The sequence below is a fragment of the Pinus tabuliformis genome, chromosome 1_2, assembly GCF_031772625.1.
Source record: "Pinus tabuliformis cultivar Carrire ecotype Pingquan chromosome 1_2, CPIR1, whole genome shotgun sequence".
Classification (NCBI taxonomy): Eukaryota; Viridiplantae; Streptophyta; class Pinopsida; order Pinales; family Pinaceae; genus Pinus; species Pinus tabuliformis.
The window spans coordinates 114,399,365-114,471,453 of NC_142298.1; the positions used below are offsets into that span (position 1 = coordinate 114,399,365).

A 72,089-nucleotide genomic window follows, 5' to 3' on the forward strand; every position below is an offset into this window, starting at 1 on the left:
TTGGATAAAAATCGCGCTTTGAATCGGCAATTTAAAAAAATTGCGATTTTACGATTTAATCGCGATTTTATCGCGATGTGTGCAACACTGTTAAAGAGTCAAAAGAATTAGGAGGTTTTTCTGTAAACCAGTCATGAGCATCACCTCCTAGAGTCAAGATAAAAAGGGTCATCCTGACATCTTCATGATCAAAATCAGGAGATCTAGCATACTTAGCCATCCATATGTTGAAATCTCGCAAATGGGAATTAACAGTAATGGCATTATCTCCATGAAAGCTAGGCAATTTGTCTATCCCAACAGATGGAATATCATTGGGGGCTCCAGGAATGTTAGAAAAATCACAAGGGCCCAACAGACTCATGGTGTTGCGCCTAACTTGACCTTTAAAGAGCAAATGAATATCGGAGAGGGCTTCTTGTCCAAGATTTCCAAGAAGTGTACGAGAAGCGAGTTTGTGTGATCGCACCCTATAAACCTTTTCAGGATCAGGAGTAGGATTGCACAGACTGCTTGGGTGTCTTCTAGTGTACACTCTTGTAGATAATATAGGAAGTGGAGTCGCCACTTGAACAAGAAGCTAAGCACAGAAAAGCTTGAAAAGCAAGGACCAAGGACAGAAAAACTCTATCCCCGGCAACGGCGCCAAAAAATGTTGTCGCGCGGATTGGCACGACAACGCTCAGACCGGGGGCTGTCACTCTGATCCCCGGTCCCTCCGTTTAAGCCTGTCTCCCACGGCTAAGGGGGGTAGACCCTGAGGAAAGATGAAGGCCAACTGCCAAACAGTTGGGCCGGGAGACGAGATGCACTAAAATGGTTTTATTGATTTGATAGACCAGTGCCTTGTTAGATTGGTGCCTAAATGATTACTTTCTAGGTGATATAAGAGCATAAATCATAAACAACAATCACCTATCAACAAATGATCAGAACAATGCTTTAAATATCCAGTAAAAACCACAAAGTTCCTCAAATAACGATATCCGGCACTAAGAGAAATAAATTGCTTTGAATAACAGAGAAACCAGATACTTGTTTTGTGTTCAGATCTCAGCGTGAAAGATATGCAGTAAAAAAAACCACTGATACTGGCAAAACTAAATTCCCACAAAATTTTCGAATTTTTTTTTTTTTTTTTTTTTTTTTTTTTTTTTTTTTTTAATATTTTATTTTATTTTATATCTTTATCAAGCAAAACCTAAAAATAAAAAAAAATTAACCAAACTATGAAAATAAAACTAAAAAAAAATTATTTTTTTATTTATTTTTATATATATTTTTTTATTATTATTTTTCTTTAAAACCAAATCAAAATCTAATTTAAAATCTAATTTAAATTTTAAAGACTAAAAAAAAATAAAACCTAAAACCTAAATTAAAATCTAAGGAATTTAAACTAAAATTAATCTAAAAAAGGCTAACTATAAAACATTAAAGTCTAATACATTAAAAATTAAAGAAACTCTAAGCTAAATCAATTAAAATCTAATTTGAAAATAAAACTAAAACATAAATCTAAACATTCATTGAAATATTAACAAACTACATGAAACCTACCTCTACGCTAACATGTTACCCACGAATTTGAAATACGGCTTGCATAAAAACCAAAGTCACGGGCGGAGATGTAAATCCAAGGGATGCTGCGTAATGGTCCGACAGGGTAAACCAACAACCTGAAATCACTATGGCGGGGCAAAAAAAAGGCTCACGCAGGCTGAAAGGAAGACGTCCAGGCACAGGGGACGGGTTCAAAGCACAGTCGATGGAGGCCAGAGGATATTTGCGTGACAGTGCGGTGCTAAACGAAGGATTTTGAAAGGGAAATGCGTATTCCCTTCACACTGACAGCCAAAAACACAAGAAAACGGAACTTCAGGGATGCGTAAGTGTAACCACGCCCAGCCAAAAGAGGTTTATGCAACGATGGAGGGCATGAGGAAAAAAAGGACGCAGGTCAAAACCACGACGGCAGCAGGAAATGATTCAATGCAGCTGCATTAACGTTTTGCCTGAGAAATGACTTGTGAAAGAGTATACGACAATGACCAAGCTCAGTGCAGAGGAAAAGAGCAGTGCTGGAGCGTTTGGAATTTGCTTTGCCGTGGAAGCTTGGGCACAAAACTCAAATCCAAAGAAAAGACCAGCGGAGCCAAGGCAATTCACGATGACATTACAACTAAACTCACGAATTTGCTTGCAAATAAACTGAAAGGGTACCTTATCTCAGTCACTGATGAATGGAAATCGATTTCAAAGATGACCTTGCCTTGGTTGCCTTGGTTCGCAGATATCTCATCCAGATTTTGACGATATTGCTGGTGCTAAATGCGCTTAAAAAAAAAACGACCCACAGATCCCTGCTTCTGAGAACTTGAAATTTTTTTCTAGATTTGATGTACCTGCAATCTGCAAAGCTGAAAACGAAATTTGGCGGACATACACAAACTTTTGCAGTAAAACCCTTGCAAATTTGCCCAAAATCACAAAAAATTCATAGCTCTGGTACAGCTAGATTTGACAATAATTGCAGTAATACTTTTGAAATATCAGAAAATTTGAACTTTACTGTGAACAGAAAGAAAATTTCTCAATGTAAAACATGAAATAAACTTTAACAGATTAACCCGGGGCACAATCAGCTGGGCTCTGCACAGAACAACCTGTGGGAGTCGGCTGGTTCAGCCCAGAACTTCCCCAAACGCCCACAAATACCCTTCACCTAAAGGTTTCCTGCACACCTCAAGCAAACATCAGCAAAGAGGGCAAGAAATGCTGCTAGATTTCAAGAAATAATGGAGATACCTGCCATTATTTCAGAAACCCTACAACATTCAAACCCTAGCACGTGAGCAAGATACCTGTACTCACAATGCTCTGAAAAAACCAGCGATTTTAACTGCTGAAAACTGAAATATGCAGAAAAGCAAACATCTCACAGCAATTCCAGAGAGTAACACCAGCCAGTTTGAACCCCAAAGTCTTCTTTTATTAATCAGAAATCAGATTACAAGAGAGCTTTCAGTACAGACTCACAGATCAGATAAACCTGTAAAATGACCCCCTAAGACCCTATATAAAGGAAATGATCCCAACGGCTAGTTTTGGGTGATCCATGCTGAAGCGATCTCGACCGTCGATGAGGGTTAAGGCATCCCCTAATCTCATCCGTCGATTTTATTTAAAAAGCTATTTTGCATGCATTCACAAAAATATTATTATTTTATTGCTTAGGGTTTTTGCTTTATGTTTTTTTTTAATTTTTTATTATTTTTATTTTTTTTTTAATTTTTTTTTTAATTTTTTTTTTTATATTTTTTTTTTGAACCCCAAAGTCTTTTTTTTTTTTTTTTTTAGTTGTATTATTTTTATTCATTTTTTAAATTTTTTTAATTCAATTTAAGATGGATCATCAAACTAAGGCGTTGGAAACATCACCTAGGACCTAGGACCTAGGACTCATGAGGGGATTTACAACATTTCCAACCCTCAAGACACATTTTATCATGATTTTTACAATTTACATCTCAAAGGGATGAATCCACTTAATACAGACCCTCATAGAACACCCAGTTCTGCGACACAACTATAATCTAGCAGATTAACATGCTAGGATTCTCCTAAAGTCCTAATAACAAAATGCATCCCGGCTTTGGGGTCGGGTTTGAAGGAAAACTCTGCCGATCCATGGATCGGTGAGACTAAAAACCTCCCGGGACGCAGATCATCATTAGAAAGTTAGGTCCACCTAGGCAATTTTACATACATGACTCTGATCTGCTTAGATTATTTACAATTCATACATGCAGACTGGGTTTACAACAAAAATGATCAAGCTGTTGATGACTGTAGGCTGGCACGGACACGTCGCTCAGGAGCTACCCTTCTCTGCCAACAGAAAAGAGGTGTACTGCATGGGCAGTTGACCGGTAGTGGTCAACACCTATCACACACTCTTATTCATTCATTTCCATGCAATTGAAACTAGTGCTCCCTTGTGTTTCCTAGCACCCCCTAACACTCCCTAGCATATGTTGGCGCCACTCCCTAACACTTGGCACATCTTGGCATGCCTAACATGCCTTGGAACTGTCTAGCATGTGTTAACACTTCTTGGCATTTCCCGGCACATGTTGTCACTCCCTAGTTGTCATGCCCTTATAGATAGCCTTACCTTTTTTGTGACTTGGGAAACCAACCAAGTCATTGAGAAAATATTGTTGTGCCTAGACCCGACACTCTCCAACATTCCTTGGCATGCATTCACATTATTTTGCATTTGTTATCACTCCTTTTAATTCCTTAGCTCGCCCTGACATTCATTAGATATCATGCCCTAACAAATACCATTATATTTTTTGCAACAGGGGAACCCAACCAAATCCTGCCTCAACTATAACAACAACTTGACTATAACAACAGTTTGACCAAGTTACAGTTACTACAACTAGACTATGCCTTATTCACCTACGAACTTCCTATAACTCATCTTAGGCTACTTGTGTTGAATATCAACTTATACAACTTAACAAGTTACGAAGGCAAGGCTCACATCCAACCGTGGTGAAAAAACAACTAAGCAACAAAGTTTACATCTTGACATGTCATAACACTTGGCATGCCTAACAATCCCTTGGCAATATGTAGCACATGTTATCATCCCCTCAATTTCTTGGCATGCTTTCGCACTCCCTAGCAAATCCTAGCACTCCCTGACACTTAGCACACCTTGTACTCGCTAACACTATCTGTCACACTCTTATTCATTCATTTCCATGCATTTGAAACTAGTGCTCCCCTGTGTTTCCTTGGAACTTGGCCCTAACACTCCCTAACATGTGTTGGAACCACACCCTAGTGCCTGGAACTTCTTGGCATGCCTTAGCACTTGGCATGTTTTGGCATGCCTAAAATTCCTTGGAACTGTCTAGCATTTGTTAGTACTACCTGACATTCCCTGGAACACCTTCGCACTCCCTAGCTATCATGCCCTCATAGATAGCCTTACTTTTTTTATGACTTGGGAACCCAACCAAGTCATTGACAAAACAATCCCAACTCAAATTCGCCCTTTGTTTGAACTACTTTGTACATGAATTATCACAACCATAGGCTTGCCTCCTACAAGTCCCATTCTGAACTTCTCCTAACACACTTCGTCCTTGTGACACCTAGAATTCGTTGACACTTCTTGGCACACACTCTTAGCAATGGCTAAAATTCTTTTTCACTCCCTCCTTAGCACACTTGGAACTCACTGACACTTCATTTCCATGCATTTGAAATGAGTGCTCCCTTGTGTTTCCCTGGCACTTGGCCCTCACACTCCTTAGCATGCATTCATGCCACATCTTGGCACCTGACTCATCCTCGCATGCCTATCATGCCTTGGAACTATCTAGGATGTGTTAGTACTTCCTGTCATTCCCTGACACACTTTGGTACTCCCTAGCTGTCATGCCCTCGTAGACAACCTTACTTTATTTGCGACTTGGCAACCCAACCAGGTCATTGGAAAAACAATGTTTTGCCCAATCCAAAGTCTCCCTTTGTCTGAAACTGCTTTTTCCATCCCCTTATTGAAACCATAGGCTTGCCTCCTACAAATCTTATTCCGACCTTCTCCTAACACACTTTATCCTTGAGACACCTGGAATTCATTGGCACTCCTTCACACAAACTCGTATTCGTCCATTTCCATGCATTCTGACCTAGTTCTCCCTTGTGATGTTCTGCCACTCCCTAACACTCCTCAATGCATTGACACTATCTGTAATGTGTTAGCACACATTTTCATTCCTTGGCATGCCCTAGCACTCCTTAGCTAGCATGCCCTAACAACTACCCTTACTTTTTTTGGGACTTAGCACTACCTAGCATACCATGTCACTCTCTCCTTAGCACACCTAGAACTCACTGACACTCCCTATCACACACTCTTATTCATTTATTCCATGCATTTTCACCTAGTACTCCCTTGTGTTTCTCTAACACTCCTTAGCATACGTTGGCACACCTTGGCACTTAACACATCTTGTTATGCCTCCCTAACAACTCTGGCATGCCTTGGCACTGCTTAGCATACCCTGTCACTCCCTCCTTAGCACACTTGGAACTTGCTAACACTTCACTTCCATGCATTTGAAACTAGTGTTCCATTGTGTTTCCTTGGTACTTGGCCCTTGTTGGCATTATGATGCATGTGTTGTACTTGATGGCAACCCACTTGTAGAAGAACAACTCATTTATATATAACTAGATGAATCTACAGAAGAGATATCAAATGTGACAGAATACATGGGATGCAGGACAGCTCAAAGGAATCAGTTCAGATGTAATGAACAATGAAAACTCACTAAGATGACAGTTCTCAGTATGGCAAGTTAGCTTTGCCATCAAGTCCAAAGGGGGAGATTGTTGGCATTATGACACAAGTTTGGCGCTATGACACAGGTGTTGTCCTTGATGGCAACTCACTCTGATGACAGATCACAGTTCAGGCTCTCAGAATGAAGGAAAAAGATATATACGCAGGTTCCCTTTGACCAAGCCGCGTATACACGCGGGTTCGACGATCAAAAGACGCGTATGCGTATACACGCACTTTCACGCAAGGAAAAGCACGTACATGCGGGAAAACTTATTTTTGGTCCATGGTATTTAGTCCTTGGTTTTGGACCATGGTATCTTGTCCGAACTGTTGAACCCAGGTATTGGGTCCATGGTATTGATTCTTTATGGTTTTGGACCGTGGTATTTCATTAGGCATGGGATGGAGAAAGTCTTGAATATCTAATGAAGTATGAGATCCAGTATGGAGGTTATGGGTTCATGATGCTTTGCTAAGGAGGAATCTCAGCGGTTGATGGAGAACAAGATCTAAGGATAGATTGGGATCTAATGGCTTGGAATGAATCATCTCTATACGGTTTGATCTTGTTTAGTCTAGATCTGTATACTGACGCATGTAATGTTCTGTAAATATTATGATCTGGGTATAAAGTATGGAATAGCTGCAAATCATGAATGAATATTTACAGACATATACGTTGGTTGAATGTGATAAAAGCACGCACATATGCAAGTTAGATACATCTAAGTAGTGTATACCATATGAGCTGTGATGTTTGAAGTTACAGGTGTTTCTGGTTGTTGATGAGTTCTGATGACTGTTTACTGGTGTCAGTATTCTGCATATTCAGATTGATTGATTATGTTTAGCTTCAGTGTTGATGGATGAGATCTCTAATGGATTAGGATCAAAATGACTTATCTTTATGTGATCTGATGAACTAGATCTGGTTGCTACCATACATATTATCCTTGTATATGTAATGATCTGAGTATGTTTGAAGTCAGGAAGTGCAACGAAGTTATAAGTAAGTAATTAATGACATATACGCTGGTTCGCTTTGGTGAAGTTGTGTATACACGCTGGTTCGGCACTTCCAAGTAGCGTATGCACTTTGATGCATGATTTTTGATGATATAGTTGGTTCTGAATATTGTTGCAGAGTTCAGTGTTCTGCTCTGTGTTTTGGTGATTGCATTTTGTTGACAGGGTTTTAGTGATTCAGTATTTGGTGATTCAGAGATAGATAATGCTAGTGTTGATTGATTATGAGCTTCAATGATATTGATGGGTCCAGTATGAAAATTGGATGAAACGTGGCCTTCAGATTATGGTGTTGTGCTTCAGGAGTATCCAGTCTGAAAATTTATGAAACGTGGTACCTGGAGGAAGAAAGAGAAGGTTGTAGCCTTCTGTAGGTCGGCACCTACATACTAGTACATCAGCTAGTACACGAGATAAGGGGGTGGTAGCTCCCTTCCAGTAACAGCTGGAAAACGAGTAAAGGTTGGAGCATTTCAGTAGGCCGGCACCTACGTACTAGTAAATGGATTGGCTAGTACAAGAGCTTAGGGGGTTGTAGCTCCCTTCTAGGAGAAGTTGGAGAAGGAGAGAAGGTTGTAGCCTTCTGCAAGTAGAAGCCTGCGTACTGGTATAAGACTGCACCAGTACAGAACCATTGTAAAAAGAAGTTTCTTATTAAAAAGATTGAGATGACTTGCAGCAGGTGGTTTTCACCCACATTGGGTTTCCACCTTACATCATGGTGTTCATGTGTGCTTCTTGTGTGTGATGATCTGTTCTATTTTATTGCTCCTGTTTACTATTCATATGGTTAATAATGTTTTGATGCACTCATTAAGGATCAACTAACTGAATCATAAGTTTATAGGATATACGCTTGTTGCATTACACACAGTTGCGTATACACGCGGTTTTCCTTAACTGAAGTAGCATATATGAATCTTAATTTGGAAATGAAAAAGTTATATTGGTTTGATAATACTGATTCACCTCCCGCCCCCCCCTCTCAGTATTATTTCCAACAATTGGTATCAAAGCAGGTCCTTTGGTAGAAGCTTGATCGCTTGAAGGAGATCCGTAGAACAATGGGAAAGAAGCTTAAGAAGAAAGTGCCTAAGAAGAAGAAGACATCTCAGAAGAGCTATGACAGTGGGAGAATCGATTGGGGAATATGTGGAAGAAGCACTTCAGATTCAGAATCACTTCAGAATGAAGATGAACAAGCAAAAGAACTATTAGGTATGAATTTGTTATCCTCTGGTGATACATTTATCCATCCATTTGAAGATGATGAAAGTGATAGCGAAACAACTGAATTTGCTCTTATTGGTGAGCAAGAAAGATATCAAATAGAGGCAGAATTTAAAAGGCTTACAGAGAAAATTAGAGATCAACAAGATCTATTGAACAAAAGGGAATGTGCCTTCAAAGAAGAATCTACCAAACTAAAAGCTCAACTAGAGGAAGGAAACAAGGTAAGGAAGCTATTCAAGGAAAAGGAAGATCAATGTCAAAAGCTGCAGGATGAAGTGACATCATTAAGAAATGAAGTAAATGAAAGGAGCACAACAATCAAGAAACTCAAAGAAAGATCCAGTTACTATGAAAATCAAGCTACGATCCTCTCGCCAAAGGAAGATCTTGAAGAATCAAATAAGCAGAATAAAGAACTACTCCAAGCTCTTGAAAAACAAGAAAACGAAGTTCTTGAATTAAGACATCAGTTGGAAGAAGGAAGAAAAGCTGAAGAAAACATGAAGAAGCAGTATCGTGAAAAGGAAGAGCAACACCAGGTTGAGGTAAATGTTCTAAAAAACAACTTAGAAGAAAAGGATAAGCCCTTGCGATTTCAAGATAGTACTTAGATCTTGGATGATATTCTTAGTAATCAAAGGTCTCCTGCTATCGAAACTGGTCTTGGCTTTCATGAATCTGTTGAAGGTGAATCTAGACAAGGAACTCTAATGCACAATCTGAAATACTCAACAAGGAGATGAGAGGTCAATTCCATCAACAACCAAGGAAAGAAATTATTCAAAGAAAATATTTTACTTCTCCGATGAATAATGTTGAATGTTATGTATGTCATAATCTTGGACATGTTGCAGCCAGATGCAGAAGAAGAATGGTTCATGACCATCACACAAAAAGATCATCACGTTCCAGGTACTTTAAGGGATATTGCTTTGCTTGCAATATGTTTGGTCACAGAGCTGTTGATTGCTATAGAAGGAATATGAAACATGTAAGATGTTATGCATGTAACAAGCTTGGACATACAACAAAGGAATGTAGGAACAAAGTACGGGCACCATACCAAAAGGAGAAAACATCATCACACTTGAAGATATGGAAGAAGAAGGAAGTACAGTCAGAAAGATGTGGCACAACACAATATATAGACATAACAGACTTAGAGGGAGCTGAAAGTGTAAAACTTCAATGTCCTAAATCTCATACGCAAGTTTCATAAAGGGAAGTCGCGTATATACGCGAGTTAGTTACTGCACAGTCACGTATATGTTAGTTTGAGGAAAAGCAGTAGGGACAGGCTCAAGAAAAAGGGTCTGATATGATTTGCTATGTTTGATAATGGTTACAATCTGCTGATGATGTGTAGAAATGTCTTGACACTTGTAAGATGTTTAAAAGTGTTTTGATCCTAAATTAATGATGATGATGCCTTGATACTTCTTGCTGATATATGCATGATCAGATCTGACAGTAAGCAAGATGGCACAGGTTCAGGGGGAGCATATGCTTTTAATAATGCATTGTTGGCATTATGGTTAGTAGTCCTTGGTGATGATGCTTATATGGCTAAATGATACATCTTGCTATGATATGGTTATGAGTTGTCCATGACAAAATCTCATATGATTCTTGGGGTTACATAGTTGGTGTTCAGATCAGATTTGTGGTTGATTCTCTGATGATGCATATATGGTGCTTACATGGTGATCGTCATAAGGATAAGGAAAGTACAAAGCTTGAACATCTTCATTACTTGATGATGAGTCACTCATATGCTGCTGTCGTCAGATGCATAAAGATCATATAATACAGTTATGATGCAGGATTCCTATAGTTCTTGGCGCTCATGTGGATGAGGATTGTTGTTGTTGATGACATCAAGAAGTCTTGACAAATGATCTTGAGCTCAAGACACATAGTGCTGGATACTTGAATGATTACTCAAAGTTGCATTGTTGGAGACATGATGATGAAGAGTTCTTACCTATATGATGATAGGTTGATACTTACATATGTTGATTGATGCAGATGTTCCCAAGTGATGACACTTGGATCATGCAGATCTTGATGTTGATGGCTATGGTGTTTTTCACATATGATATAATGTGAATGATTCTGTCATGGAAGGCTATGATAATGTTCAAAAGGATGAGTTGATATCTATATGCAGATACACCTTGTTACAGGTTGATGACTTCTACACTAATGGACATATACATGTTGCTGATCTGGATGCGGTAGATAGATGCCTATGGAGCAGATCATATAGTGTTGATGATACTTGCTAATGACTATCATATGTAGTCTCTATGTCATGTATTTCTTTTCTTATCAAGGTCATGTAACGACCTATTTTGGTTTCCCCACTATGCCTGGGATGGATGATGTAATGTTCTTGTTTATCATGTGTAAACCTTTGATGTATTCCCACTTGGTTGGGGGGATAAGTCAATATTGGTATATCCCCACTTGGTTGGGAGATTGATGTATGTATGAGTCTTTATGATGTATAGAGTCATGTTCTTCTTGTAGAACATCTTTTTGCAGACCTTGCTTATAGTCAGGGGGAGCATGAACAACACACTTCAGCAGAGTAGAGATTTCTGCATGTACTCAGAGGGAGCATGGACGGATTGGTACATCTTGGCATATACAAAGGGGGAGCTCAATCAGAGACTTCAGCAGGTACTCAGGGGGACTATGGATAACAGAATGTATATCAAGGAAGAGAATATCTTGGTTCGCCCTTTGCCCTTGATGTCAAAGGGGGAGAGTGACTTGGTATGGTTGTTGCCATCAAGTCCAAAGGGGGAGATTGTTGGCATTATGATGCATGTGTTGTACTTGATGGCAACCCACTTGTAGAAGAACAACTCATTTATATATAACTAGATGAATCTACAGAAGAGATATCAGATGTGACAGAATACATGGGATGCATGACAACTCAAAGGAATCAGTTCAGATGTAATGAACAGTGACAACTCACTAAGATGACAGTTCTCAGTATGGCAAGTTAGCTTTGCCATCAAGTCCAAAGGGGGAGATTGTTGGCATTATGACACAAGTTTGGCGCTATGACACAGGTGTTGTCCTTGATGGCAACTCACTGATGACAGATCACAGTTCAGGCTCTCAGAATGAAGGAAAAAGATATATACGCAGGTTCCCTTTGACCAAGTCGCGTATACACGCGGGTTCGACGATCAAAAGAAGCGTATGCATATACATGCACTTTCACGCAAGGAAAAGCGCGTACATGTGGGAAAACTTATTTTTGGTCCGTGGTATTTAGTCCTTGGTTTTGGGCCATGGTATCTCGTCTGAAGTGTTGAACCCAGGTATTGGGTACATGGTATTGATTTTTTATGGTTTTGGACCGTGGTATTTCATTAGGCATGGGATGGAGAAAGTCTTGAATATCTGATGAAGTATGAGATCTAGTATGGAGGTTATGGGTTCATGATGCTTTGCTAAGGAGGAATCTCAGCGGTTGATGGAGAACAAGATCTAAGGATAGATCGGGATCTAATGGCTTGGAATGAATCATCTCTATACGGTTTGATCTTGTTTAGTCTAGATCTGTATACTGACGCATGTAATGTTCTGTAAATATTATGATCTGGGTATAAAGTATGGAATAGCTGCAAATCATGAATGAATATTTACAGACATATACGCTGGTTGAATGTGATAAAAGTGCGCACATACGCAGGTTAGATACATCTAAGTAGCGTATACCATATGAGCTGTGATGTTTGAAGTTACAGGTGTTTCTGGTTGTTGATGAGTTCTGATGACTGTTTACTAGTGTCAGTATTCTGCATATTCAGATTGATTGATTATGTTTAGCTTCAGTGTTGATGGATGAGATCTATAATGGATCAGGATCAGAATGACTTATCTTTATGTGATCTGATGAACTAGATCTGGTTGCTAACATACATATTATCCTTGTATATGTAATGATCTGAGTATGTTTGAAGTCAGGAAGTGCAGCGAAGTTATAAGTAAGTAATTAATGACATATACGCTGGTTCGCTTTGGTGAAGTTGCGTATACACGTTGGTTCGGCACTTCCAAGTAGCGTATGCACTTTGATGCATGATTTTTGATGATACAGTTGGTTTTGAATATTGTTGCAGAGTTCAGTGTTCTGCTCTGTGTTCTGGTGACTGCATTTTGTTGACAGGGTTTCAGTGATTCAGTATTGGGTGATTCAGAGATTGATAATGCTAGTGTTGATTGATTATGAGCTACAATGATATTGATGGGTCCAGTATGAAAATTGGATGAAACATGGCCTTCAGATTATGGTGTTGTGCTTCAGGAGTATCCAGTCTGAAAATTTATGAAACGTGGTACCTGGAGGAAGAAAGAGAAGGTTGTAGCCTTCTGTAGGTCGGCACCTACATACTAGTACATCAGCTAGTACAAGAGCTAAGGGGGTGGTAGCTCCCTTCCAGTAGCAGCTGGAAAACGAGTAAAGGTTGGAGCATTTCAGTAGGCCGACACCTACGTACTAGTAAATGGATCGGCTAGTACAAGAGCTTAGGGGGTTGTAGCTCCCTTCCAGGAGAAGCTGGAGAACGAGAGAAGGTTGTAGCCTTCTGCAGGTAGAAGCCTGCGTACTAGTATAAGACTGCACCAGTACATAACCATTGTAAAAAGAAGTTTCTTATTAAAAAGATTGAGACGACTTGCAGCAGGTGGTTTTCACCCACATTGGGTTTCCACCTTACATCATGGTGTTCATGTGTGCTTCTTGTGTGTGATGATCTGTTCTATTTTACTGCTCCTGTTTACTGTTCATATGGTTAATAATGTTCTGATGCACTCATTAAGGATCAACTAATTGAATCATAAGTTTACTGGATATACGCTTGTTGCTTTACACACAGTTGCGTATACACGCGGTTTTCCTTAACTGAAGTAGCGTATATGAATCTTAATTTGGAAATGAAAAAGTTATATTGATTTGATAGTACTGATTCACCCCCCCCTCTCAGTATTATTTCCAACAGCCCCCACACTCCCTATCATGCATTTGGGCCACACAATGGCACCTGACACATCTTGGCATGCCTTAGCACTTGGCTTTGTTTGGCATGCCTATCATGCATTAGAACTGTCTAGCATGTGTTAGTTCTTCTTGTCATTCCCTGGCACACGTTGGCACTCCCTAGCTGTCATGCCCTCATAGATAGCCCTTTTTTTTGTGCGACTTAGGAAACCAAACAAGTCATTGGAAAAACGATCTTGTGCCCAATCCAAAGTCTCCCTTTGTTTGAATTTTCTTTGTCTATCCCCTTATTGTAACATAGGCTTGCCTCCTACAATTCCTATTATGACCTTCTCCTAACACACTTTATCTTTGAGACACCTAGAATTCGTTGACACTCCTTGCCACACACTCTTATTCATTTATTTCCATGTATTTTGACCTATTTATCCCTTGTGATGTCCTAGCACTCCTTAACACTCCTCGTCATGCATTGACACTGTCTGGCATGTGTTAGAACGTCTTTTCCAATATATGGTCCTCTTTTGTCGATAATTTGGTCCCTTTGTCTCAAGATATCTTTTCTTTGGAAATAAGACATAAACAAGTTGTTCTAGATATTTTAAAATTGGAGCACTCTTCACCTATGTTCCTCTCGTTTGTGCCACATGTGATGTGAATGTCAATTGTCATTTTCTTGACTTAAACGTTATTTTTTTGTAAATGTGACCCTTGACTATGCCATGGAAACCCTCCAAAACATTTTTAAATGACGGGAGTTCTTCCTCATGTGTGAAGATAGTGGAATGTGACAAGTCATCCAAGATAAGTCCAAATATTTGATTTGTGCCTTGGGGAATGTGAAAGATACCCTCAATAGAAAACATGCATACAAATTTGTAGCCAAGTGCCCCAAATGTGAGATGTTTCCACTTGTGCAATTGTGCTTCCAAATATGTGAACTCAATAATAAAACACACCTTAAAATGCATGAATGTCTCTCAACATGTGAAAGAAATAAACCCTTACCCGAGTCTTCCTTTGTTGGCAATTTGGACTTTTTTTCACAAGATATCTCCTCTTCTTTGGAAAGACGATGTAAACAAGCCTTTTTATGTTTCTAAATGGAGTACTCTTCACCTATGTCCTTCTCCTTTATGCCATGTGATACAAATGCCATTTTTCTTATTCTTGGCTATGGTATTCTTCTTTTATACATGTGACCCTTGACTATCCCATGAAATCCTCCAAAATCTTCTTAACGGATGGGAGCTCCTCTTCATGCATGAAGCTAGTGGAATGTGACAATTTATCCCAAATTCATCCAAATATGTAATATGTGCCTTGGGAAATGTGAAAGATACCCTCAGTGTAAAAACATTCATAAATATTTGTGGCCAGGTGCCCTAAATGGGAGATGTTTCCACTTGTCAATTGTGCCTCTTGTTGATGATGAAACCGACACCCTAGTCATGCAAGGCTCACAAAGTGTCACTTTGCATCAACTCAAGGTTGTTTCCATTGTCACCTCAACAACGAATCCTCACTTTGGATTACTTATTGAATCCTATGGGTGTCACAAAGCACAAACTTATGGGGTCTTTTATGTGACTAGATCACTAGCATTGAAAACCATATTTACATTGGATGGTTTAACATCTTGATGATCCTTGTCCTATTGACCACAACTTTTGTATTCATTATTGCTTCCGTCGCAGCACCTCTAGTAGATATTGATGGTGTTCATGAGCCTATTTCTAGTTGTGATAAGGGGATTAGGATCCCCCTTATGACAACCCATAACCCCTAATGTGTTCAATCCATTAGCCTAGGGGCCCAAGGGTGTAGTTGTAGGGGCATTGGGACCAAATTTGGGGGTTCATAACATTAAAAAAAGTTGAATGGCATGACCAAAAAGGTTGTGGGGGAGTTTGTTATGGTGTATTGAATGAGGAAAGGGGACACCAGGGTAGGATGGATGGTATAAGTCAAAGGTAAAAGCATGGTTTACTAAGATCTATAATCCTAGCATTAGAGAATGAGAAGGGGGCTTAGGACTTAATTTCATAGGGTCTAGGGAACCTAAAGGGAAGGTAGCGAGCGCAATTGATAGGGGAACCCCCAATAGTGGTGATAAGGGGATTAGGAGTCTAATTATCACAAACCATAAGCCCTTAACTCATAACCACTAAATTGCCTATCCCCTTAACCCCCAATCCATAATCCTTTAATCCCTACACCCACAACTCATAACCCACAAACCCCTTGACTCATTAAATCTTAAGACACTAACCCCTAACATATAATCCATGAACTAACTCCTAAGCCATAAATCCTTATCCTCTTAACTTGTGACCCTTAACCCCTAACCCTTCACCACATAAACACCTTGACTGCTAACCCCTTAACCACTAACACCTAAATCCCCAAAATCTGAAGTCCTTAACCACTAAACTCAATTGTGTCAATGTAGAATAATATACATAAGAGAAAATAAATGATATTATCGACATCAATGCTTGAAATAACCTTAAATTAGACATGAGTGGTGAGGCAGGGGGTGAATGTGGGGCACTATTAAAGTTACATCATGCTTAAATTCCTTTTACATTGTGAGTTTATTCTCCAATAGGGTTGAAGCATCATCAAAAGGAAGCATGACACATTTTTGTGGGGAGTGATTAAAGTTGTAACACAATTCAAGTAATTTACACCTCTAATGTAAATGGCATCATTGTATGTTTGTGTCAGGCTGTTAGAGAGGTTATTTATAGACAATACATTCAATGTACTTAGACTTCATCTTTTCAGGGCCTCGACTCTAACATGGATTTGTACGAGGAACACTTCATGCAAATGAAAGGGGGCCTTTTTATTTAACCACATACGCACAAGAGTGCCAGATGTTGCCCTTTAGATCCCCTTGGTGTGTTCAAAGTGGGTTTACATGCGCTTCGAGTTGAAACTAATCATAATAACCTTCCTATTCTTAATAACATTTGCTAGCTTTTCCATATACACGAGATAGAATTAAAGGATCACCTCATGTGTAGATGGACCCATGTATTATGATATTCAAGGGATGTTCTATTGTCTTTATCAACATTTGGATGGGTCGTTATCTACATTCTTTAAATACATGTCTAAAACTTCTTATGAGGGAGGTCCTTTGATTTAGATCTTTATATAAGGCCTTATGTGGCCTTCCCCTATAAAACTCTTCCAAGGGGGTCACCTCCTTCCATGTTGCCTTGTCTACTTAGGGAAAAATTGACAAACCAAGATTCAAACTTCTTCAACTACCAAATTAGTGAGGTATCGTACCTCTTCTTAACCTCGGCCCCAATAAGACATCTTTCTTCCTAGATACTTTGAGCATTTCCCACCATAGATCACAAGTTGGATGTCATGGCATCTATTACCCCATTTTCTATTTGGGCTTTTAGAGGATATTTCAAAATTTTGATTGTGTTAAAATTGGCAAGTAAGGCCAAATTCCACCTTGGGATAGCTCATTTGATGGAGATGATGATTCCATTAAATTCCTCTTTTCGAGAGGACAATGTTTTTTATAAAGATCATCTCATTTAGACAAGAAGAAGTGCGATTTTGAATTTTTGCCAACAAATGTACAAATTGCTCAGGTCGGCTACATCAACATGTAGGCCCAAGAAGCCTAATAGATGTGATTCTTCACCCATAGTGAATTGTATAAATACAAGTAACCTCACACCTCATTTGGAATCATCATCAGTCACACATTCTTCTCTCTCCTTCTCTCATTGGTTCGTACAACTATTGGGCAACTTGTCTCTCTCACACGTGTGGCAAGAAGGACGACTTTTCTGGGCTGAATTGCAGGACCGAAATTTCAGGCAGTAGACCAAGTTTGACCAACATTGACCAAGGAGTTATTGACTAGCTTTGACTACGATTTTTAGATAATATTTTCCATCTCTTTAGGCCTCATTTTTGGGCACAAAAATCGAGGGAATATGGGAAGTTTGACTAGTGTTGACTGCATGGTTGACCGCAAAAAAATATCACAGTTTTTCTCTCTCCTTTCACCGAGTTTGACCGAGCTATTTTAGGTTGACTTTGACCTCTTGATCAGGTCTAGTTTGATTGGGGAAGACCGAGCTATTTTGAGGATGAATTATTGTTGATTTGACCAACGCTGACTTTTTGGTTAGGGCCGAAGTTTGACTGCATAAATTGATAGGGTTCTTTTAACTTTGAATTGGGAAAGTCGATTTTAATTTTGTACTCTCTCTCTCTCTCTTTGCTGAACTTTTGATATAATAATAAGAATAATTGATCAAAGGGTTTTCCCAACATTGGGGTTTTTCCTTGACATCCGCCAAATCTGGTGTCGTCTTGTCTTGGCTTGTCTTCTGCATATTTTTTTATGTTCTATCTAGTTTTATTGTGAATGTGATTAATGGTTAATGTGATTTCTACTGGAAATATAAATTGAAATTTCTATTGGGTTTCTTAAGGAACATTGAAATAATTGTGCTAAGCTTAGAACATACCATTGTTAACTAAAATTAAAATATTTTCATCTCAACCCCTACAATTCCTGTCACATTGATCATTTTCCATCTAAGGTATACAAATCTATATGTAATTCATGGATGTATCATTGGTTTGATCAAACCTTTCCTTAGCTATCTAGGACATTAGGTGTAGGAATAGGTTCCTTTAGCTACCACATTAAGCTGGATATGTATGATCCATGTGTATATGATATTATGTCCAATGTGTACTATTTTTATTGTGTTCACTTAAACACTATGGTCTAACTCTTGATGCTTTGGCTATAACTTTTAATTTGAGTTGTTTCATGGTGTTTCATAATTTTGCTCAAATAAGTTTGTCATCTTGATGGTTTGGGTATATTCTTGGTGATTTGAGTAGGGGCTATACATTGATCGTATTGTACCCCTTATCTCCTTTAGTCAAAATGTATCCCATGTCTCTCTTAACAACACATGTGAAGGCCTTCTATGTTATGGATAGCTTCTAATAAGGTATTTTTAAGCTCTAAGTGAACTTCCTAAAAAATAATGGGCTACCTATAACTATTTTAGTTTATTGATAAAATTATATACAGATTTAAGCATATTTTTCATCTCCTTAAAGATTTATAGATATTTCCCTTATGTGTAAAACTCATGTCCATTTTCCCTCCTTATATTAACATACTTACGTATATTAGAGAGGCCTCATATAGGTTTTATTGATTCCCTAATTAAACTAACATTATTACTTATCCTGAACATCATTAGATATAACTTCTATGTGAGATGACCTCCTTTTGTTCAAATAAAAATAAAACTTAATGAAAACCTAAGAGACCATAGCAATTGCTTTATAATATTTTACTACCTATTATTAAAATATACTTTGGCAGCTACTCTAAAATCTAAATGGACCTATTAAAATTTATTTTCCCGCCCCTATTCTCCCTTGTGTTTGGGACTCAGTGCGGTGCTCTTTCTCTGCTCATAATCATTATGATTTCGCAGCAGATTCCATACCCCTCTATGATATTCAAATCTACTTTGGCAGCTACTCTAAAATCTAAATGGACCTATTAAAATTTATTTTCCTGCCCATATTCTCCCTTGTGTTTGGGACTGAGTTCGGTGCTCTTTCTCTGCTCATAATCATTATGATTTCGCAGCAGATTCCATACCCCTCTATGATATTCAATTCAGGGCTACCCTATCAATTCAACTAGATTTTTAAGGTGTATTTATTATATCAGATCTGTGTTTGCTCCTTTTCAAGCTTTAATTGAGGTATTCTTCTTCTGATTTGGATTTGGAGGTTTTCGCTCCAATTCGGAGCAGAAACATGTCGCATATGGAGATAAAATTGCAACCTTTGAGAACTCCAAGGTGTATGGATATGCTTTGAAAGGTATTTTTCTAATCTCATTTCTATGATTTTTATTGTTAAAATTTCAAAGTATTTAAACTTGTATACCACATTGGCTTTTTTGGTAACCTTGTCACAGGTTTCCTATGCCCATTACTTAAGAACACTTTTTGGACACACAACCAAAGTACTGGCAGATGGTCAGCCTTTCTTCATAGAAAATGTGTTTTCTTTCCACATTCAAAGTATTTAAACTTGTATATCGAATTGGCTTTTGTGTTAACCTTGTCACAGGTTTCCTGTGCCCATTTCTTAAGAACACTTGTTGGACACACAACCAAAGTACTGGCAGATGGTAAGCCTTTCTTCATAGAAAATGTGTTTTCTTTCCACTTAATGTATTCCTCCAAAGAAATATCATTTGCACCATTATTTTATGTCTTTCTTTGTAAACATGTTGATAATACATCATCCTCATTTAGATTTACAGCAGATGTGTCGACCTTTACTTGGTTTGAATCTTCCTGAAGAGATCTGTTAGGAGGCCTCTCCTTCAAAATTAAAGCACACTGAGACAGTCTTCCCAATTCCGTGATCATATGCAAGAATACCACCAGCACAATGTATGTTGGTTGGCCCTTGTATAACTATCCAATCCAATGAAATCCTCTGGTACTTTAGAAAAGGTACTAGCAAAAGACCATCATTAGGAGTAGCTTCTACTGATGTCAGATCTTGGTACTGTGATACTTCTCTAAATGTCACTGCTTCATCATCCTTTGGCTGCTTCATCATCCTTTGGCTAGGATGGCACATGTGGACCAACTGCATTTAAGGATCTTGCACAACCTATAATAGAATGCAAGTGCCTTCCTATATTGTAGTAATCACTATTCTAGTATGTAATATCATTCAGGTTAGGTTTCTCAATCACTTCCTCGTCAAGATTTACTGAACCAGATTTCTAGGTAAAAGGAAAACTTTGACCTCTCCACTCCTTGATTTGTGGTTTTTGTTCAAAACTCCCATTGTTCCACTCCTCCTTGATTTGTGGATTGTGTTCAATACTCCCACACATCCACTCCTCCCTGTCTTGTGGATTCTATTCAAAACTTTGACCCATCCACTCCTCCATGACTTGTGGTTTCTGCTCAACACTAAATTCTGAATACTGGTAAGAATTCCCTCTATTCTGTTTCCTTTCAATAAATTTTCCTCCCAATGCAGTTCTGTATGATCCCTATAATTACAACCCAACTAGTCATCTTTCATCAACATTTGTGCACATTTTTTGAGAATTCCAACCTGAAAGGTTAGAGTTCTTCTATGGTATCTTCCATGAACCTTTCCTTAGAGTTTTTGTTTGATGGTTTACCCCAGACAAGAGGTTTTCTATGAGCATCAGCATTCACACTGTCTGGTTTAGAAGTGTGCCCAAACTAGTTCAGGGTGATTTCAACATCTTCATCATTGTTGTCTATTTGAGTGAGGTCTACCAGCTCCCTTGCAACTAAAACCTGGAAACCCCATCCTGAAATAGATTCCTTGACATTGCTTTCACTTAAATTGGTATTTACTGTAAGAATATTGTTAAAATTGGAAACTAGAGCTAAACTCCACATGGGTCATCTTATTTATGACAGTTGATATTCTCCTTGCATTCCTCTCTCTGAGAGGTGTGGGATTGATCTAAAGATCATCCGATTTTGACATGTACAAACGAAGTTATGAATTTATTTAAATTATGGACAAATTACCAAAGGCGGCCTCTTCTATATGTGGGCTCACCTAATCCAATAGTCACGTCTCTTGAACCCCCACCGATTGATATATATAGAGGTGCTTTCTCCCTCATTTGAAGCGTCCAATTTCTCATCCTCTCCTCTGAAATAGGACAGCATCTGAGGCAGGACGCAAGTGGAAAGGGTGAGTTTATGATGAGACCCATCTTTTTTTAGGGTTTTGTTTTCTTAGGAGAAAGAGCCGCAAGTCTATGGCATCATGCATGGAGGATAGGAGGTCTTTTTGGGAAGCGTACCTCTAGATTTTGGGTACAGATTTCCTATTGAATATAGCCGCAGTCAGAGGAATGCTTGTTGGATGGGTTTTTGTGCTATTTGGTGAGGTGTATCTTTGTTATAGGAAACAAGCCTAAAGGCAAATTTGGCTACGATTTAAGATGATAATTATCTCTGTTTTGTGTCCGATTTGAGTAGAAAGGGAGGCCGAATGTTCTGAGGAGAATTTGGATACCTGTGCATGGAGTTTTTAGGATTGTCTTTCCTTTGTAAATATGGCGTAGCCCTATTCATGGTGTGCAGTCTTGGTCGCAGGCCTGTAGAGGAGTTTTTGTTGGGACTCCTCTCCATAACAAGCTGAAACACGGTGCCATATAGAGCAGCGAAGGAAGCAGGGTCTTGTGGAAGGAAAGTCGTTGTCCTCTAGGTGACTGTTGGAGCAGTTTTAGGGCTGACATATTTATGTGTTTATGCCCAACCAGTATTCAAAATTGCAGTATAGAAATCTCCAACCCTCGGTGCCAAAATTGTAATTTCATTGAGTCATATTCATGGTTAAGAACTTTGATGTTAGATCTCTTATTTGGAAAGTATTGACTTTAAATCATTGTACTCTATCTCTCTCTTTGTTGAACTATTGAAGAATATAAGAAGAATTGATCAAGGGTTTCCCCACATTGAGGTTTGTCCTTGGCTGGTCCTACATCTTGTGTCCTCTTGTCTTGGCTTGTCTTCTATTGTTCATGTTTATGTTCTATATGCATTTTACTATCATGTTGATGTGATTGCTAATTTGGATATTGATATTGGACTTATAAAGAAATTGAATTAAAATTTCTCTAAAGCATAGAACATACCATTTTTACCTAAAATCAACATGGTATCAAAGCTAGGTTGAGGACAAGCCCAAGCTAGAAGGAATGCAATCACTGACAAGCTCGTTGGTAAGTCTCCATGACCTACTCTCTCATCAAATCAAATTTTGGTCAAAACCTCCAGCTATATTTTGCATGTAACAGTAGGACTATTCTCCTTATTTCTACAAATTTGTTTATGGCAGAAGGTCGATTTTCGAGATTGGGATTAGCCTCTGTGAATTTACAGTACTTGTTTTGGATAAATATATCATTAGGCATATCATTGGAGAAAGTTAGCACAAAAGATGTTTTTCACATGATTCTAATAACTCTGAAATTTTCAGCGCCTTTGGTTCAATTTGCTCTTTGGAGGGGCACCTCGAATAACCAGTCAAGGCTATGAGCATAGCGAGTTTTCCTTTCTTCATGAGCTGTGTATCAGTAGATGGCTTGTGCATGTGGGCATGAATCTAATTTCTTAGAGGCCATGTTCTACTCCTGTACATAACCACAGGCTCTAAAAATCATACTAAGATGTACGAAGATCATTCTTGTACACTCCAATGCTGCTGTAGCTTCTCTGTTGGGACTATGTACTATGTCAGGAACAAAAGCTACATGGCTTGACAAGCACCGTTATGAAATGTTGTTTATGTATATCAATTTCGGGGCAGACTCTAAGACTTTACTTATCAGGTTCCATCTTTCTAATTCCCCTCATTGAGTGTTCAAATTTTTGAATGAAGAAACAATACTTTGTGGGTATTATTGGTCTTATGGATCAACAAAATTGCAATGGATATTCTAATGGTATCGAAGAAATTTGTTGAGCTCATTCCCATTTAAAATGATAGACTTATACTATGGACCAGACTGCCATGAGGATCTATAATTGTAATAATGGTTTTGATGCTATGTTTTGTCATCCCTGCACTTGAAATTATCCCTAAAATCTGATGACAGTGGCATCATAGTAATATCGATATGTAGTATTGATATATGTATCACAATACCTCAGCACATCAACATCTCACTGAAGCAGTTATTACAATGGTATGGCAACTCAGAAACCTTGTTGAGAGTGTCATCACTGTTAGGTTGCATTGCATATAGTCTCACTGCACTTGGATTTACATCTCCCCTATGTAATTACGAGTAGATCAGTTTGAAAACTTGCCAAATCTATATATTTACAGTTCTGATCTAGTGATAATGGGTATGACTGTGTTATGCAGTAGTAACGAAGTTGGGAACAAGACTGATTCACATCTTGGATAGCTTAATCCATGAGATCTTGTACTCTGTATCTTTCTGATGATATTTCAGTAATTAAATTAGATCAAAGATCAGGTGTAAGAAGGATCATTTAAAGTCAACCTTTATCATGACTTATTTATTCGGCTTCATAACTGTGGTATTAGCATGAGTCAGTGTCAAAGTTGTGTGTTGAATAGAATAGTTACTTTATTTCAGTTCGGCCTTCTATCCACTTACAACAATCATATTCAACATCAAGCATGGAAGCTCATCAATGACAGAAGCATTGGAAATGGATCTTGTTCACAATCGAAGTTGTGAACAAGATGTGTAAATTGGAGATAGACTGATGAATTTAAGGATAGATCTATTTCTTTGTCCTTGACTTCTTGCACAATCGATTTTTGATGGAGTACAAAAGTAACTGTGTGACAAGTTTTGGGAGGAATTCAACATAAAGGAATATCCAAGTTAGGAATGGCTTCGACATATCGCTCATTTTAACAGATGGTTTGAAATTGGATATCCTTGATATAGCAGCACTGTTTCTTCCTTTTGCATTAGTTGATGTTATACTTCCTCAATTCAAAGGAAGATGATGAAATTCAGAAGTTAGAGAAAAGTCACTTATCATGGTCATATGGATACAAATGGTTGGATGAGAAAATCATCCTTATTGAGAAGTTTCATGCACATGGCAGAAATCATTTAGCAAGTTCATTGCTCAAATCTAAATGACCATCTGACGTATGGCCTCAGAGGGAGCCATATATTATTTCAAGAAAGATAACCATGTCAGAGGGTGTTGATTCATGACAACTAATTATAATACTATATCCGATGGCTCTAAAAATGATATCCTTGTTGCTTAAGAGGCAACTGATTGGTTTATTTTGATATATAGACCGAAGGATGAATAGCAGGGTACATATAGACCGCATCATGTACTACCATACTCCCTATGCTAGGATAACCGATATTGATCTGGGATCAATTGGAACTGACTTTGGGTCAGTAAGAGTGGTATGCGACACTCTCTTTTGATTAAAACTGACTTCGGGTCTGCAAGAGTGGTATGACACACTCTCCTTTCAATGGGATTGACTTCGGGTCAGTAGAGAATGGTATGATACATTCTCGATCACTTCTTCTTCTTCATAGCTCAGCAGAGGAGAACATCAGTGCATTGATGACAGAGGTAATATAGATTGGTAGATGGATGAGTAGATGGATTTCTCCCTTGTTGAGAGGGAGTGTTAAAATTGGAAACTAGGGCCGAACTCCACATGGGTCATCTTATTTATGACAATTGATATTTTTCTTGGATTCCTCTCTCCGAGAAGTGTAGGATTGATCTAAAAATCATCCGATTCCAACATGTACAAACGAAGTTATGAATTTATTTAAATTATCGACAAATTATCAAGGTTGGCCTCTTCTATATGTCGGCTCACCTAATACAATAGTCATGTCTCTTGAACCCCCACCGATTTGTATATATAGAGGTGATTTCTCTCTCATTTGAATCATCCAAGTGCTCATCCTCTCCTCTGAAATAGGACGACATCTGAGGCAGGATGCAAGTGGCGAGGGTCGAGTTTATGATGAGACCCATCTTTGTTTAGGGTTCGTTTTTCTTGGGAGAAAGAGTCGCAGGTCTGTGGCATCATGCATGGAGGATAGGAGGTCTATCTCGGTAGCGTACCTCTTGATTTTGGGTACAAATTTCCGGTTGAATAGAGCCAGAGTCAGAGGAATTATTGTTGGACAGTTTTCTGTGCGATTTGGTGAGGTGTATATTTGTTACAGGCCGCAAGCCTAAAGGAAAATCTAGGTACGATTTAAGGTGATAATTATCTCTGTCTTGGGTTCCATTTGAGTAGAAATGGAGGCCGAATGTTTTGAGGAGAATCTGGATACCTGTGCATGGATTTTTGATGACTGTCTTTCCTGTGTAAAGATGTCGTAGCCCTATTCATCATGTGCAGTCTTTGCCGCAGGCCTGTAGAGGAGTCTTTGTTGGGACTGCTGTCCATAACAAGATGAAACAGGGTGCCATATAGAGCAGTGAACGAAGGAGGGTCTTGTGGAATGAAATTTGCAGTCCTCTAGGTGGCTGCTGGAGCAGTTTTAGTTCTAACATATCTATGTGTTTATGCCCTAACCAGTATTAAGAATTGCAGTATAGAAATCTCCAGCCCTTGGTGCCAGAATTGCAATTTCATTGATTCATCTTCATGGTTAATAACTTTGATGTCAAATCTCCTATTTGGCAAGTCAATATTGACTTTAAATCATTGTACTCTATTTCTCTCTCTCTGCTAAACTATTGAAGAATATAAGAAGAATCGCTCAAGGGTTTCCCCACATTGGGGTTTGTCCCTGGCTGGTGCCACATCTTGTGCCCTCTTGCCTTGGCTTGTATTCTACTGTTCATGTTTATGTTCTATCTGCATTTTACTTTCATGTTGATGTGATTGCTAATCTGGAAATTGATATTGGTCTTATAAATAAATTGAATTAAAATTTCTCTAAAGCATAGAACATATCATTGTTACCTAAAATCAACAAATATCATCATCAATAAAACCATATTTTTTATGATTCCTCTCAGCATCCAATGAATTCAGTGGAAATATGTGTCACAATATTATTTCCCACGTTTGTTGGGGGTATCCAGTCTGATGCCAAAACTAAGAACTCTCTCTGTTAGGGCCTGTCAGAGTCAATAGGATACACAGTTCCCAACTCATCAAGGCCTGACAAATGTGATGATGAACATGGGGTAGTTCTGCTTAGTTGTTCTGATTGTAAGCTCTCACATGAATTTAGATTCAGGCTCTCTCATTGGAGGATATCTGGCATTTTAGATAGAAGAATCTGATCAGTCCCTTGGACACAGTGCTCTTTGTGCAGATAGGGATCATAATTGATATGGAAGTTGGATGAGTCTAAACCCATTGAAGGTGTGCCAATGTTTAGCTATTGTTCCTCGTTAGTATCTTCTTGCGAAGCCTTTTCCTTAGCTAGGCGAAGTTGGGTGGCTTTGCCAAGATTTGAAATAATTCATTGACTTCCATGTCTAAGTCCATCAGAGGTCTTGTATCACCAATATTCTTTCAGAATAATCTTGTGCGAACAATATTTCAGAAACGCTTCAGAACAGTCCTAAAACATTGCAATGAAATAATACTTGATCAAGCCTTGAAATGACACTTGAGAGAGTGTTACTCTGGTCTTGGTTCAAGTGATGCTTTGTCTCAAGGATGTAGGAGTATTATGAGATCAAAAGCCCACATTTATGTCACATTGATCTATCGTAGAAGGACTGAGATGGGCCTGAGGAAGAAGTTCGTGAAGCCTTAGAAAAATTCCATAGAGGTCAATAATTAGCCATTCAGATAGAGGAAAATACTCGAATGAATAATGTAGATGAGTTCAGCCAGAGAACAAATCATGGTCAGGTGATTTGAATACCCTCCTATTCTAGGGCTAAAATAATCTCAGACAGAGACTGGTCTTGTGTCTCAAATAAACCAAAGAATAGCCCTTACGGCCGAGGCTCAAATAGCCACAATGCTTAAGTGAATAGTGCCAAAGAATATCCAAACGAATCCTTAGTCAACAGTCCTCAATTTGCATGTATTAGACCTTGGAACAATGTGTAACTGACCTAAAATTAGCTTGAGAAGGGTTTGCAACCAGTGAAATCTTCATATACCGTCGACCCTTTTTCTTTGACCAACCAGTGAAATCTTATCTTTTGGACTCATACCAAGGCAAAAATTAGGATAAATATAAATAATTGAGACAATTTTAGCTTCAAATGAACTAATGCTACCATCGACTTAGAATTAATTGTGAAACATTTTATGTTAAGAAAGCACTTTCCATAATATAGTATATTCCTTTGTAAAACTGTAAACACCTCTGGCATATGTAAACACATGTCTGGCATATGTGTCAACACTTTTGCATGGTCCGATGTGTTATCCGTTGGATTTTAGCCTATCTTTAGTTCTATACATTGTTCTTTAAGCTTTTGCCTCCTCAGATCTTTCCTTTCTTTCGTTCAGTTTAGAGAAGGTGCACATATATGAGACTACTGTCCTTAGTGCCTGGGCTTTCCTGTCTCAACATCAAAGAAATTCAATGTTGATTTCATGGACTTGGTTTATGCTAATAAATCACACCAACATCCACAATTAAAGAGGAATTTTGGTCATGTCCATGGCTTTCCCCCAACCTTCCAAGGTTTTTCATGTAATGAACATGTTTCAGAGCAGCACATGTTCCAGAAAGCCAATTGGCAAGGAGGCTTTAAAAGTCCATTTGTCATATTATTGCATATTTTATTTCAAATTTAAAACCAAAAACATCATTGTAATATTCTTTAACTATGTTCATGCATAAAGGGAATCAATGGGATTACTTCTAGGTAGTTATTACAATGGGATTACTTCTAGGTAGTTATTACAATGGGATTTATTCTAAGTAGTTATTACATTTACCTAGCTAGTATTGTCTAAGACATTAAAGTGAATGCACCTCTTATTACAAGATTTCATTAGGTTGTGACAAGCAACATCTATAGGTCTCTTCCCTGACGTGCTAAGGAAAATCTCTATCTCCGGCACCTGTGGTGCATTACCTTGGGTATTTTGCTGCACCTCATCCCTCAGCCTACATTCTGTGATTTTAAGTCCCAATTACCTGGAAAGAAAGGTTTACCATGAAAGGCAGAACATAAAGAATGCTCATTATGGCACCTTGTGCCTCCGCATATCACCTAATGCAACCAGATTCAGACCCAGAATGACTGAAACAGTGCATAGGATACACCCACTCAAATATAAATTCTTTGCGCAAAGAACACTCAAGGGTATTTATTCCCAAATCATTAATCAACAAGTTTCTCTAAAATAGTACCAATGTTTCTCATTTTAAGTCATTATACTCAGAATTACGAGTTTATATGAACCAATCAACAACAATGTATATTTTTCTTAAACGTTCACATGTCAAAAACACAAATGTCTGTACATGTATTTTTCTTCATTTATTTACAGTAGAGTTATTACCTTGATCAGGAAGTTAAACATTTGATGTGTCCTTGCCACTTATAAATCTCCACCTATATAGCTCAACATTGTACCAATCTAAGTTCTAATTCCAAATATTTGATGCAAAACAGAACACTTTTCAATTTACTATTCTTCTATTCTATGCATCCCTGAAATTAGTTTTTGATGGGTCTGGAGCGCATTTCTAGAAACCAGAAACTACCCTGGAAATGCTTAGAGGATGTTGTGTATCTTTTACATTCAAAAAAATTATTTTAAAAATGTCCCAAAAATTTTCCACTAACCCTAACATATCAAAACAAAAGCCTTGATGGTGAAAAAACTATCACAAAAGAAAGGGAAGACTCATTCCCTTACAAAATAGAGAGGAAAACGAACCAAATAAAGCACTTTAACAGGGTTTATCAGGAAACGTTCCATAGCAGGAAGAAAAAAGTCACATTCCCATAATTCACGCTTTTGCTAATAATTATCTTCCTTTGCTCATATACCCTCCAATAATGTGGGCGAGTGGGAAACATATCATATCCCTGCTTCAGTAATATAGTGTAGTCCTAACACCGAGTCAACTAGCCTATACCATCTTTTTAATGTTTTGACCATTACATGACATTAAGGACACCATCGGGTCCCTTATCACTCGAACATTGAAGATGCAGGACCTATGCAACAACTTAGACCTTTGAAAAAGGGCCAAAATCAGTGAATTAATCCCCCTCAATGTAAATGCGCTAAGTTTCACCTGCCACTAGTTGCCACCAAAATTACTGGTTTTGCTTCCAGTGAAGATGCAGAACCTATGTAGCAGCTTAGAAATTAGAAAAATGGAAAATTAGTAGGTTCAGTCCCTTTAGTGTCAATACCCTAAGTTTCACTTGCCACCAACTACCAACAAGATCATTGTTTTTGCATCCAAAGCACTATGGCCCACACTGGGGAAGCCTCAAAAAGTTTCACCTACCACCAACTGCCACCAAGGTCACTGGTTTTTCTTCCAAAATAGTGTGACCCAAACTAGACAAGCATCAGAACCGACATGGCAGTGTGTAGACAACCAAAGCAGCAAATCACACACAGGGCTACCTTTCTTTCAAGATTTTTGGTAGGAGGCACCTTAGAAGGTTGCATGGAGGATGGTGGGGCCTCCCAAGCCCCAAACTCTATAAAATATACAATGAGGAAATCCATTAAACAACTGTTGGAGAGAGCATCATTTTGGTACTTGGTTGCAGAAAGAACCTTTAACTGCAAGGTTGTGCGAAAAAATTACTAGGAGAACTTAAGTGATTGACCCTCTTTGACCCCTACCAAAGGAAGGAATGTTGTTGGTTGAATGTTGTAGAAGACCTTTCTCTCTTTATCAATATAATCTCTACTTTCCTCCCTGTGGTGCATTACCTTGCGTATTTGGCTGCACCTCATCCCTCAGCCTACGTTCAGTGATGTTGGGATTATTGAATTTTCATTTATAGAAAATTAATTTACAGTTGAATCTCCTCATGATGGTTGTTGAATCTCATTCAAATTGAGGATTGGTTGTAGAGAACCTTATTTAGAATCAATAATTCTATTATCTATTGCTGATCCTCAGCATATTTTCATTTGAAAGTAGTTTTGTATAAACTCTTCCTTGTGATGCCCCTATTGCAATTTAACTTAGACTTCAAAAATGCATTTAGAAAGCTAAATGTCCTGCCAATTTATTCAAAATTAGTCATTAATTCAACATAGTCAAGACATGTTTGAAAATTCGGGAGAATCAAAGGAGTGTAGATTGTTATTCTGAATTGTTGATTTAAATGCTAGAAAATGAATGATTACTATTACAATTTTGATTTCAGTTTGTTATTTTGAACTGACAGTTTTTGGACATTCCTTTTTCTACCTTCAAAGGTACTTATCCTTCCTTGCAGAGAATTTTTTTCTAGATGACATTATTTTCTTCCCAGGGATAAGTTATTATTTTCATGGTTTCCTATCTTCAAAATGTGTCAAGATAAGATGTTTGTCAAGATGGTTGACTACTGCCCTTTTTGAATTCTTGTTAGTGTATGTTCTAGATGCTTCAATAGGTCCTCTAACTATGATCCTTCTCTTTCTTTAGGGACACTTCTTTGCTAGCTTAAAACTCCTGAGCTGAATGAGTTCAAAGGTCTTTCAATTCCTTCAAACAATCCATCACAGGATCCACGAACCTTCTTCAGGATGTGACTTAAACTTTGAACTATCAGTACAATTTTCTTGGACTTATGAACTTTTCTTATTGCAATTTCGACTCTTCGAAATATCTTTGTACCTTCAACCTTGTGGTTTGTTGAGTATGCTTAGGATAAGAATTCACTACTATTTAAGTTATGAGTTCTCCTTCACATTGTGACTGTTGGTTTAGCGCTTCTTGTAACAATGCCCAAAATCATTCACATACTATGGCCATTTCTACAATGCTAAGAAGACTACCTAATTTGTGCTTCTCATAATTATTTCAATGTCTCAGAACCTTCGTCCTCTTGTATGGTATTGTGGTCTTATTTCCCTATTGATTTAGCTCTGGACCAAGCCCTCAAATAGTTCTCAGATTCTCAGATTCTTTGTTTGATGGCTCTTGAGATTTATGTTCTTCGAACCTCTAAAAAATTCTTAAATTTATGCATAAGTCTTTGATCTCATTTATAGGACTTCGATCTCATGTTTAGGTGACTGTGGTCACTATAATTTGCAAAAAAATGATTTAGAGTAGGTATTTTTCTAGCTCGACTTCCTCGGAAACTTCCTCTCGTCCTTCAATGATATGGTAATCTTCAGCTGCCTTATGACTGACCTTAGCTCTGATACCATGTTGAGAAATCAATGTATGTAGATATTAGGGTTTTGATTCCTCTTTTTTGATAATTACCTGTGATATGTGATGGTTTCGTCTACTTATTTATTATGTTGTCGTTCATCAAGCAATTACCAAATCAAAAATACATGAAGATCAGAAAAACAAGAGACACAAGATGTAGGCACTTAGCCACGGAAAAACCCCTCTCCTAAGGGGAAACCCAGTCAAACCTTTCTTCTCTAATAAAGCCAAGTAAAAGTGATACAATCCAATACCTTTTGACCAAGACAAATACCTCCTCCAAACACCAATTCAACCCTCTTTTCAAATAGATAAACTATGCCAAATTCAACAAGAGTCAACACCCTTCAGATTTGCTTCAACTGTAATTTCGGCCTCCTACAACTCAAAATTTTAGACCTGTAGTCATTGTAGAAATTTTGGCCCCTGCAACTTTTCTAGAATCCGTAGAAAATTTGCATGTGTGAGAGAGATGCCCAAAACTTCGATTTTTATTCTTCCTTCTTGTCCTTGACGTCACACTTGTTTTTCTTGTTATTTCATTGTAGATCAAACTTATGGATGTATAGATGCTGAATAGGTTGAATTATCCTTCTATTTATATTGGTTCGACAGGTCAAAATTGCCCCAAACAAGGCAGACTTCATCAAGGCAGGGCCGACCTGGTGAGGAGGTGAAATATGATTGTTTTGACTAAAAATTATTGGATTCCTTGAGCTCCAAGACATTTGGTGTGATAATACAATTGTAAACACATTTCAAATAACAAAGTAATCAAATATTATCAGATCCATCACATTCTGGAAGACCCAGTGATGGCTATTTTATGAGAATGGATGGTGGTAAACATGTTTCATAAGGAAATATTCTTAGTGGATAATGGAGTGACTACTCAAAAAGTAAAAGTTAATATGTTGACACATGTATATGGAAAACTATTTTGTATATTTTTGTGTTGAAACTACTTTATAATAACACTGGTTTTGTCTAAAAAGGGTGATTTCTAACTTGACCTTATCCGCAGTTATTTCCTACTAATAATTGCATTTATGTTGCACGTATTACTAAGTGTACTTTCCCATTATTTCCTACTAATAATTGCATTTATGTTGCACGTATTACTAAGTGTACTTTCCCATGAATGAATATTTCATTGTCTGATGTAGGTATGATCAACTATGTTAGCTAAAGTTTAAGTCATCAAGAAATTCTCCATCATTATCCTTCGAGGCAAAGGGCATTGAGAGAAGCTTGGTCAAAGGAAAGTTTGGTATATTGAATCCTTTCCAAACATGTAAGTAATTAGAAAGTTAGACTAGTTTTTCAGAGGGTTTTAATGAAAAAATCTTAATCTAAGGTTCGTTTGGTTTTAAAGGAAAAACTCTCAATCTTGGCTTCATTTTTAAAAATCTCACTCTCTTAGATAATGTTATTTTTCTTCATAGAGAAATTCTTGATACATATATTTTAGTAAGATTATTGAAAAACACAAGGATCCACCTGGAATCGTTTTGACACTAGTTCAAACTGATTTTTAGACTCAACTCACAACGATCACAATTTTTTACTGGCATGGTTGCTAATTTCAATTCGAAACGTCTATTGCTTCTAACTGATGCATTTTTCCCTTTTTGTCTCAGGGAGATTGTCATGCTACCTTAAACTTTGCAGCGGTTATGGACGTTCTAGTTGTATTTATTTGTTAAAATAATGGTTGGGAAATTAGTACCCCATCTCCAGAACAGTTCAAAAGTACTCTACGTATTTAATAAGTTTGTATGCCTATTTGTTTCTAATATTATTCTGTCTTCTAGAAGAGCCCTCTGATTTGATTTTCTATCCGTTACCAATTTTTGGGCAATTTCCAGGTGATGGTGTAGTTGTTAGAGGACAATGTTATGGGATAAGAAGCATTTGTGTAGACCGGGATGATGCACTTTATATGTACTCTATAACCCAATATTCTTTCCCTTAGATAAAGGTATCATAAAATACTTTAATAAACTACCATACTTGAATAAAATGTCAAAAATCAAACCACGATGATCTGATTCTGTACTATAAACTCATCTAATAACTATAGATCATTAAAGTTGAAAAACACCAATCAAAATTTCTGTTAAGGGTGCCCTAACCAACAAAAACATACTGCTACTAAAATAAAATAGAAAACATGGACTTCTAAACATGCAAAATAACATCTTTGCTTTTCTATTAAATCTGAAAATAGAAATCGAAAGCAACAGCTCCAAACTCATTCTTTAACCTCAAAATTGTGCACCTGCTTTTCCTTTGTAAACTAGGAAGAAAAGAGTTATAATCAATCTCGATGCATGCATAACAACATCTCTATTGGCTGTAAGAACTCCTAATCCTAGTGAACCTGGCTGCAAAGATAACAGACTCAAAAGGGGAGTGTGCTCTCCTAGAAATTTGTAACTTTCATTAAGTTGGGAAACCTCATGCATGTGTGCCCCTTCTATCTCAGGGAACTGTGTAATATATTTGTGCATGAAAAACTAATTAAGCCAAAAAAATGGTTTAGAACTAATTAGTGACCACGACACAAATTTTTTGTTGTTAGAGTTAGAATCTCAGCTTACTCGATTCCCACAGCTCTAACTTATGTTTCAGATTTTGAACTCTTAGAAAAATAATGTCATCTTGTATGATACTCATCTTATTGGATGATTTAAGTTAGGGAGTGCATTTATATCTTAAAATTACCCACTCAGCTTGGTGGTATAGTTTCATGCTATCCTAGTAAAATTGTCTTGTCCATAAGTCATAAGATTGCATAGTTAGATACAAGGACTCTTATCCGATGGGTCGTCTGGCCTTTAGAGCTCTATGCTTGAGCTTATTGATATGTTGCCAAGTTGAATGGAAACTCTTGGATGTTTAGCCGAAGTAGATTGATGTGTCATCAAGGTTCATGGTCATACTAATTGTCTTATTCTACTTGTATGTGTCCTCCATTTCATCAAAGAGTCTATCCCATTTCGGACTTGTGGCTAGTAAATGACCTTGCTAACATACTATTCTGGGACATCTTGTTAAGAAGAGTTTGGTTGAAGGTGGTCATAAATGTTTGTACATATTTGGCTCTATGTTAGATGCTTTGATTAGTGACCGAGACAAATTTTTTGTTGTTAGAGTTAGAATCTCAACTTACTAGATTCCCATAGCTCTGACTTATGTTTGAGATTCTGAACTCTTAGCAAAATAATGTCATCGTGTATGACACTCAGCTTATTGGATGATTTAAGTCAGTGAATGCATTTATATCTTAAGATTACCCACTCAGCGTGGTGGTATAGTTTCATGTTGTCCTAGTAAAATGGTCTTGTCCATAAGTCATTAGATTGAATAGTTAGATACAAGGTCTCTTATCCGATGGGCCGTCTGGCCTTTAGAGCTCTATGCTTGAGCTTATTGATATGTTTCCAAGTTGAATGCCAACTCTTGGATGTTTAGCCAAAGTAGATTGATGTGTCTTCAAGGTTCATGATCATACTAATTGTCTGCTTCTACTTGTATGTGTCCTCCATTTCACCAAAGATTCATTTCATCAAAAAGTTTGTCCCATATCATACTTGTGGCTAGTAAATGGCCTTACTAACATATTGTTCTGGCAAAATCTAGAAACTGTGGGAAGAGCATGTAATCATGTGCTCTCTTCTTCTCCTCTTTCATTTTACCCAAGGTTCACATTGGATTTTCATGTTCAAGTGAGTCCTATGACCTTTCTCTTCCTTTGTTTTTCATGCCAAACTGTTGATGAGAATAGAGAAAATTTTCTCCTAGAAGTCAGATAGGATTTCCTTCTCATGCGACAAATTCTACGTCTTAGACCCCTCTTGTCGCCACTAGTTATTCTATTTTGGTAGTTGAAACTTTATTGAATCATTCTATGCACTCGCAATATTTGCCTCTGGACTTAGACACTGTTTTGCTCTATAGTTATCCTCCTTTCTCTTGGTACAGATATTTCAGTTGTAAGTCACTCTAAGGAAGTGGATTGAGTTAGATTTGGGAACTAACCTTGCCCAAATACAGATTTGCTACATCAAGTTTAGCAATTTGAACTTATAGCATGGGCTATCTAGAATACTTGGCCCTTTGCTCAGTTTTGGTTGTGATCCCATAAGTCCTGTATTCTTGCGAATGTTTCCTTAGATCAGTTTTTAGCTGGGTACCCTCCTCCACATTATTGCGAGTTACTTGTGATTCAACTGCCACTGTGTCTATTAAGGCTGCCTTTCATCTCCCTTGATGATATTTGGCTCTTCTTTGAATGAGTTTGATCTTTGAGATCCTCTGTCAGCAAGTGTGTTTGAGCCTTTACTGGCACTGATGCCATGATATAATGTTCTATGCTAATAGAAATGCCATTATATAACATTCTAAGTGTGCTGGTCTCTTTTAACCCTTTGGATGGAGGTTTCTTGGCATTATTCCTGGGTCGTTGCTTCTTTAAAGGCTTGATCTTTGTGGGGATGAATTTGGCTCGAATTCCACCACTTTCCTCTTTATTTGATCTCTCACATAAATCTGACTTGGAGCCTCTGTTTACACTGTAGGAAGTACATCTCTTTAAAGTGGGTTCTCCTCCTTCAACTTCTTTTTCTGTTTTAGTCTCAACAATGCTACCACTAAAATTCTCTTTAACTTCTACTATAAGTTGTGAAAAGTGTGGATCATCAAGCATACATTCTAGCTCATTTCCAACTCTAGCCCCCTTGACACCAGTTGGCCTAGACAGAACTACACATGATTGTGTTTGAGATTCATCACAAGAAACCTGTGACTTGGAGTGAGAAACCATAACAAAACTTTGATCTTTGATAGCAATTGAACCATAAGATATCAACTGTATGAGGATAGTCGAGGCTCTAGTTTTTGTAGGCATAAAATAGGTCTCTCCTTCAACAGATTGACATCTTAAAGTTCTTGCCTTGCCGTTGGATTTCATTTTGGAATCTGGACTCTTTGGAGAATTGCTTGAAGAAGATGGAGGAGATACCCCACCTCCACTCAACTCTGTGGGAATCTGTTATTCATGTTGGTTCTCCTTGGATTGAGTCAAACTTGAGTTACATTATTCTTCTTCCTCTTCTTCAGTAGAGACTCCTTTGGTACACCTACCTCTTATTTCTTCTGTTTGTGCTATATCTTTTTTGGGTAATGGTGTCTTTGAGTTAACGTGTTTTGTCCTTCTTTAGTGTTAGAATTAACTGTTTTATTAGTAGTTGGATTGACAAAAAGTGGCATAAAATATTATTCCTATCGCATCTACAACTTGGTAAGTGAAGAAAGGCACATGGGAAGCTTATCATTAAGGAAACACACAAAGAAATTGAAATAGAAACTAGACATTAAAAAACAACACTGATATTTTAAACAAAGATCCTATCTTAAGGAATTCAATGAAGCTAATTTAAAGCTACAAGTTGATTTTAATAGTCCAGTATATGTACAAGAAAAATTGATGGGAAATGTTTCTGGGAGAGGAAAGTCTGGAATACGGGCTAGAAATGCCTTAGAAATATTTTCTGGCCATTTCATGATTTTGGCAGGCATTTTCTGCAAAATCAAAATGCTTTTTATCGTTAATGATGGATCCTATGATCAACCATTATTATAAATTTTAAAGTGGAAAAAAGGATGAAGAGAAACTCCAAAATCCTAAAACCTATGCCAAATGTTTTCCAGAAAAGATAGTGCTTATACATTGTAAATACATTGCAAACCCTCCATTTTTCTTCATTGATATCTTACAACAACGTTGTGCATTTTGTGAATATACTTCATGTTTGAATGCTTTGGGAGATGCTTTTGAGATGCAAGGTGAGACGGATACATAGTAGGAGTTGTTTTCTAAGATTTTAGAGGGTTTCATGAATCTGGACCATTAGCTTTCTCGTTCTTGAAATTTTCCATCTTCATAAGGATAATGGCATTTGCTTGTTTGAACGCCTCCATGGAGGAGATTTTAAGACCTTTGTCAAACATATCGAGAGAGAACTAACCTCTTGGGAGGTATGTAACAAAGTTGTATAACATGTAAGGAGGAAGTTTTTGAGGGCATAGGTCGGTCTGTGTGGGTAGTTTTATGAGGGTTCTATGTTTATCTTTTACAAGAAAGTACATGGATTGAGTGTTGTCAGAGAACCAGAAAGTCAAAAGATGAATGCCAATTATAAAGAACCAACATCAATTATGCATGGGCAGGGAAAGAGTAAAAGAAGAGTTTGATCTCGATTAACCTCTTCATCAAACATCATAAATCCAATGATTGTAGAGGGAGACGAGAAAAAGAAAAGATGCCAGATGGTTGGAGGAAGTTGTCTTCATTGTTTGATGATACTCGATCAATTTTACCAGAATTGCAAGTACTAGGCGAGTCTTAAACTTCTTTTCAAGTTTGATGCAACAACCAGCCTACAGATAAGAAACAAGTATAAAACGTCATGAGTATCCTCTAAAATATTGATTTCATGTGGAGGAGGCTTTTCATTAGAGTTACAGTTGTATAATAATATAATCATTTTTTACATCAATATACGGAGCACTTTCAAGAATCTGATGAAGATCTAAAAGGCTAATATGTTGGACAGTTGGTTTACATTTCTTTCTTAATTCATACTGCAGTTCACAATCCATGGTGTTTGGACTCTACATATAAATTTTTAAACTTTGTACAATAATGTATCTAAACCTTAAAGTAAATCTAAAATTCCACATTTATCTATTTAATACTGATTATTTACATTATTGTTTATTTTGATGTTTACAAAGTGGATTTATCATGGAATGAATTGTTTTACATTTTTTAAATTTGAGTATATTGTGAGTATTTTTTCATTTGTTCAGTTTTATGTTGAATCTTTCATGAGTTATTCCCAAGTCTAAGTCACACTCTTGCTCCTTGGTTTTACCAAGTCAATATTGAGTCTAGGCTATGTGTCAATAGGAGGGAGTGACAAAGTGGATAGGCCAAATGTAGGTTTGCATCCAACGTAACTTTTAATGTGCTTCAATCACCTTACTAGCATGAGAGGGTTTTATCTCCAAAATAGAAGAAGAATATCGATAAGGGTCTTTAATGGATGGGGATGTGGATCCAGAGGGACCTAACTTCAGGATTTCTTTCTCCAAAATAGATTCATTTAAAGGTTCATATACAACTAGAAAAGGGTCATGTTTAAGCTTGGGGCTACCTAAGGCTCAAACTCAATGAAACCAGAGTCACACATCCATGATGATGCCTGGCATGATGATTCCCATCTTGAGTGAAGGTTACATTTTTTTTACTAGGGTCATGATAGAGGAATTCAACAATCAATGCTACAAAGTTACAAACATCAAGGTACATAGAGGGTTTGGTTCTTTTGATTAAATGCTAGCTACATACCCTCATACATGACATAATCCAATGGAAACATGGAATCCTACCATTCCTGAAATCCTGAAAGCTATTAAGTCTATTGAATTTTGAATGGTATCTAATTTCTACTTTGTTAATAAGAAATCCTATGAGGTTGGAACCACTATTCAAAATTGTTTCAATTTGGCTGGAAAGTGGTTCAACCACATCCTCAGGGCTTAAAAAAAAGATTGGGATTTTTCTAGGATTACCAATAACAACCTCTCTGTTTCCCTCAATAATCCCTAGAACCATTAACCCAACAAATCCAAGGCACTAGTAATTGCTTCCTCAACCAGACTCATTGTTCCATTTAACTTGAGTTTTCTTGGACACAGATTTTGAGGTTTCCCAACATGAAAAATCCTAAAGAATATGTTGTCCTGAAGCCTAGCTTGCACCATATCATATAGTTAAAATCTAAAGTCCTTGGCACCCTTAAACCTGACACTAGTCTGAGAATCCAATACCATACTAAGAGCATATTTGTGCTAAGAGAGTTCACCATGCATTTACAACCACATTTTATCTAAAGGGTGAAAGTGGTTTTGTGTCTCATAACTCAGTTTGAAGGACAAATGTCCATGTCATACAATAGAGGCAAGCTTGAAATGCTTGTTCTATAGCTAGAAGTATTGTTATGACATTGTTCACACATCAACACTAAAAATGCAACGTATTGTGTGCATCCTTAGATATGTTTGAGATTGCAAGCTAACTGTTTAAATAAATGCATGTATAAAACTTCTATATTAGCATAACAACCATCAATATTTTTCGTCTAGCAGTTTGGGTTGAATTCACAATAGTATGCTAAAAAGTGTCATTTCAATATCTGGAAATTAGGATATATAAATGTGAGATATATACTCTACAGCTTTGGGTTATCTCCTTTTCAAATCTAACCTTTTTTAGGCTACATGTTAATTGTTTGAACTTTGAAGAAATTCCTGAATGGATTTCAGTAAATACTCAACATATAGTGGTAAGACAGTGGTACCATAAATTGTGTTATTTCAAAGATTTGACTTCCAGATTTTCATAAATACAATGTCCTCAATAAATAGTAAATACTTATCTGTATAGACACTTATGTTTAGGATTATATTTCTGTTGGAGTGGTTCTTTATGTTTCACTATAATCTTGATGTTGACAAGCTTTAGTTGGTTGTTTTCATCAATTTTCTCATAGAATATGCAAAAGGAAACATATGTCAAACTGTGGCTAAAATTACATTTCTCCTAATTTCATTTTTTATTATTCATGGCAAGATTTGTCCTACAGTTTGTTTCAATTTGTGTATTATGTTTTTCCTCCCCTTTTTCTACAAGGATATAGATTTCATTTTCCCGTAAATGGTATAGAAACTTATGTTTAGAATTATATTTATGTTGGAACGATTCTTTATGTTTGACTATAATCTTGATGTTGACAAGCTTTAGCTGACCGTTTTCATCAATCGCTCATAGAATATTAAAAAGGAAACGATTGTCAAATTGTGGCTAAAATTACATTTCTCCTTATTTCATTCTTTATTGTTCATGACAAGATAATCGTGTTGCAGTAATGAGTTGTCCTACAATTTGATTCAATTTGTGTATTATTTTTTTCCTCCCCTTTTTTTACAAGGATGTAGATTTCATTTTCCTATTGATGGTTTTTGCATGTATCTTATCTAGCCCCAAATACTGGTAATGGAGCGGATCTTGAGAAGTAGTCGTGGACACAGACTCTATCAGAGGTTAATGTTACAATACCACTTCCACCTGGTACCAGAAAAAAGTTTCATTGTCTATGATGTAAAGAAGAGTTATCTAACAACAGGGATGAAAGGAAACCTCATGTCTTAGCTGTAAGTCATTTATTTGTGTTTCTTAGTTGTAAGTCATTTGTTTGATTTTGAGCTTTATCATATCAATTATTTCACTAATCCAATATGCATGGCCTATATTTCTCATGAGTCATCGGATATCAGTTACTTGACATGGTTGATATAACATTCAATTCTAGGCCACTTGTATTTTAAGTCAGAGATTACATTGATTAAAAGGATATTCATATTTTGATTGGTTTACTGGGAGCTTGATTTAAAAAAGTTTTGTAAATCCTATGTGGATGTTATTTTTTTAGGGTGAGCTCTTTGCACTAGTAAGGTTAGATGAGTCCATCTGGAACATAGGTATACATCAAGCGCATCTTTGGCCTTTGTTGTGTATTTGTTATTCTTTATATCATTGATGGATGGTTATTGATTGATGTAAAACAAAGGATGGGAAGGTCCTTTCAATTCTCTTGACAAAACAAAATCAAATGGAGTGGTGGAATTGTGTTGTAAAGGGTGAACCAGAGATTATTACATGAAAGGTAGAACCCAAAAATAACAAGCTATCTGATCTGGATCCAGAGACATGACAAACCATGGAAAAGAAATGATGGTATTGGCGAGTCTTCCCTGCTGATCATATCTAATTGTTAGACCACTGCCCAAATTTCAGTTATCTGCAATGGAAATAGTGACTCTAGCTTTAGTTGTAACTTGTATGAATAGTGACTTTGGCCATTGTCTTGTTATTTTCCTATGATTGATTTTGATTAAATCCAACTAGTTTGTTGTGAAACTAATTAAAGATTTGATGGCAAACATATATTTTTCAAATCTTTTTTCTAAATTTATTTTCTTGAGAAAATTTGTCTTTTTACTTTAGGTACCATATATTGCTAATTCATGACATATGTTATGATATAATTTCCTTGATAAACAAACATAAGTGTTATACACTTAAATCTAAAGAAACATGATTTCTGAATACAAAGTTTATTAATTAAGAATATCTTGTCGAATTCTTATCTAAGTTATGCTTATATTTCAGTAGGGAATTTTTTGTACGCTGATGCTGTGTTGTCTCTTTGTTTTATGTCAGGTAACAATGGTTAATAAGGAATGTGTTCTTGAGAAGCATGCATACATATTATTCTAGTATCAACCGGGATCTCCATGGTTTTCAGGAATGGCAACAAAAAAACAGATGTCAATGGGACCTCTAAAGTTCGTGTTGGATGAATTTAATACCAGTGATGATTCTGCTTCCTTGTCAGATAAAGAATGTCACAAGTCAAATTTAAATAAATAGAAGCAACTGAAGAATGAATGTGAAGTTATTGCTTTCTGTCCAAGTGAAGTCACTGGAACACCTTAACAGGATAAGATGTTTAAGTCTAACAACATGCCCTCTCCTACAATACATATGCAAAGTATTCCATGTCTCCATGTCTCTTAGCTGAAAAAAGTTGTGTTGTGAAATCAATTTTCTCTTCAAGTTCACCAACAATTGGAAAATGTACTACAAAAAATTCTTCCATGAGTGATTTTTATTTGTGATTTAGTATGGAGTCTTCTGCTTCATCAGAATTAAATCCATTTTGTACTGGAAGATAGTTGAACACAATGTTTTTTCCAATGTTTTTTTATCTTAAACTAAATTAATTATTGTCTTATTGTTTGGTGTCCACTGTCGATTGCTGAAAAGATATATTGTTACCGTGATAGGTTTCAAACTTTTTCATTGGTTGGTTGTTGTCATGTTTTGAGTGCGGACTTGTGAAATTCTAAATCACATGTTTCCTTGGTCATTGTCTCTAGTTGTCTTTTTTTCTTTTCTTTTTTGTCTTCTATTGGTTCATGGTGCCCAGAGATCTGTGTTACATTTGCACAAAAGTTTAGATATCATTCAAATATCTAAATCTTTTAATTTTTTATTTGAATTTTTATGTGATAAAGGAAAGACAAATGTCTCAATTATAAAAAGTCACCCAGTAACAACAACATTTAGATTTTTTTTTTCACTCAAACTGTAACATATTGCATCTGTCTTCATCAATGCTCTTCTTCCATATGATATTCATTTATGATGTTTCTTTTACAACATCTAATGCAATTGACAGTTATAGGTCATTTATCGGTTATACATGTCTTCAAAGTTTCACTTCTAATTGAGTATTCAATTGAACATATTGATTTTTTTATACGTAACAATTTTTCCCTCTACTGACTTTTCGTAACTTCCATAACCATTAGGTAGCGACCTGCAACTTCAATGCTATTTTCCTTGTTTACTAAAACTTTTTCCAAGACTTTTCTAAGTTTTATAATTTATTGAAAGTTGTATAATTTACAATTTATAAAGTTTCAAGGTCTAATTTTTTAAATTCTAATTCTTTAAAGGGTGCTAGCTCAATGGAAGAGCACCTACTTTACAAGCAGGAGGTTGGTGGTTCGATTCCATCGTGCCCTGATATTGATATGGAATGGTGACGATCAGTTTTTGGTAACAAAGGCTCTTTTGACCATCACCAATGAGCTTACGATAACATTTTTCGATCCTCACCATAATATGAAATGGTGACGGCCAATGAATGCCACCATATATACACATCAATAGTGATGGTCATGAAAGGTCCATCACCATAAATCATTGTTGTTGATATGAAATGGTGATGGTCATTATCTGTCATTATAGTCATTATTTGTGACGGACCTTGAATGTCACCAATGAGCTTATCATGACATTTTTTGACCCTCACTAAAATATGAAATGGTGACGGTCAACGAACGTTGCTAAATATATGCATCAATAGTGATGACCATGAAAGCTCCATCACAATAAATCATTATTGTTCATATGAAATGGTGACAGTCGCTATCCGTCAATATAATGATTATTTGTGACAGACCTTGAATGTCACCAAAACACCTATACTTTTGGCAATGCCATCTTTGGTGACGTTCAACTTTTTGGTGACCGACACTAAAGTTCGTCACCATTGCTTATAAGAAATGGTGATGGTCATTCTCTGTCATTATAAATCATTATTGGTAACAGACCTTGAACATCACCACAACACCTATACTTTTGGCGACGCCACCTTTGGTGACGTTAAGTTTTTGGTGACAGAGGCTCTTTTGACCATCACCAATAAGCTTATGGTGACATTTTTCACCCCTCACCAATGTCCTTTTTTCTTATAGTTTTTGATTAATTGAAGGGAGCAACAATTTTCTGGAAGATTGATTTGAGATCAGCATATTAGCAACTATGCATCAAAGAAGAAGACATTTACAAGACAACTTTTTAGACCAGGTATGGGCATTATTAGTTGTTGTAGTTCCATTTGGTTTGACTAATGCTCCAACTACTTTTATGTGCTTGATGAATAATGTATTGCGTCCTTATCTCGACAAGTTTATTATTGTATTCATTGATGATATATTGGTATATTCTAAGAATGAGGAAGAACATGTCGAACATTTAGCAGTGGTATTGAGATTGCGGAGAAAGCATAAGTTGTATGCTAAACTCAGTAAATGCATTTTATTTCAGATATAGGTACATTATTTGGGACATGTGGTTTCCAAGGAAGGCATAGTAGTAGATCCAGAAAAGATAAGGGCTATCATGGAGTGGGTAGATCCTAGAAATGTGGATGAGGTAAGATCATTCGTGGTGTTAGCAGGTTATTACAGGAGGTTCATCAAGAACTTCTCACAAATTTCTTATCTTATTACATTATTTCAAAGGAAAGGTAAGAAATTTGAATGGACAGAAGAATGTGCAACCAGTTTTGAGTAGTTGAAGCAGTTATTGAACAATTCTCCAGTGTTAAAGATTACATATATGGACAAATAATGTGTGGTATGTACACATACTTGCAAGAGAGGACTTGGTGGAGTCCTTATGTAGGAAGGACATGTAGTATGCTATGAATAAAGGAAATTGAATGAGCATGAGAAGAATTATCCAACACATGATCTTGAGTTGCCAACGACCGTCCATGCTTTGAATATGTGGAGGCACTATCTTCTTGGAAGCGGTTCATCTTGATGGGTGATCACAGTGGATTGAGGAAAGCTAGATGGTTGGCCATGATCAGTGAGTTCGACTTTGAGATCAACTATATTAAAGGAAAAGAGCATAGGGTCATAGATTCTCTTAGATAGCAGATACAAGTATATCACATAGCAACAATGAGTTCTTATGGGATAGATTTATAGGATCGGATCCTGCAAGTAGGACAACAGGATGACAGGTATATGGAGCTTATGCATAGGTTATAGTAGGGTATAGGTGATCAAGCTGTGGACTACCATCTCATGGCAGATGGTTTGGTCATATTTAGTGACATGATATATGTGTTAGATGACAGTGAGCTCAAGAATATTATCTTGAGGGAATTTCATGCTAAGCTGTATTCAGGTCACTCAGGATATCAGAAGACATTAACAGTGGTGAAGAAGTTCTATTACTGTCCGAATTTGAATAGGGAAGTGGCAGATTTTGGGGCTAGATGCTTGGATTGTCTGTAACACCCACATCCCACATCTACCCAAGTAACTGGAAAATTGGGGTAAACATGTGACGAGAGGCCACTATAATTGGATTCAAACCTCCTAAGTCACCTTAAGGAAGTGGAATCGATGGAAAATCACCACAAAAACCTTCCACATCAGCAAAAAAACTCCCAGGAGCCATCCCAATCACTCAAGTAACTAGCCCATGAGACCAACTAAAGTTTTCATGCATAAAACCCGTTGATGCTCTCTTGATATGGTCAAGGGTGCATCTCGGGGGCTCCACAAGCTTGCACAATAAGGCATGCGTGCATCTGGAGACTTTTCTCCTCAGACCTGTGCCTACGACTCCGAGATTTGTGTCATTTTTTTAGGCCCAAATCAATGCTTACAACTCAATGACAAGTTCATAAATGAATTTACACAATAGAACAATGATACATTTGCAAAAACATTGACAAGGTCTAGACTAGGCCCTTACTAGCCATGACAGGGATTTCGTCAAACATGTCACAAATATGTAATCTACGGGTTTAAATAACATATCTGAGCATAGGGGTATCATACTTATATGAGAATCACTAAGAGGCATTGTTCCCTTATATGATTAGCTACATTATCATCTATTAGATATGAGATACATTTTTCATTCATTTACAAATCAAAACATGAGGAGATCCATTCATTATCACTGCCATAATACATGCTTATAACCAGCATAATAACAACAAAAATATCAAACATACACCAGCCATAGAATCCACATATAAACCAATATATTTACACAAGATACTAAGGGGAGAACCTGTTATTAATGAATGAAAAATGAAACCTGGTATGGGACTAGCACGTTCCACCCTACCATAGATTGGTTGAGCCAGTTCTCTCTTTAGCCAATCACCCATGTGCCATATTCCAAGCATGAATGTGGGATGTAAACCAAAAGACATCTCGTTCGTCTCGTTTTTTGTCTTGACATGTTTTTTGGTGTACCTATACCTATAATCACTCATGACGAGACAACATCAAATCCAAAACCTCTTAGTCTACAATGAGACATGATCATTTGGATGTAGGTGACTGGGAGAGGCAGTAGGGTTGTGATGTGGGATGATGGCTCCCTGCAACTACTAATGAAAACTACACAAGAGTCACCGAGAGATGGAGACAAACAATCTGAGTTGATAGTGATTGTTTGCAAGGTCTGGCTCGGCTGGGAGGAAAAATTGCGCAAATTTTGGGAGGGATAGTTCAGGCTGGAGGAGGGCAAGGCAGGCATGCTCTGCACATTTTCTGGAACGAACAGTCAACAGGGATTGGACAACCAGATTCACGCAATTTTCCAGAGGAACGGGTCGAGCTGCATGAAGGGTCAGTAGGTAGGGATTGCGCAGTTTTTCTCGGGAACTTCCTGGGAGACTGGCAACTAGAATTGTGCAATTTCTAAAGGGAACTGCTAGTTGGCTGCGCAGTCACTAGCAGAATAAACTGTGCAATTCCTGGAGTGAACAGGCAGTCTGATGCTAGGAGATGCTGGCTGGGAAAGCTACACTGAGGCCAGGAGGTTGACCTGCTGATGATCTCTGCACAATTTCTGAGCTAAGATGACTAATGGGAAGTAGAAGGCCTGCTCATGAGCACTGCGCAATTTATGAGATGAACAATCGGTCGACTTGTCTGGATGATTGACTAGGAAAACTCCGCAATTTTCTAAAGGAGACAGGGACATGCATTTGGTGTCTGTCTGGCCTGTATGCGTAATATCCTCAGTCAATTGAACGGGTGATGTCAATGGCCTCTGCACAATTTTTTAGGGGAGTCAGTCCTGGGGTGGCTACCGGGTCCGACTGTCTGTGTCCAACATGAGAGTTGATTGAGTTGCTTGCGAGCAGCGCAACTTGAAAGGACTAGCTTGGTGCTTCTGCAATGTTCTGGTTGATAGTTGATCAAGTCGAAAGAAGGGTGATAGTCCAGCTATCAGTGAGGATTCTGGTCGTTAGAACATCAACGAAAATGGATAAGTGTGTTAATAGTCGAAAGATGCATAGGTGATCATACAAACACACACTCGCATGACTTGACAATGAAACGACAAAACCATTTAGACACACATGTTTAACATGACTGACCAACTGTGCAAGCAACAAGCGCAAGAGTCGTGATTGATCGCGGCGACGCTTGCGTGACATTGAATGTGACTCCATGTGTGAGTGCGATAGATGCCTTCAGGGTGAACACAACAACCACATACGAAGGAAAGACTTTTAGAATAACTAGAACACGGTCGCAAGCATGACTTGAACATCAGCATGCAGAGACTTGGGTGCAATGAACAAGCAAGGTGAATGTAAAGACTCACACGAGCTCACGGAATGAACCTGGGTGTGTGCAGTCATCAAGTGAAACTCTTCAAGGGAGGCTTTGAAATTGGTGCGAGCCAAAATTTTGGAGGGTGGTTGTAGTTGCTACAACACTTGGCAACACACTAGTAGAACTCCAACTTCTCTATTTTGGTTCATTGCTAGCACAGGGCCTTGGTCTTTGGGAGAGTATTGAATCGTTGTGCAAGTTACTTCAGTTTCCCCACTTACCCCATGGACATACATGGTTCACCCTTTGCCAACTCAGTCAAACACAATCAAAAGTTCATCTTAGATCTCAATGTTTCGAATCCCAGAAGGGTAGTTTAGTTCGCGAGTTGAAGATTTTCAAAGTATAAGTTTTCATCTCTGGTGTTGCTCTGCTACCAGGATGCTTGGACAATACCTCGGTGAATTCACACAAGAACACACAAATTTCTCCACTTCCAACGAGCCTTGTCAGTACCCCGGTGGAGTTATATGCTTCACCTCTTTGCACAAGATGCCTTTCTCTTCTTTATCCTTTATATATATAATTATTTTTAAGAGAACTGTGCATAGGGACTTATTTATTTTGGGGCAGAAGAGGGATCTCAACTTATTAAGAGCAGAAGAGGTTCTTCCTTTAGAAAAGCATGTAAGACCTCTGACATAGGTTTTCTCATTTAGATTTTTGCCCTTCTCCATTTTTTCTATTTGGATTAGCTTAAACACACAGAGCAGAAGGCTGTGTATAGGCATGGGGCTTCCCAGTGTGGACACAGGTTCACTGTTGGACCAAAGCTTCCCTTACAGACGGTTCGTATTTTCCATCAAGACTTCATTGGCCAAAGGTTGTAACCACACACAGAGAAAACGAACTCAAGACTAGCCAAGTGTTGTAGTGTTACAAGTCTCTTCAAATTACAACCGCATACTCTATTCAAAACCCAGAACGCAGTAGTTGGCAACACTTATTTCTGGAAACAAAAATAGTAATATATCAAACAAACAAAATGAACGTGAAAAAAAATAGTAACCAGAATCAACCAAAGAGAAATCAAAGATAATAAACAAAACAAACCAAATGAAACAACAAGTAGCAAGCAGACTATGTACATGGCACGGGCGCGGCCCGACCTACTGAAACTAGTGTTTGACAACTTGATCGTTGATAGGAAGATTATCGATCCTCCCCTTAAGTGATTGCAAATGATACATGTGTGAGCCAAGTTTTTTGTGGACCAGTGATGGTCCACCGTGCTCCGCTACCAGAACCTGGTGGCATTCCAGAAGACCTTCGAGTGAAGAAAACACCACTGTTTCAAGTACTGTGTGCAACATGGGCTCGAATGATGGCATGGGGTAGTTTTTTTTACTCCAGGAAGGGTTTAAGTTTCTGAAGTCAATGCGTAAGAGGATCTTCCCAGATTTCTTATGTGTAGTATTTAAATCAGAAAACCAAGTATGATGATGAACTTTGCGAGTAATCCAAACACTTAAAATGTTAGTGAATATTTTCGGCGAAAGGAGGACAAACATAATGTATGTGTTACCTGTTCTTTGCTTGTTAAAATTGGCAACTAGGGCCAAACTCTATGTGGGTTAGCTTATTTATGGCAGCTGATATTTTTATTGGACCCCTCTCGTTGATAGGTGTAGGATTGATCTAAATATCATCCGATTCCGATATGTATTTATGGAGATATGAATTTACTTTGATTATGGATTTATTTTCAAGCCGACCAACATCTTATGTACGCTCAAAAGCCCAACCGATGTGTCTATTCAACCTCTACATTTTTAGTATAAATAAGAGAGGATTTGGAGTCATTAGAGTACACACTCTTTAGGTGATCTCCTCTCCACGTCTTGGGTTTTTAGAGAAGGAGAGATACTAAAGAGTATGATGCCATAGCTACAAGTACGATGCCCTAATCTGTTAATGGAGCAATTATACGCACAACAATGGAAATAGTTAAGTGATGCCCTAGATGCAGTTATATGTTGTCATAAAAAGGAGCCACAGTCAAGGCATGGAGCCACAATTAGAGGAGATCTAGCCGTAGTAATGGAGCATCCCTAAACATGGTCAAGGGTGACATTGATACGCTGTCCAAGAAGCCTTCATACGCCACTTGTAGCAGCCTAAACGCAGACCTGTTCACCTAGTCAATGGGATGGACCTGTTAACACTCAAGTTGTCCCTAAGCTCCTTAAGGGATACGGCCGAGGTAACCACAAACCAATCTTTGGACTGCAGGTGCTAGCCCACCTGCAATCAGAGAGGGCTCTCTCTTAATGATTTAGCCTTGTTGATGATTATTTTAGGCTAGTTATTAAGTTCAAGGGGTTTTGTTTAAGTTTTGGTGGGAAGGATGATGCTTTCAAGTAGAGAGGTAGGTATAGTATGAGAGTTTCAAACCATTGGGCATGGAGTCAAGGAGTAGGACTGCTGGTGCGTTTTCTTGGTCATAAGAGAGAAATATGGAGCAAGCTAGCTGCACATGAAACAATGATTCAAGCTAACAGGATGGAATGAGGGCTAAGGAATGAGAGGCAATTAAGAATCTATCATTCAGCTTAACAGAGGGAAGGTGAATGAGCTCTATCTAGGAGCAGTCAAGAATCCCTAGATAACTGTCAAACATGGGTGAGTTAGAGGAAATATGAGCCAAAGGGAATTCATATTCATTTCTAATTCAGATGAAAACATAAAGAAACAACAGAAATTGAGCATAGAGTGCGGTTAAACAAAGTCTAAGCTATTCATTTTTCCTGCTATTTTAGACGGTGACATATGTATGATATGAGCATATATCAATGAAAACAGAGGTAAAAGGCACTTATTGAGTCATGTTGCAGCACAAGAATTCCATAATTCACTCTTCAAACATTAATACACAGCACACAACCCATTCTCCAAGCTTTCAACAGTCTTTGATTAAGGAAAACATATCAGATATACAGTGCGAGTCTCTCTTGGAGCAAATCAACCTACCAACGCTTTAAACAATACAGAGGGTGGTATAAATAGGGAAAATATCCAAAAATATCTATTACAGCAGACCTAAAACAGGTCTGAGAGAAATCAGTTCTTTAACCTAATCTTGTCCAGAAGTTAATGCAAGAAAATATCTTTTGAGCTGCGCTGGAGGTAGCTGTATCAAAATGAGTTAATATGGTGTCCTTGGTGGCTCGGTGCAGTGAGGCGGTTCTGCAATAACTGTGCCTTGTCTTTTATCTCCACCTCTAAGGCGGTTATGCTGCTTTTCGGTGGCTTTAATGTGCACTAATCCCGATCCGATGAGCTTTAAATGGCCTTTACTGCTTCTTTGACTTTGATGGAGGCCTTTAATGTTCACCTGCTTTGATGTTGCCGATCTGATACTCTTTGCCGCTTCACTGATACTCTTTCACAATTGAATCGGGCTGTTTTCTCTCCCTTGATGTGTTTGAAACTGTCAAATCACCCCTTTTCTACCCTTTCGAAGCAAAACTGGCTGCTGCAAATGCTTTTTGTGGCCTCTGGAATGATATCGACGCTGGCCGATTTGAATATGAATATAAATGAAGAAATCCTGTCAAATTGCGGATTTTTGGGTTTTGCAGGTAGTCGAGCCAGCGCATCAAAAACTGCCTTAGTTTTTCATTCTGGGCATCCTTTGCTGCAAATTTCGCGCTTCGCGCCTTTTTGGGTGATGACGTCAGCATGACGTCAGCGGTGGGTCCCAGTATGGTAGTGACGTGGCAGTACGTCAGGGTGATGTGGTGGCAGTGACACGTAATAGTGGGGGAGGCAACGCAAAGGTGATGTAGAGCTGACATGGCGTTGACGTCAAGGGCGGAGGGACAGAAGGCGGTTTGTGGTTTTATCGGACCGCCTTCTGTACGAGGGCGGTAAGTGTCAGAGGGGCTCCGATGCAATCAAAGGCTGACACGCGCCCTTTTGTACGACGACAAAACCACTAGGCTATCAGACGCTAACTGTCGAGTGACGGGACGGCTCCGAAATCGCCGAGGGCCGTTGGATCTGGGGGGGCGGATCGGAGGGCTGACGGAGTGCGGAGCTGGCAGCAGGTTTATATGCGGGGGCCCGCCCGAATATTTAAATTAATATTTATATGGTGGGGGTTTAAAAACTTTGGGTTTGTGGGTTTTTTGCGGGTTTTACATAGTTTGGGCGCCGGGGATAAAGTTGAATCAAAACATTTAAACAAAACCCGAAAATGTGAGTGCGCAAGGTGAAATATTAAGGTTTATGGGTAAGAGAGGGGAGGTGGCGGTTATTAGTTTAACCAAAGGTTAAGCTAACTCCTAGTTTAAGACGCGGAAGGGCTAATGCTAGCCCCAGGTGGACTATCATTTCCCAAACTGATGTTATAGGGCTATAGTGCCAGGGGATGGGAATATGTACATAGGGGAGCTATTTAGTGCTTTTAGTAAGGGGAAGGGAAAATAGATAGGGATTTACATAATAATGTTAGAAGTTAATATGATAATGATAAGAAAAAGCGCTAAGTATGTAAATCTTAGGCTATCAAGGAGAAATAAGAGTTGTGGAGAAAGCATGAACATTCCTTGAGTAAAGCAGATCTTTACCAAGGCAAGTGATATGAACATGATGAGACTAAGATATTTCAAGCAGATCTTGACCTCTTTAGGGGAAGTTAGTGAGTGATTTTGGGGAAGAGGAAGAAGGGGAAGTTAGACATGCCTCGCTTGAGCTCCTTCAAATGGAAAAATTCCATCATAATTGTGATCTGAATAGATGTAACACTTGAAAACATGAAATGGATCACAAGCCATGATTCTGCAATCACAAAGCTACCTACCTGGCCTACTCACCTAGCATTTTCTCTTCTTTTGGTTTGGGTGCACTTGAACTAGCATACCCAGCTTTTCCTTCTTTTCTTTTGGCTATCCTCCTATCTAAATCTACCCTTATTGCATCCAGGGGCTCAGATTAAGCTTTTGAGCACCCTTGATTCTCTACCTATCTACAAATCTGCCAAGATTAAGCTGTTTGGACAGATATTTATCTCTATATTCTAAAACAAGCAATTGAAACCTAGGGAGGCCAAGATTAGGCTGTTTGGCCTTCCCTTAACTGAAAACTCATCAAAATGGATTAACTCATCAACATTTGGAATACAGCAGTGGCATTTAGACTAGCACACTCTCATGGCCTCTTCTTTTGCCTCTTAAGGAAATATGGAACATTGAAGCATGCAAAGTATGACATATTTGGCATGTAAAAATGTCGATCATGAAAGATGAATACCTATTGCAACAGGAGGCTAATAGGACCTAGGCTGCAGTCAAAGCATATGGAACCATAGTCAATCAATACGTTGTTCAATATAATACGTTGTTCATTGATACCTAGCCGCAGTCATATCTAAGGACCTAGCTACAGTCTTAATGATACCCTAACACGCAGTCAAAAGGAATAGCCATGAACGCAGTCAAGGGAGACCTTATGATTGATCTGATAATCACCCTATGAGTGCCATCATTTAAAGATTTATTAAAACAAAAGGTATTACAGACTCATGTGCTAGTGTGTGTTCTGTGTTATTTAAGCAATGGATCGATCATATTGCCAATACACAGACATTTAAATGGAAAGACAGCAGAGAAATACAGTAAGCAACACAAAGACACAAATAGTTTTAATAAGGAGTTCACCCTATTCTCCAGGGCTACGTCTCTGATCCAACTTCAGTGGTGGCCTTGTTTTATTGTGTCTTTAAGCAAAGAATTACAAATACAGGGACTCAATGCGAGTTCTCCTGAAACAAGTTTGCTTGGCAGGGTGGTTCTTGGATTACCCAAGCAACTCAGAGTAAACAGACTCTTGTTCTTCCTACCAGCTCTGTGATCCTCGATCTACAGTGGAAAGAGCCAACTGTGATGCTCAATCCGGACAGGTTCCTCTATGGGAAGGCTTGAATCTTCAAGCTCTCTGGTGCTCGATGCTGCCTGTGGTCAGCTCGGCCCTCTCTCTCCTCTGCTTGGCTTTACTGTTCTCTGTGTTTAGTCCTCCTCTCAGGGATCACTGTTCATTGTCTCTCTTGGTCGCTTGGACTCCTCTCAATCTTCTCTCTTTCGACTGTCTCTGTTCATGGCTTTAGCCATTCGATCCCTATGCCTGTTCGGTTCCTCTCCCGCCTGTGTCGATTCTCCTTCTACAGCTGCGCTTGGAGTTCCTTGTTCGGCGTCAGCATGAACGCTCGGGAAGTGGCCACGTGTCTCCATCTAACTGGTGCCAGCATGCTTCGTCGGTTCGTTTCTTCCGTTACGTCGTGTATGCGTTCTTTCTCCACCATGGTAGTCAAACGGACTCCAAATCCCTTTAGAACATGGCTTAATCCCCTGTCGATTCCGCTTCTTTCCATCGGGCGCAATCTCAGCTGTCCAATCTGGGCTCCTCCAGATCCAACGTCATACGCACATCGAGCGCGATTGACTTGCTCGACCGATAACGCGTGATCACGGCGGTTTTTCTCTCACCTCCACTGCCACGCGTCGATCGCTAAGTGTGATCGCTCTGCTTCCTCCAAAACCTCTTATTGTTCAAGGGCACCCTGATCAAAACAACCGGTTTCCAGGGCGCGGGTCCTGCCTTCGTACGTTAGCCCTTTTTCCTTTTTCCACCCGCGGTCCTCTGGCTCCCAACGCGACCGAGTGCTTAAGGCTTTTCCATTTTGGCCCTATTTTCCCAGCGATGCGCGATTAGCGCTAATCGCGCATAAAAAATCAGCTCCTTTTCCCGTTCCTGGGCTCTCAGGGGCTACATCGACCTCCTGCGCAGTCTCCATGGGCCTCAGTCAGCGCGCTTTGACCGAGGTCCTCGTTGTTCCACGCCGGCTGCCATAGCCACTGGTTCAGGGTGTTTTCGATTGCTGTTTTGGATTTCCTTATAGATTTGTTCGACATGATTAAGTCATGGCTCTTTGACAGTCATTTATGGATCTGATTCGGATCACGGCCTCCCTACTGAAAAGCTTTTGGACCACCAAAAGTTGGTTTTTTTCAAGCATCGACTAAGTGAGGGAACTGCTGTCTCACTTGTCCAATCTCAATCCACTTCGCACTGCTCGACTTCGAACCCTTAAGCCCAATCCTGAGGTATTCCACTTGTCCACTGCGCGTCGTCCTTACCTTCCTGTCCAGCACTGTATCTTCCTGCAACTCATTAAGATATTCAGGTAGCAGGTTGTCAACAGAAGGTAATTGACTTTTCTCTTCAGGGTCCTCAATCATTGAAGGTTCAAACAACCTCAAACAGTCTGCATTTACGACTGAGTAGATGTGCATGTAAGCTGGTAGCTCAAGGCGGAAGGAATTTTCACCAATCTTCTCAAGTATCCTGAAGGGTCCATACCTGATAGGTTTTAGCTTTTTACCTTCACCTTGCATCATGTCCTTGCTGATATACAGCTAGACTTGGTCTCCAACTTGAAAACTATGCTCCATCCGATGCTTATCATGCCTAGCCTTGTACTTGGCCTGGCTCTTTTCCAGCTGTTCCTGTACTGCTTGATGGATCTCCTGGATCTGTTCAATGAACCTAGTTGCCTTGTCCACATCACTGTGTCTATCAACCATGGTATCTTTACCAAAGATAAAATCCAAAGGAGACCTTGGTATGAAACCAAAACAGGTCTCAAAAGGAGATCTCTGTGTAGAAGAGTGTTTGGCTCTATTGTAAGCATGCTGCACATAACACAAGTGTTCATCCCAAAGCTTAGGGTGTTTGCTGCAATATCCTCTCAGTAACTGGATCACCGTCCTGTTAACTACTTTTGTCTGGCCATCTGTTTGTGGATGAAAAGCTGTGCTTTTCTTTAACTTGGTGTCCATTAGTTCCCACAGACTTGACCAAAACTTCCCCACAAATCGGGTGTCTCGATCAGATACAATAGAAGTGGGTAATCCAAAATGAACCCATACATGTTCAAAGAACAATTTTGCAGTTTGTTCAGCTTTAATCTGTTTACTACAGGGTATCAAGATACACATTTTGCTGAACCTATCCACAACAACATATAGATAATCACGACCTTTCCTAGATTTAGGTAGTCCTCCAACAAAATCCATGGAAATGCTTTCCCAAGGGTGAGAAGGAACTGGTAATGGAGTGTATAAGCCTAGTTTTCTGTTACTGGGCTTGCTTTTAGCACACATAGCACATCCCTTTACATATCTAGAAACGGTTTCATTCATTTTCGGCCAATAGCAGAACCTTTGCAGCTGTGCAACTGTTTTACTTACCCCAAAGTGACCTGATATCAGAGAAGTGTGTGCTTCCCTAATTATCTTTACTCTCTCAGTTCGTGGAATGCAGAGTTTCCCACAATGATATAAGAGTCGGTCCTTTACATGATAGTCCAATTCTTCTACTCTTTTGCCTTGACTCAAAGTTGTATATACATCTTGAAAGTCCATGTCCTGAGCATACTATTCTATGTAGCTTTCATGCAGCACAAAATTATGCTTAAGTATGGTAGATGCATTTATAATGGGTCTAGATAACATATCTGCAACCTTGTTATGTATGCCCTTTTTATATTTGATGACCAAATGAAACTGTTGTAGAAAACCCATCCATCTGTAATGTCTTGATTGCTGCAACTTAGTTTGGGAGTGTAGGTATTGAAGTGGCTAATGATCAGTATGTATTACTGTTTCCTTGCCCATTAAGTAATGTTTCCACTTTTTCACACTTTGAACTAATGCATACAATTCTTTATCATATGTAGGATAGTTAACTACTGCAGGATTAAAAGTCTCAGAATGATAACTTATGGGTTTACCGTGCTATGTCAACACTGCTCCCATGGCATAGTCACTGGCATCAGTTTGGATCTCAAATGGTCTTTGTAGATCTGGCAGTGCTAGTACAGGTGCTGTACTAATCTTTTCTTTCAAGGTGTCGAAGGCTTTTTGCTGTTTGCCTCCCCACTGAAACACCTTGTTCAATCCTATAAAAGCATGTAAGGGAGCTGCAATTGAGGAAAAATTTGAAATTAACTTCCTCCAATATTGTGGTGCTCCTAAGAAGCTTCTCACTTCAGTAGCAGACTGGGGTTTAGGCCAGTTTACAATGACTGCCACTTTAGAGGGATCTATTTTCAATTCACCTCCCCCTACTATGTGACCCAAATAATTTAGAGAGGTTTTGCCAAATTCACATGTGGAGAGTTTAACATGAAGTTTTTCTCTTTTCAAAACATCTAATGTCTGCTTAACATGATTTAAATGTTCTTCCCACATTTTACTAAAAATCAAAATGTCATCCAGATACACAATAAAAAAATCATCAAGAAAAGGTCTGAGTACATCATTCACTAATTTCATGAAAGTAGCAGGAGCATTAGTTAGGCCAAAAGGCATAACCAGCCATTCATACAATCCCTGTTTTGTTTTGAAAGTAGTCTTCCATGCATCTCGCTCTGCAACTCTGACCTGATGGTATCCACTGTGCAAATCCAGCTTGGTGAAATAAACAGCTTCCTTCAATTGATCTAAAAGATCATCTATGCGAGGAAGGGGATAACGATTTTTTATTGTTATCTTATTCAGTGCTCGATAGTCAATGTACATTCTCCACAAGCCATCTTTCTTTCTCACCAAAACGACTGGTGACCCACATGGTGATGTGCTAGGCCTGATGAACCCTTTCTCGAGCAAATCTTGCACCTGCCTCTTGATTTCAGCATTCTCTAAAGCAGACAACATTTTATACATGTGGCTGCAATGATTGTTTCATCTCCCGAGTCTGACCCCAAATCTTTCTGAATAGTTGCAACAACTTTCTTCTTCTTGCCCTCAGACTTCTTAGGTCTCAGCTCTGGATGCAGAATCCAACAGTGCTCATCATCATGCCCCTCCTTTTTACAATGAGTGCATGAAGCTTTGCCTTTTTGTGCAGTGTTAGCCTTCCTTGCTTTCCACTTCTGCTTCCTTTTCTCCTTGCTCTTGCTTACAGTGGGTTGGGATGATCCCCCAACTTCTGGATTTCCATTCTTTCCTCTAGCTTCTAGATGAGTAGCTTGTACAGATACCTCATCTATACTAGTGGGATTAAACATGAGGATGGTATGCCTCATGTAGCCGTGTAGACCACCAATGTATTTCAAAAGAGTCTCTGGTGAGTCTAATGAGATACCCAACATCAATGCTCTTTTTCTGAACTCTTGAGTATACCCTTGTACACTTTTCCCTTTCAAATGGCGAAGAGTTTGCCAACTCATCATGGCTTGTTGCATGTAGGCCAATGGATAGAACTGCTTTTTGATTGCAGCAACAAATTCACTCTAGACAGAGATGGTCTTACCATGTCTTTTCATATCAGCTTGGGTTCTGCCTTCCCACCAAACCAAGGCAGTGCCTCCTAGGCGTAGGCTTGCCAGCTGAATCTTACTCTTGTCTGAGTCTATGTTCTGTACTCTGCAATACACATCAATTTGTCTAATCCAATTGTCCAACTTTTTAGCATTTAGCTCTCCATCATATATAGGCAAATCAAATTTGACATCTAACTTAATCAAAGATGCTTTCTTATTACGCCCAGGGCTATTAGGAGGTGTGAGAAAGCTTTCCTCTTTCCCCTTTCCTTTGGAGTGGTCATGGGAATGAGACTCATCTTCTTCTTTAACTTGTTTAGAACCTGATGAATTTTCATCCCTATGCTTTCTAAAGTCTCTATACATTTCCTCTACCATAGACTTTATAGCTAGGAAACTTTCTATGAATTGAGGGTCTGGCCCTATAGAACCTTCCTCTGACATTGTCTTCTGAGGATAGACTCTCCTAATTTCAGGATTAGTTTCCACCAACTCTCCTTCTCCTAATTTGAGCTTTGATCTAGTGAGCATTCACAGCTAAACCAACACAAGCTTGTCTAACCTTACAGCCTAAAGCTCTGATACCACTTGATCTGATAATCACCCTATGAGTGCCATTAGTTAAAGATTTATTAAAACAAAAGGTATTACAGACTCATGTGCTGGTGTGTGTTCTGTGTTATTTAAGCAACGGATCGATCAGATTGCCAATACACAGACATTTAAATGGAAAGACAGTAGAGAAATACAGTAAGCAACACAAAGAAAAACAGTTTTAATAAGGAGTTCACCCTATTCTCTAGGGCTACATCTTCGGTCCAGCTTCAGTGGTGGCCTTGTTTTATTGTGTCTTTAAGCAGAGAATTACAAATACAGGGACTCAATGCGAGTTCTCCTGAAACAGGTTTGCTTGGCAGGGTGGTTCTTGGATTCCCCAAGCCACTCAGAGTACATAGACTCTTGTTCTTCCTACCAGCTCTGTGACCCTCGGTCTACAGTGGAAAGAGCCAACTGTGATGCTCAATCTGGACAGATTCCTCTATGGGAAGGCTTGAATCTTCAAGCTCTCTGGTGCTCGATGCTGCCTGTGGTCAGCTCGGCCCTCTGTCTCCTTTGCTTGGCTTTACTGTTCTCTGTGTTCAGTCCTCCTCTCAGGGATCACTGTTCACTATCTCTCTTGGTCACTCGGACTCCTCTCAATCTTCTCTCTTTCGACTGTCTCTGTTCATGGCTTTAGCCATTCGATCCCTATGCCTGTTCGGTTCCTCTCCCACCTGTGTCGATTCTCCTTCTACAGCTGCGCTTGGAGTTCCCTGTTCGGCGTCAGCATGAACGCTCGGGAAGTGGCCACGTGTCTCCATCTAACTGGTGCCAGCATGCTTCGTTGGTTTGTTTCTTCCGTTACGTCGTGTATGCGTTATTTCTCCACCGTGGCGGTCAAAAGGACTCCAAATCCCTTTAGAACGCAACTTAATCCCCTATCAATTCTGCTTCTTTCCATCGGGCGCAATCTTAGCCGTCCGATTTGGGCTCCTCCAGATCCAACGTCATATGCACGTCGAGCGCGGTTGACTTGCTCGACCGATAACGCACGATCACGGCGGTTTTTCTCTCACCTTCGCTGCCATGCGTCGATCGCTGAGTGTGATCGCTCCGCTTCCTCCGAAACCTCTTACCGTTCAAGGGCACCCCGATCAAAACCGCCGGTTTCCAGGGCGCGGGTCCCGCCTTCGTACGTTAGCCCTTTTTCCTTTTTCCGCCCGCGGTCCTTTGGCTCCCAACACGACCGAGTACTTAAGGCTTTTCTATTATGGCCCTATTTTCCCAGTGATGCGCTAATTGCGCATCGAAAATTAGCTCCTTTTCCCGTTCTGGGGCTCCTAGGGGCTACATCGACCTCCTGCACAGTCTCCATGGGCCTCGGTCAGCGCGCTTTGACAGACGTCCTCGTTGTTCCACGCCGGTTGCCATGGCCACTGGTTCAGGGTGTTTTCGATCACTGTTTTGGATTTCCTTAGAGATTTGTTCGACCTGATTTAGTCATAGTTCTTTGACAGTCGTTTATGGATGCGATTCGGATCAATTATGCTGTCCAGATGTATTATACAGAGGCCCTAAATATGCTATCCAGGAGCCTTATACGAAGGCCCTAATATGCTGACCTGTAGCCTAATACGCAGGTCATGAAGCTGTAGTCATAACCACAGTCCAACATGGAAGTGGAGCCGCTGTAATACAAAGTTGTAGGTGACAGCGTGGTAAATCCAAGGTTGTCTATGGAAAGAAGCAGTCTTTCTAAGCATATTGGACAGTGTAATACAACAATGATCTAAAGATGAAAATCTTGGACGAAGGGACTATATTACACACATCAATCCTGGGATATAGATCTCTGTGTTTTATGGCAAGGGCAGCATGATAATCATGCACATTAGCAGGGGCAACATAATGATGATGATGCACATTAGCAAGGAGCTACATGATGAAAATGGACAACATGATATATATGGGCAGCATGATGAATATGGACAACATGATATATATGGACATCACGATATATATGGGCAGCATGATGAATATGGACAACATGACATATATGGGCAGCATGATGTATGAGATCATGTGCATGGATAGCACAATGATACAAGGAGCACAGACAACATCACGATGAATGTAATCATAAGCATTGGAAACTTGATGATGAATGAGACCATGGAAGATGCAGCATGATGAGCAGCATGAAAAGAGAGAAGCTCATTCATCTAGGTCTAGCACTGTGATGGGGCCGCATGGTGGTACACGGTAAGGTGCGGAAAATGGACGAGATGTAGTACTATGATAGGTGAAGGAGTCACCTTAGAGAATCAGTTGAAGCAATATCAATTGATCTCTGCAGATATCAAAAGTCAAAGTGTTGACTTCTATTGTAAATGTACTATCTCTCTCACTTTCTCTGCTAAAATTTGAAGAACATAAAAGAAGAATTGATTAAGGGTTTCCCCACATTGTGGGGTTTGTCCCTGGATGGCGCCACATCTTGTGTCCTCTTGTCTTGGCTTGTCTTCTGCGATTTATATTTATGTTCTATCTGCAGTTTATCTTAATGCTGATGTGATTGCTAACTATGAAAATTTAAATAAATTGCTCTAGCATAGAACATACCTAAAATTAACATGGTATCAGAGCTGAGATGAAGACAATGTCCAAGCAAGAGTGAAAGAGCAATCACCGAAGACAGTTGGGACAAGACAAAAGGATCAATGGGTTCCTCATAATTCACCCAGGGTGAAGTCGAAGCAGAGAATGTTATTAGAATGGCGCAGCGGAAGGTTCTGATGGCCTACCTAAAGATCACTTCATTGGGAAGTTCGGATCTAAGGGTGGAAGGAAAGACAAATGCCTTCGTTACAATAAGTTCAACCATTATGCGAAGGAGTGTCTGAATGGCAGAGACACTTCTCTTGATGAAGATAAGTAATATAGTTCATCAAGGAGAAATGGTCGACTCTTCAAAGAAAGCAAGGAACCCCAAGCACTTCATCGGATAGATAATTGTGGGATTATACTTGGAGCCGATGCCACCTATCCTGGAAAGGATGTTGGGAATGTTATCCCTCAACTGAATGGGGATAACTTGATTCATTTACAGAATATCTTTTATGTACCTGATCGCAAGAAGAACCTGGTGTCCATCTCGGAAATGGAAGTCAAAGGTTTCAGGGTGGCACTCATCGATGGAAAGGTATGTGTTTGAAAATAGATTTTTCAAAGATGTTTTAGAGTTCATGGTTGTATCAAGTCCACTGGGTACCATGTCCATTAACTTAGTAATGGAGGTATGTGAGTCAGATGGTGACCGGGATGCCTGAATTCAAAAAGAGCATGAAGGTACATGTCTGATATGTACCGAAGGAAAATCTTACAAGGGGACCATTCCCCTCATGTAGCAGGACCACAGGTTTGGAACAACCCATGTAGTTTGAGATTCATGAATGGGGATCTCATGTATACAGGTGGAAGAAAGCCCTCTATGGCTTGAAGCAAAACACCTCGGGCGTAGTATGAGAGGATTGATAGCTGTTTGACAAAGCTGAGATTCACTAGGAGTGAAACCAATCCAACCAATCCAAACCATTATCCAAAGGTTGTGGATGATAGACCTCTCATACTGGCACCTTATGCAGACGAACTATTTCTGACAGGTGCAGACCCTCTCATTTGCAGAAGTAAGAGGGAGTTGGATTCTAGACATATGTTTTGCAGTTAGCATGGTGAGCTCATATTTGGTTGAGCCTCACTGGATTGGTGCCAAGAATCTTTTGAGACATCTTCGGGGCACAATCTCTCATGAATTGAGATACACTGCTGGAAATATGCAACTGCATGATTATTCGAATGCTGACTGGGCAGGCAATATGGAGGAACACTAAGAACTTCTCAGTGTTGGTTCTCTTTGGATTCTGCTTCTATATCATGGATGAGCAGGAAGCAGAAGTCAGTTGTTATAAGTACAGCCGAGACTGGATACATAACTACGAGTATGACCTTGTATGAAGTTGCCTGGTTGTGGAAACTCTTCAGTAAGTACACATGATGAATACCACTGTGATTCTCTGTGACAACCAGAGGTGGGATTCGATTATTAAGGAATCCCGTAATCAATGATTTCTCCAGCAAATAGACATCAGATACTGCCTTATTTGGGATATGGTAAGTCGATGAGCAAGGAGGCACCATCGCACTAAGATGATGTACAGGTCGCTACACTTTATCAGAGCCCCGGGAAAGATCAAATTTGTGATTTTCCCGAACGACTTAGAGTCGTTGAGAGACCCTTGTAAAAGGGTCCTGCATGTTGCATACATTGAGCTTTGGGAGATTGCGGTTCTTACTGGAGCAACATATGACCACAAGGTGACTAAACCTCCCCTGGTGGTGCGCACTATGAACAAGATGATTTGCTCTCTTGTGGGACAGGAGGATTCACTCTCCTGTGGACAGGATGATTCGCTCTCCTGTGAACAAGATGATTCACTCTCTTGTGGGACAAGATGATTCGCTCTCTTGTGGGACAGGATGATTCGCTCTCCTGTGTAGTAGGATGATTAGTTCTCCTATGAGGTCTGGATGATGTGTTCTCCATGAGAACTATATAACATGATGATTAGTTCTTCTGTGAGGTTTGGATGATGTGTTCTCCATGACGATTATGTAGCAGGATGATTAAATCTCCTGTGAGGCCTGGATGATGTGTTCTCCATGGCGATTGTGTAGCAGGATGATTAGTTCTCTTGTGAGGACAGGATTGATTAAGTTCTCCTGTCAAGGCATCCTACCCATGTAGTCTGGGACTCATGTGAAGTACCTCTCATCTGATCAATGAGCAGGGAAATGGGGATAGGGACCATAGTAGTACTGATGGATGCATCATTGTATCTACCATAATCGCTATGCTAGGATGACCTTCATTGATATGGGATCAATGATACTGGTCTGGAACCAGTTGTAGGAGTTGTACCTACTATGACGCTGACTTTAGGTCGGTTGAGACTGGTCTGGGACCAGTGGTACATACTCTGAGACTAACTTCGGGTCAGTGGAGGACTGGTATGGGACCAGTGGTAGGAGTGGTACCCACTATGACGCTGATTTTGGGTCGGTTGAGACTGGTTTGGGACCAGTGGTACGCACTCTGAGACTGAATTTGGGTCAGTGGAGAATGGTATGAGACATTCTCGATCAATTCTTCTTCTTCATAGTTCAGTAGAGCTAAGTTGAGCAGAGCAGAGCCAGCAGAGCCAGCAGTGCTGAGCAGAGCCAGCAGAGCTAAGCAGAGCAGAGTAGAGCCAACAGAGCTGAGCAGAGAAAAGCAGAGCTAGCAGAGCCAACAGAGCTGAGCAAAGCAAAGCAGAGCTAGTAGAGCTGGGCAGAACAATGCAGAGCACTGATGGTAGAGATAGTACAACCAGACATATGAATCAAGCGGATGGAGTTCTCCCTAGTTGAGAGGGAGTGTTAAAATTGGCAACTAGGGCCAAACTCCATGTGGGTCAGCTTATTTATGGCAGCTGATATTTTTATTGGATCCCTCTCGTTGAGAGGTGTAGGATTGATCTAAAGATCATCCAATTCCGATAAGTATTTATGGAGATATGAATTTATTTTGATTATGGATTTATTGTCAAGCCGACCAGCATCTTATGTAGGCTCAGAAGCCCAACCGACGTGTCTATTCAACCTCTACATTTTTAGCATAAATAAGAGAGGATTTGGAGTCATTAGAGTACACACTCTCTAGGTGATCTCCTCTCCACGTCTTGGGTTTTTGGAGAAGGAGAGATACTAAAGAGTATGATGCCATAGCTACAAGTACGATGCCCTAATCCATTAATGGAGCAATTATATGCACAACAATGGAAACGGTTAAGTGATGCCCTAGATGAAGTTATACACTGTCATGAAAAGGAACCACAGTCAAGGCATGGAGCCACAATTAGAGGAGATCTAGCCGCAGTAATGGAGCATCCCTAAACATGGTCAAGTGTGACATTGATACGCTGTCCAAGAAGCCTTCATACGCTGCCTGTAGCAGCCTAAACGCAGACATGTTCACGTAGTCAATGGGATAGACCTAGGCCGCAGTCAAAGCATATGGAACCACAATCAATGAATACGTTGTTCAATATAATACACTGTTCATTGAGACCTAGCCGCAGTCATCTCTAAGGACCTAGTTACGGTCTTAATGATACCCTAACATGCAGTCAAAAGGAACAGCCCTGAACACAGTCAAGGGAGACCTTATTATGCTGTCCAGATGTATTATACGAAGGCCCTAAATACGCTATCTAAGAGCCTTATACGGAGGCCCTAATACGCTGACCTGTAGCCTAATACACAGGTCATGAAGTTGCGGTCACAACCACAGTCCAGCATGGAAGTGGAGCCACTGTAATACAAAGTTGTAGGTGACAGCGTGGTAAATCCAAGGCTGTCTATGGAAAGAAGCAGTCTTTCTAAGCATATTGGATAGTGTAATACAACAGTGATCTGAAGATGAAAATCTTGGACGAAGGGACTATATTACACACAACAATCCTGAGATATACATCTCAGTGTTTTATGGCAAGGGCAGCATGATAATCATGCACATTAGTAGGGGCAGCATAATGATGATGATGCACATTAGCAAGGAGCTACATGATGAATATGGACAACATGATATATATGGGCAACATGATGAATATGGATAGCATGATATATATGGACAACATGATATATATGGGCAGCATGATGAATATGGACAACATGATATATATGGGTAGCATGATGTATGAGATCATGTGCATGGGCAGCACAATGATACAAGGAGCATGGACAACATCATGATGAATGTAATCATAAGCATGGGCAGCTTGATGATGAATGAGACCATGGAAGATGCAGCATGATGAGCAGCATGAAGATGAGAGCAGCTTAGTCATCTAGGTCTAGCACTGTGATGGGGCTGCATGGTGCTACACGGTAAGGTGCGGAAAATGGACGAGATGCAGTACTATGATAGGTGAAGGAGTCACCTTAGAGAATTAGTTGAAGCAATATGTATTCAACTGATCTCTGTAGATATCAAAAGTCAAAGTGTAGACTTCTATTGTAAATGTACTATCTCTCTCACATTCTTTGTTGAACTTTGAAGAACATAAAAGAAGAATTGATTAAGGGTTTCCCCACATTGTGGGGTTTGTCCCTGGCTGGCGCCACATCTTGTGTCCTCTTGTCTTGGCTTGTTTTTTGTGATTTATATTTATGTTCTATCTGCAGTTTATCTTAATGCTGATGTGATTGCTAACTGTGAAAATTTAAATAAATTGCTCTGGCATAGAACATACCTAAAATTAACATCGCTGCAATGGCTTTTCTTCTCCTTTACCTGGAAACTCATGTTGGATTTTTCGCATGTAGTGGGTACGTAGGTCATCATATACTTATGCAGACCCATCCTAGTATTGTTCGATCAAGCAGTCAACGATTGATCGCTACTGCAGCGTGTAACTTGTACTTAGATTGGCCATCTTCAGATCATGGTGGATTCCTAGTTTGCTCTGTTTGGTCATAGTGTTAGTCCTTCGTGTGTTTAGCACGAGTGCTTCAGCATCATAGTTTGTAACTTCAGACTTCAAAAAACTTGAAATCACACATGTCTCATTATTTTGGATGAGTGAGATACACTTGGTCCTTGAGCCATCATGTGTTCCTGATTTGTCAAGACTCATGGCCCACAACTTGTTTGTACATGGGCAGTTTGGCGTGCTGGTACTGCTGCTACTACCGTTGTTGTTACTATTGTTACTATCAAGAAAAACATTTGTACAAGTTTAATTATCATGAGTTGGGCGAGGAAGGAGTCCCAACTGATTGTTTGATGAGGTTGGAGTAGGCCGTGCAGGATGACACTCCAATGTCTTTTCCAGGAGGCAGTTGCCGAAAATGTGTTATGTGAAAGCCAATGGTTCGTTCTCGCTGTTAAGGGGAGTGACATTGTGTTTCATATACCTCTCAGATAACACCTGGATTTGGTTTCATCTACCCTAGTATGAAAGCCACATGTGAAACCAGTCAGTGGCAAAGTATCCATCTAGCTTGCTGGACCAGTCTTTGCTGAGCAGCAGACCATATGCTTCCGGTATGTCCACAACAACTATGTTGATGCACTAGTGGACTCGACTGACATGGGATAGTCGAATGATCACATATCGTAGTTCACCAATGGATGGTACTGGCATTCTATCAAGTTGGATGATTCGCACGGATGTTTTGCTCCATCGTGCATTGATCTTCTTAGCAATGGAGAGCGGCATGAAACTGGCTGCCGCACCAGAATCAACCAAGAAATTGTGGACATTGTAGTTGAAAACTTCGAATGAAAGTAGGAATGGGGGGAAACCTGAGTTTCCTTCTTCCGTTTGGAGTGTATTGAGCCCAATGGATAGCGATCTAGGAGGTGTGCATGCTCCCTTGCTCATAGAGTTTGCGATGTCTGTTGTTGTTTGTCCTAATGCATGCAACAAGATATCTTGCTGACTCTAGACTTTGGCTAACTCGAACAAAATGATGTTCGCTCGAGTTTTCTTCATGTCATCGACTATGTTGTAATCCAGAGGTGGTAGACTCACTGACGTGTCTAGGGTGGAACATATGTTCATGCTGTCCGGTGGATTGTTTTGCAACTTGTTGCCTATGGATGCACTGTTATCGAGAAATCTAGTGTCCATTCAGAGCTGCTAGTCCCACTAAGATGGGTAGCTATCTTAGAAACAAACAAACTAAAATTACTTTCATTTTCCTTTATGAGAAGTAGACAAGAGAGAAGCAAAGAGTACCAACCTCGGTCTTTCGCTTGGCTCCTTGCTTGTTTCATCTCCCCTCTGACAGATCTTTGCCACTCCTCCCTTGTTTACCCCGCTTCAAAGAGCACCCGTAAAGTCAAAGCAGCATAATACCATCAAAGTACAAAGATCTACAATCATAAAAAATATAGGACCAGATATATATTGACCACACAAATGCATATATCATCAAACATACAAGAATGTGGAGGAAAACTTAAATAGATTTATTGATAGAAAGAGTAGAAGAGAGGATTACAACCCATTAATCTGACCCAGCATCATCCTCCCAACATGAAAGCCCTTCTTCACCTCATGAAAATCTTAGATCACCCAACACTATGATGTTCCACCAAGAAACCAACAACACTTCCTTACAAAATACAAGATTCCAGCCTCTAGATCTCTGGGATGAGGGATCCATATATAGATGTTTGCAGGGGGGTGAGTCAGCTTCTGGGATTTTGATTAGTGTCCTCTCTCTGATATTTCTTGGTTCCACTTGGAGATTCATGATCTCTTACTCATCCCTTGGCGAATTCAGAGAGGCAAGTGTCATAGGAGAAGTTTCTGGAATATTTCATGATCATCCACCTTGCAAACTGTCTCTGCCATTTGTCTACTCTCACCCATCGCACCCTACAGAAGGGCTTTTCAGTATGCATCATACTTTTTGCATGTAGCAGGTGAGATGCATCGCACCCTTAGCACTGAGCAGTCTGTATGGTCCAGTTTTGGCCAGTTTTGAGCAGTTTTCCATGGAGAACTTATGGGAGATGATGTAATCAGCTGACCTTGTTCCTTTAGGGTGTGAGACAACACTTTTAGGGACTCAGAAGCCCTTGGTTTATGGACATATCTGATTGGGGTTGCAGTGCCCAAATATGTCTATAACATGCACTCTTATCTGTCACTGTCTTCCAGGACTTGCTTTATGTTTGTTTCTTTGATACAGTCGGTGGATCGGCCTTCTTTATTAGTTGTCTCACTTTCTATTTCATCTTCTCAACTGTAGGGGGAGCCCCTTTACTCCTTAGATGGTAACGATTATCTTGCTTTTGCGGCTACTTCTCAGTGTTCATCTTTGACACTACTTGCAAGCACCAGTATGCGTTCACCACATGCACAGACCTTGGTGCTTCATCAGGTGCAACCTCTTTGTTATCATCAATGTCTTCCGAATGCTCCGGCATATCACCATTCGCATCGAGTGTATGACTACAGATAGAGGTAACAACTCACTTCCAATCTGAACAAGAGTTTTCAGGATGGAATTATTCATGGAAGGAACAAAAATTAGGATCAACACATTGATCGAGTTGGAACATAGGCTTCTACACAAATTTGGAACCGAACTGGTTGTTGCTTGATGAGCCAGTTGATTAACTATTGGTCTGTCTCTATCTAGGCAGATGGCTTCCCGCGAATGTGTCCATCTTTTGTTGCTTGAGTTTGGACATTTAGGTGGTCAAGTTCTTGACAAGGCGAGTGAGGGTCTCAATATCATTTGTTTCTTTGTTTCTACCCTTGCTCTGTTGAAAATGCAACAAGATGATGGAGTTTAGTGAAAAGAAGTCGCCTTCACTAAGTGGGCCGCAGGCTATTTTTGGCGCAAAGTCTATTTTTAGACATATGGATCATGGTCTATGAGTTGCAGGATGCTATTTATGGATGATTGGTCATGTTGGTAAAAATAGATGGACCTCTATTTTTAGACATATGGGCGGAGTCTATTTTTAGACTGCCAGTCAAAAAATAGAACAGTCGAATATTATTAGCTCTTAATAATATTTGGACTATAAACATTATCTTATCCTCTTGTAGCACTTCAGTTCGAGCTACGGATGTGGCACATGCAACTGCCAGAAGGAAATACACTTTTCCTATGGGTTAGTTGAGCTATTGCATGATGGACTTCAGTTAGAACTCAAGTGATTGAGTTTGGTGGAGTTGATTGAGGAGTTGATGGAGTTGTGTTCAGTTTGACTTAGTTGAACTAGTTGTATTTAGTCTAACTAACAAATACACTAGTGATGAGTGGTGTGAATTAATTATTAATTAATTCACTAATTATTAACTCATAAATCAACTAAAGAATACATCAGTTAACTCAGTGCATGGACAGTTCAGTGGAGACAAGTGTTAGAGGTGGGTGAAAGGGTGAGACTACTATCAGTTGTGACTATAGCTGTGCATGAGATTTGCACAATCATTGATTGAGATTTCCAATGAGGATTGCGCAGTACAAACCAAGGAAATTATCAACTTGGATTGCGCAGTAGAGGCAGGCAAACAGTGGAGGAGATTTGAACTCGTGACTTGTTCATATCTGAGCTAGTTTGTGTGTAGCAGGTGGAGATAGTACTGAGTACTTGTGAGGAGTATTGTACTATGTATTGTTACATGTTCTCTATCATTATAATATACAGATAATTGGGGGTTTTCAGCTGTATGATTTTCCCATTACATACTGTGTTGATATGTGTGATTGATGTTTCAATGTGCACATGCGATTGTTTTTAATTCCGAAAATTGATGATCAATGGTAGAGGAGGTTATGTATTATGCATGCATTCCACAAATAGTGTATAATCAGGATAATCTCTGTGAATAAGTGTTATATTATTCAAAATTTCTACATGGTATCAGAGCAAGTTGATCATCAGATCTATTATTCAGAAAGTGATTACATTTTATTTCTTTAGGTAGAGTCTGTAATCGGGTCAGGTAGCCTCTGGATTCATCCTTCTTTTGGAAGGTGAGATATCCGGTAAATGCCCATACAATCAATCTCTATACGAGAAATACTTTGTTCTCACGAATTTTAGATCAGAAGCGGTTGAGTTTTGAGCTGATGGAATTCTAATTTGCAGCAGTGTTTTCTTGGTGTTGAATTTGAAATGTCTTTCAACGGATTGCGATTGGAGTATGCCCTTGAAGGCAGCTCGAATTATATTGCATGGAAAGACAGGATGGAGGCCGTGTTAGATGACAATGGGTTAAAGGAGTTCATAGATGCTGAAGTCCCAAAGCCTACTGATGCTGCTCACGTTGAGGCTTGGCAAAAGAAGACAGCAAAGTGTCGAAGGATTCTGTTGAAGGGCGTGAAGGATCACATTGTATCCAGCCTGCATGGAAAGGCTTCTCCATACTTGATGTGGAAAGCGTTGATAGATTTATTCCAAAGCAAGAGCGACCAGAGGAAGTTGGCGTTCAAGGATAAACTCAGAAACATTAAGTGTGAGAAAGGAGACAGTATGCCCAAGTATCTCACGAAGTTCACCCAATGCAGGGATGAGCTGGGAAGTATGGGGGTGACTATCGATGATGAGGACTTGGTGAGCTTGGCTCTCCTTGGTCTTCCGAAGAGTTGGAATTCCTATCAGGACTCTATCAATGGTCGGGACAAATTGCCAGGATGGGAGAGACTTTGGTCGGATCTTGTGCAAGAGGAGATCAGGCGGAATACCAGGGACATATCTTCATCAAAGGCATCTGTGAAGAAAATTGCGCTTTGGCTACCAAAGCAAAGAAGGGGAAGAACAAGAAAGCTTCTCATTCCGGTGCGAAAGGCAAGAAGCAGGACATGTCCAAGGTGAAGTGCTTTCACTGTCACCAGCACGAACATTATGCCACAAATTGTTCGCAGAAGAAGAAAAATAAGCAAGCTGCTGGATCTGCAGCGGGAGAGGCCTTAGCCTCGCAATTTGAGCTGGATTTTTCGCTGATCGCATGCTTGGTATCAAGTGTGATGGGATCGATATGGTTCTTGGACAATGGTGCGTCTTTTCACATGACAGGAGATCGAGATTTGTTTTATGATCTGGATGAGAAAGATCTTGGAGTGCACATCGAGATGGGCGATGAGGGTAGATACAGTGTGACCAGTATTGGTACCATTTCCTTTGAGAGGGAGTCTGGTAAACCCTTCGTATTGAAGGAAGTGATGCATGTTCCAGGATTGAAGAAGAATCTTATCTCTGTGGTGATGTTAGAAGACAAGGGATATGATGTTGTCTTCAGCGAGGGAAAGGCTTTCCTGCAGTAAGACAACTGGAGAAACCCGGAAGATAGGGGTTCGAGTCAAGAACCTTTATCAATTGCATGTAGATGGCTGCGCAGCAATGGCATGCAAGGCAGAAGGAGTGGTGAGCCGTGATGATGGCGAGCTGTGGCACCGGAGATTGGGCCACCTTCACCATGGAGCTTTGAAGATACTGCAGTAGATTTCTACTGGGCTTCCTAAAGGCACTCTTGCGCAGTCAGATCAGTGCAAGGGGTGTACTTTGGGAAAATTTGTGAAAGCCACCTTTCACGAGAAGGATAGTCGTGCCACGACGATCCTTGAGAGAATTCACACAGACGTGTGTGGACCTTTCTCAGTAGCTTCGACAGCAAAGCACAAGTACTATGTGATCTTTGTTGATGATTTCTCTCGAAAGTGTTGGATCTTCTTCATGCAGAAGAAGAGCGAGACATACTCAAAGTTCTGTGAGTTCAAAGCACTGGTCGAGAAGGAATCGGGGAAGAAGGTGAAGGCTCTTAGGAGTGAAAATGGTGGTGAATTCATCTCTGGCGAGTTCAAGGACTTCTGCAGCGTAGAAGGGATTCGAAGAGAGCTCATAACTCCCCATAACCCACAACAGAACGAGGTT

At 39.3% G+C, this 72,089-nt stretch overlaps 1 long non-coding RNA gene across 1 annotated transcript; it reads left to right on the forward strand.

Annotated features, from left to right (window-relative positions):
- The first annotated feature begins 18,969 nt into the window (after nt 1-18,969).
- On the forward strand, nt 18,970-33,500 carry LOC149204776 (uncharacterized). Its single transcript, XR_016251805.1, has 4 exons — nt 18,970-19,562; nt 19,815-19,875; nt 32,745-32,872; nt 33,219-33,500. It is a non-coding gene; the product is annotated as an uncharacterized LOC149204776 (long non-coding RNA).
- Nucleotides 33,501-72,089: the final 38,589 nt, after the last annotated feature.